At 44.2% G+C, this 72,089-nt stretch overlaps 1 protein-coding gene across 1 annotated transcript; it reads left to right on the top strand.

The window, feature by feature from the left end:
• Positions 1 to 15,213: 15,213 nt before the first annotated feature.
• Positions 15,214 to 67,591, top strand: ACVR1B (activin A receptor type 1B). Its single transcript, XM_073663825.1, has 9 exons — positions 15,214 to 15,432; positions 50,195 to 50,434; positions 52,286 to 52,528; positions 53,522 to 53,752; positions 53,857 to 54,024; positions 54,133 to 54,289; positions 55,669 to 55,793; positions 60,380 to 60,510; positions 61,637 to 67,591. Exons 1-9 carry the CDS (start codon positions 15,357 to 15,359, stop codon positions 61,760 to 61,762), a joined length of 1,497 nt encoding a protein of 498 aa, XP_073519926.1. The 5' UTR covers positions 15,214 to 15,356; the 3' UTR covers positions 61,763 to 67,591.
• Positions 67,592 to 72,089: the final 4,498 nt, after the last annotated feature.

The following is a 72,089-nucleotide window of genomic DNA, read 5'->3' as shown; positions in this document are numbered from 1 at the left end:
AGGGGACCATGCATACCAGGATAGGGATGAGGGGTACCATGCATACCAGGATTGGGGGGTGAGGGGACCATGCATACCAGGATTGGGGGGTGAGGGGGACCATGCATACCAGGATTGGGGGATGAGGGGACCATGCATACCAGGATTGGGGGGGAGAGGGGTGCCATGCATACCAGGATGCATGGTGGTACCATGCATACCAGGATTGGGGGGTGAGGGGTGCCATGTATACCAGGATTGGGGGGTGAGGGGTGCCATACATGCCAGGATTGGGGGGAGAGGGGTGCCATGCATAACAGGATTGGGGGGGTGAGGGGACCATGCATATCCCGGATTGGGGGTGAGGGGACCATGCATATCCCGGATTGGGGGGTGAGGGGTGCCATGCATACTAGGATTGGGGGGTGAGGGGTGCCATGCATACCAGGATGAGAGATGGGGGTACCATGCATACCAGAATTGGGGGGTGAGGGGACCATGCATACCAGGATTGGGGGGTGAGGGGTGCCATGCATACCAGAATAGGGGGATGAGCGGTGCCATGCATACCAGGATTGGGGGTGAGGGGCCCATGCATACCAGGATTGGGGGATGAGGGGACCATGCATACCAGGATTGGGGGGTGAGGGGGACCATGCATACCAGGATTGGGGGGTGAGGGGTGCCATGCATACCAGGATTGAGGGATGAGGGGTGCCATGCATACCAGGATTGGGAGATGAGGGGTGCCATGCATACCAGGATTGGGGGATGAGGGGTGCCATGCATACCAGGATTGGGGGAGAGAGGGGTGCCATGCATACCAGGATTGGGGGATGAGGGGTGCCATGTATACCAGGATTGGGGGGGAGAGGGGTGCCATGCATACCAGGATGCATGGTGGTACCATGCATACCAGGATTGGGGGGTGAGGGGTGCCATGTATACCAGGATTGGGGGGTGAGGGGTGCCATACATGCCAGGATTGGGGGGAGAGGGGTGCCATGCATACCAGGATTGGGGGGGTGAGGGGACCATGCATATCCCGGATTGGGGGTGAGGGGACCATGCATATCCCGGATTGGGGGGTGAGGGGTGCCATGCATACCAGGATTGGGGGGTGAGGGGTGCCATGCATACCAGGATGAGAGATGGGGGTACCATGCATACCAGAATTGGGGGGTGAGGGGACCATGCATACCAGGATTGGGGGGTGAGGGGTGCCATGCATACCAGAATAGGGGGATGAGCGGTGCCATGCATACCAGGATTGGGGGGTGAGGGGTGCAATCCATACCAGGATGAGGGATGGGGGTACCATGCATACCAGGATTGGGGGGTGAGGAGACCATGCATACCAGGATTGAGGGGTGAGGGGTGCCATGCATACCAGGATTGGGGGGTGAGGGGTGCCATGCATACCAGGATAGGAATGAGGGGGTACCATGCATACCTAGATTGGGGGGTGAGGGGACCATGCATACCAGGATAGGGATGAGGGGTACCATGCATACCAGGATTGGGGGGTGAGGGGACCATGCATACCAGGATTGGGGGGTGAGGGGGACCATGCATACCAGGATTGGGGGATGAGGGGACCATGCATACCAGGATTGGGGGGGAGAGGGGTGCCATGCATACCAGGATGCATGGTGGTACCATGCATACCAGGATTGGGGGGTGAGGGGTGCCATGTATACCAGGATTGGGGGGTGAGGGGTGCCATACATGCCAGGATTGGGGGGAGAGGGGTGCCATGCATACCAGGATTGGGGGGGTGAGGGGACCATGCATATCCCGGATTGGGGGTGAGGGGACCATGCATATCCCGGATTGGGGGGTGAGGGGTGCCATGCATACCAGGATTGGGGGGTGAGGGGTGCCATGCATACCAGGATGAGAGATGGGGGTACCATGCATACCAGAATTGGGGGGTGAGGGGACCATGCATACCAGGATTGGGGGGTGAGGGGTGCCATGCATACCAGAATAGGGGGATGAGCGGTGCCATGCATACCAGGATTGGGGGGTGAGGGGTGCAATCCATACCAGGATGAGGGATGGGGGTACCATGCATACCAGGATTGGGGGGTGAGGAGACCATGCATACCAGGATTGAGGGGTGAGGGGTGCCATGCATACCAGGATTGGGGGGTGAGGGGTGCCATGCATACCAGGATAGGAATGAGGGGGTACCATGCATACCTAGATTGGGGGGTGAGGGGACCATGTATACCAGGATAGGGATGAGGGGTACCATGCATACCAGGATTGGGGGGTGAGGGGACCATGCATACCAGGATTGGGGGGTGAGGGGGACCATGCATACCAGGATTGGGGGATGAGGGGACCATGCATACCAGGATTGGGGGGTGAGGGGGACCATGCATATCAGGATTGGGGGGTGAGGGGTGCCATGCATACCAGGATTGAGGGATGAGGGGTGCCATGCATACCAGGATTGGGGGATGAGGGGTGCCATGTATACCAGGATTGGGGGATGAGGGGTGCCATGCATACCAGGATTGGGGGATGAGGGGTGCCATGCATACCAGGATTGGGGGATGAGGGGTGCCATGCATACCAGGATTGGGGGATGAGGGGTGCCATGTATACCAGGATTGGGGGGTGAGGAGTGCCATGCATACCAGGATTGGGGTGAGAGGGGTTCCATGCATACCAGGATGCATGGGGGTACCATGCATACCAGGATTGAGGGGTGAGGGGTGCCAAGCATACCAGGATTGGGGGGTGAGGGGTGCCATACATACCAGGATAGGAATGAGGGGGTACCATGCATACCTAGATTGGGGGGTGAGGGGACCATGCATACCAGGATAGGGATGAGGGGTACCATGCATACCAGGAATGGTGGGTGAGGGGACCATGCATACCAGGATTGGGGGGTGAGGGGGACCATGCATATCAGGATTGGGGGATGAGGGGACCATGCATACCTAGACTGGGGGGTGAGGGGACCATGCATACCAGGATAGGGATGAGGGGTACCATGCATACCAGGATTGGTGGGTGAGGGGACCATGCATACCAGGATTGGGGGGTGAGGGGGACCATGCATATCAGGATTGGGGGATGAGGGGACCATGCATACCAGGATTGGGGGGTGAGGGGGACCATGCATACCAGGATTGGGGGGTGAGGGGTGCCATGCCTGCCAGGATTGAGGGATGAGGGGACCATGCATACCAGGATTGGGGGGAGAGGGGTGCCATGCATACCAGGATTGGGGGATGAGGGGTGCCATGCATACCAGGATTGGGGGATGAGGGTGCCATGTATACCAGGATTGGGGGGTGAGGAGTGCCATGCATACCAGGATTGGGGGGGAGAGGGGTGCCATGCATACCAGGATGCATGGGGGTACCATGCATACCAGGATTGGGGGGTGAGGGGTGCCATGTATACCAGCATTGGGGGGTGAGGTGTGCCATACATACCAGGATTGGGGGGTGAGGGGTGCCATGTATACCAGGATTGGGGGGTGAGGGGTGCCATGCATACCAGAATTGGGGGGTGAGGGGACCATGCATACCAGGATTGGGGGGTGAGGGGTGCCATGCATACCAGGATTGGGGGGTGAGGGGTGCCATGCATACCAGGATGAGAGATGGGGGTACCATGCATACCAGAATTGGGGGGTGAGGGGACCATGCATACCAGGATTGGGGGCTGAGGGGACCATGCATACCAGGATTGGTGGGTGAGGGGTGCCATGCATACCAGGATTGGGGGATGAGCAGTGCCATGCATACCAGGATTGGGGGATGAGCAGTGCCATCCATTCCAGGATGAGGGATGGGGGTACCATGCATACCAGGATTGGGGGGTGAGGAGACCATGCATACCAGGATTGGGGGGTGAGGGGTGCCATACATACCAGGATAGGAATGAGGGGGTACCATGCATACCTAGATTGGGGGGTGAGGGGACCATGCATACCAGGATAGGGATGAGGGGTACCATGCATACCAGGATTGGGGGGTGATGGGACCATGCATACCAGGATTGGGGAGTGAGGGGGACCATGCATACAAGGATTGGGGGTGAGGGGTGCCATACATACCAGGATTGGGGGGTGAGGGGACCATGCATACCAGGATTGGGGGCTGAGGGGACCATGTGTACCAGAATTGGGGTGTGAGGGGGACCATGCATACCAGGATTGGGGGGTGAGGGGTGCCATACATACCACGGTTGGGGGGTGAGGGGCCCATGCATACCAGGATTGGGGGGTGAAGGGACTATGCATACTGGGATTGGGGGGTGAGGGGTGCCATGCATACCAGCATTGGGGATGAGGGGTACCATACATACCAGGATTGGGGGATGAGGGTTGATATGCATACCAGGATTGGAGGACGAGGGGGTACCATACATACCAGGATTGGGAGGTGAGGGGGTACCATAGATACCCGGATAGGGATGAGGGGGTACCATGCATACCAGGATTGGGGGGTGAGGGGACCATGCATACCAGGATAGGCGAAGGGAGATGAGCAGCTTCAGCTGCTTCACTGGGACTTGCGTTGCAGCGGTTCAGGCAATGAAAGCCGTGTGCGCACGTCCCTCCATACACGGTCCCTGCATGCACTGTGCCTGCACAGGGGGCGACAGTGACGCGCTGCTACTCTGCCATCCATAGGGTAAAATAGGTCTCCGGGAAGATGGCGGGCGGGTCAGTCCGGCTCTGCTTACAGTCTCTTGTGGAGCACAGGGACATCGCCGGCAGTGCGCCTGCGCAGAAGATCACGGAATACGCTAGTCTGTGATTTTCTGTGCAGATGCTGGTGAGTCACGGAGACATGAGAGAGGATCGTGGAGAGAGTTCAAAGCGCAAGCGCAAGATTATAGCGCGCAGTTGCACATCACAGGACACTGTGACTTGCAGGGGAGGGCGGTACCATGATAATAAAGAGAGGAGGCAAGGATTCCTTATCGGCCCGGGGCAATCATTACCATAAAGGTATAATATAAGATTTCAAAACATCAAAACCATTCATATGAAGCATATAGGTATGAATAGATTTACATTTCTATTACCTCTATGCCCATATTAATAGGTTATATATGTCCCAGGGGGTGACAGATTCCCTTTAAGGCATCCTCCCCTATAGGAGGTGTCTGAGCTGTTATGATCTGCTACAAGCACTAAGGAGAGACAGGAGATCTGTCCCTACAATAGAACTAAGCTAGATCACTACGATGTAACGGGGCACCTGATCCTGCGATCAGACCCGCTAAAGTCCTCAGCTAGTCTGAACGAAGACCTATAGATGTGAGGGAGGGATCCCTACAAGAACTAGGGACTGGGAGAAAGATGGACACCTCCTAGCAGAAATTGTAGCAGTAAAAAGACAAACAAACAACATAGAACATAGAGGTCAAAAGACGTAACTAAACTGACTGAGAAAGGTAACAAAGCACATGGCTAGCTTAAGAGTAGAAATTACAATGAAGTCCAGCAAGGCCAGAAGGGCGGAGCAGGATTAAATAGGCAAAAACGGTCATGTGGCCAGCATAATAGAAAAAACCTAACAGGAGAGTTCTAACAGTACCCCCTCTTCTATGAGGATCCTCCGGATCCCCTAGGCCCAGGCTTATCAGGAAACCTCTTGTGAAACGCTCTGACAAGTCTGGAAGCAGAAACATCATCTGCCCTCACCCATGAGTTATCCTCGGGACCGAAACCCTTCCAAGCGATGAGATACTGCAAACTCCCTCTATACCATCTAGAATTAAGGATGCGGGAAATTTCATATTCCCCGTCCTCCACCACCAGAGGAACAGTGGCAGTGGCGTCTCTATCTGATACATAAGCTTTTTTCAATAGAGAAACATGAAACACCGGATTAATCTTCCAGGAGGAACCTAAGAGCAGATTGGTTAACTACCTGAAGCACCTTAAAGGGCCCTACAAACTTGGGACCCAATTTTTTAGAAGGAATCCTCAACCGCAGATTCTTAGAGGACAACCAAACCATGTCACCAACCGTAAACAAAACCTCTTGACGTTTCCTGTCAAAGTACCTCTTAGATTTTTTGTTAGCCTCCTGAAGATTACCACGCACATCCGTCCAAACTCTTTCCAAATCACCGGAAAAACTCTCCTCCTCAGGCACAGCCGATACCAATTTGGAGAATGACCCAAAAGACGGATGTCTCCCAGAACAACAAAAAAAAGGCGAACACCCAGCAGAAGAGGATGTATGGTTGTTAAGAGCAAATTCAGCAAGGGGCAGAAACTCAGACCACCCCTCTTGATTGTCTGCCACAAAACAACGCAAGAACTGCTCAACATCCTGGTTCTTCCTTTCTGTCTGGCCATTAGACTCAGGATGATATCCAGATGAAAATGACAAACGAACTCCCAACCTGTCACAAAAGGCATGCCAAAAACGAGCCACGAACTGAGGTCCCCTATCAGAAACAATGTCAGTAGGAACACCATGGAGTTTGACAATCTCCTTGACAAAGGCCTTAGCGAGTGTCTTAGCGCAGGGCAGTTTGATGAAGGGAACCAAGTGACACATCTTGCTAAAACGGACCACGACCACCCAGATGACCGTGAAACCCTCAGAGGGGGGAAGGTCAGTAATAAAGTCCATAGCCAGATGTGTCCAAGGTGCACTAGGAACCTCCAGAGAGCAAAGCAACCCCACAGCAGGAGCATGTGAAGACTTAGATCTAGCACACACAGTACATTGACGCACCCACTTAATGACCTCCTTCTGCCATCCAGGCCACCAAAAACTGCGACCCACAAGTCTCTTGGTCTCAGAAATTCCAGGATGACCTGCCAACCGAGACTCATGACACTCAACAAACAAATCTCTCCTAAAGGTCCTAGGCACAAACAACCTCCCATGGGGAGTGTTAGATGGGGCATTCTCCTGTGCTTTAAGAATCTCATCTTCCAAAACGGAGTCCAATGCAGCATTCACAACACCTTCTTGTAAAATGCTCTCCTCCTCCTCAGCACCGAACATGGGAGAAAAGCTGCGAGACAAAGCATCAGCTTTAACATTCTTGGTACCCGGGATGTAAGTAACGGAAAAATTAAACCGCAAAAAAAAAAGTGCCCACCTAGCCTGATGGGCATTCAAGCGCTTGGCAGCATCAAGATAGATCAGATTTTTATGATCAGTGAAAACCTGAATGGGAAAATCAGCACCTTCCAAGAGATGACGCCAGTGTTCAAATGCGAGTTTAATAGCCAGCAATTCCCGATTACCAATATCGTAATTAAGTTCAGTCTCATAAAATTTTTTTGAAAAAAAGGCACAGGGATGTACTCCATCCATGTTTTCCTGAGACAACACCGCACCGACTCCCACAGAAGAAGCATCAACCTCAACCAAAAACGGCTTAGTCACATCCGGCTGTATAAGGATGGGGGCAGAGCTGAACCTCTCCTTTAGAAACACAAAAGCTTCAATGGCCTCAGTAGTCCACTGAACCGTATTAGAACCTTTCCTGGTGAGATCGGTCAGTGGTTTAACAATAATAGAAACATTTTTAATGAATTTTCTGTAATAATTGGCGAAACCCAAAAACCTCTGTATCGATTTCAAACCAATAGGCCTAGGCCATTCCTGCACAGCTTGAACTTTCATCGGGTCCATCTCAAAGCCCTTGCTGGAGATAATGTAGCCCAAAAAACTAATTCTCTGTACAGCGAACTCACATTTCTCCAGCTTAGCAAAAAGCTAATTGTCAATCAATAACTGCAATACCTCACGTACGCTCCGCCAATGAGACTCCAGGTCAGGCGAATAAAACAAAATGTCATCAAAATACACAACCACATTTTTGCCGATCAAAGGTCTAAGGATGTCATTAATAAGATTCTGAAAAAATGCTGGTGCATTGGTAAGACCAAAAGGCATAACCAAATTCTCAAAATAACCCACAGGAGCGTTAAAAGCAGTCTTCCATTCATCACCCTCCTTCATGCGCAACAAATTGTATGCCCCCCGGAGATCAATTTTAGAGAACCACTTGGCCCCCACTAACTGGTTAAACAAATCAGGAATCAATGGCAGTGGGTAAGGATTGCGTACAGTAATTTTATTAATCTTGCGAAAGTCCAAACAAGGACGTAAACAACCGTCCTTTTTTTTAACAAAAAAAAATCCAACAGCCACAGGTGACTTAGAGGGTCTGATATGACCGGCGGCCAAGCTCGTCTGTATGTATTCCTCCAAAGCCTTTCTCTCAGGAATAGTCAGATTAAATAAACGACTTTTAGGAAGAGTCGCTCCAGGGACAAATTCAATGGTACAATCGTAGTCTCTATGGGGAGGCAAAATTTGCGACTCCGCCTCAGAAAAAACTTTCCAAAAATCCTGAATAGGTACAGGTAATTCCCCTTTATCCACAGCAGCAATGCGCCCGTTACAACACTTGTCATAACACTTAGGGCTCCAGGACTTAATTTCATTGGTAGACCAATCCAGTACAGGATTGTGCAATTTTAACCAGGGCAACCCCAAAACTACTGGAGAAAGCAAATTATTTAATACCACCAAATCCAAATTTTCTTGGTGAATACCATTAATAGTGAGGGGAAATTCATAAACCTTGTGAGTAACACATTTCAAGGGAGAGCCATCGACAGAAACCACGGCAATAGGGGATGACAAAGGTTTGGGTTTTAAATTAAGTTTTTCCAAGAATCCCCCATCAATCACATTCAGAGTTGAACCACAATCCACAAATACCCGAAATTCAATTAATTCTTCCTGAGCTGCGGTAGTAGCAGAAAGAAATACACCCTTAGTGTTTAAACAGGCTATACGGGCGTAACTGACCTTTTTTTTTCTTTGTTCATACGAAGCACACAGTTCTTAATGAAATGGTCAGATTTGCCGCAATAAAAGCACAAACCTTCAGAAAACCTGCGGTCTTTTTCCTGAGAATGGGGTGACATCGCCCCAATCTCCATCGGCTCTCCAGTGTCAGTACAGACCCTCTCAAGACTCGGAGCTGACATGGCAGAGGATTTACTCTCATTAACCCTTGCACGCAGTCTCCTGTCCACCCGTATAGCTAATTGCATTGCCTCCTGCAAGTTTCCAGGTGTAGGATAAGCAATCAGCAGATCCTTAACCCTTTCACCTAGCCCAGCAAGAAACAAACTTTTCAGAGCTGAATCGTTCCACCCCACCTGAGCAGACCACCGACGGAAGTGAGTACAATAATTTTCCACATTACCTGATCCCTGCCTCAAATGTCTCAATTCCGTCTCAGCTGATGAGACACGATCAGGATCATCATACAACAACCCCAAAGCAGAAAAAAAACTATCCACTGATCTAAAGCACGGATCACTAGGTTGGAGAGAAAAGGCCCATCCCTGAGGTTCTTTGCGCAAAAGTGACATTATGAACCCTATGCGCTGTGATTCATCACCAGAGGATCTGGGTCTCAAACGAAAATACAATAAACAAGCATTTTTAAAGGAAAAAAAATCTTGTTGTTCACCAAAAAATAAATCAGGCAATCGTACCTTTGGCTCCACAAAACGCGCTCCAGAACAGCTACTCATGTGTTGTTGGAGCTCGGCCACCTCCAGAGAGAGTCCCTGCAGGCGTTGAGCCAAATCCTGAACCGACACCATGATGGAAACTGGAGGTCTTTCCTTAGAGAAATTTTTTGGGCTGGACTTACTGTTATGATCTGCTACAAGCACTAAGGAAAGACAGGAGATCTGTCCCTACAATAGAACTAAGCTAGATCCCTACGATGTAACGGGGAACCTGATCTAGCGATCAGACCCGCTAAAGTCCTCAGCTAGTCTGAACGAAGACCTATAGATGTGAGGGAGGGATCCCTACAAGAACTAGGGACTGGGAGAAAGATGGACACCTCCTAGCAGAAATTGTAGCAGTAAAAAGACAAACAAACAACATAGAACATAGAGGTCAAAAGACGTAACTAAACTGACTGAGAAAGGTAACAAAGCACCTGGCTAGCTTAAGAGTAGAAATTACAATGAAGTCCAGCAAGGCCAGAAGGGCGGAGCAGGATTAAATAGGCAAAAACGGTCATGTGGCCAGCATAATAGAAAAAACCTAACAGGAGAGTTCTAACATGAGCAACATTAGTGATCAGTGTGTACACTCGCTACTTCGTTATAAGGTCCCTGTATATGGGCTCCCTGAACCTGATCCTGTTGAACCTGTTCTGCCTATATCTAGTCCTGATCTGCCTAGTCCGCACCTGTACCGCTACCCTCATCTGTCTAGTCTGAACCTGCCCCTGTGATCCTGCACCCGAGTTCGCCCTGTGTTCCGGAACCTATCCCGTCCGTGCCTGATCCAGTATTCATTCTACCAGCTGTGCTGTCCTATTCAGAATATGCTCTGCTAAACAGTCGTACAGCATCCATTCCTCCTGTTAACCAGTTCCTGGCCGGTCCGACTTTCCAAGACCATCCTCGCTTCCCTGCCCCCTTGGGGGTCAGCTTCTGCAGCTCCGGGGTCTGTCCTGGAGTGGTACCTGGCGTTCACCTGTGGCAAGTCTAACAACACCATCAGGGACTCTAATGAAGAACCAGGTGGTCGCTTAGTTACGCCCCTCCAGGCTCTAACTGGTCCGTGGCGCAGTGGTTCCACAACCACCAGCGTGACAAAAAGTAGTTATGGTGCTGTTTGGTATCATGGTGTGCACCACACTGAACATGGACCAAAGAAAGTTAGGGTGAAATTAGAAAGAAAATTATAGACAAACATGTATAAGATAAAGGCTAAAAGACGATTTCCAAACAGCTTGATGTTCCGGTTACTACAGTTGCATATATTATTCAGAATATTAAGGTCTATGGGACTGTAGCCAACCTCCCTGGCCGCAGGAGGAAAATTGATGACAAATTGAGAAGACGGATAATACTAACAGTAACCGAAGAGCCCAGAACAACTTCTAAAGAGATTAGAGATGAACTCCAAGGTCAAGGTACATCAGTCTCAGATCACATGATCAGTCGCTGTCTCTGCCAAACTGGACTTCATGGAAGACTACCGCAGGAGGAAACCACTTTTGAAAGCAAATCATAAAAAAGCGAGACTGGAATTTGCCAAAATGCATATTGACTAGCCACAAAGCTTCTGAGAGAAGGTCCTTTGGACAGAGGAGCCAAAATTGGAGTTTTTTGGCAAGTCACATCAGCTATATGTTCACAGACGCAAAAATGAAGCACAAAAAAGAAAAGAACATTGTACCTACTGTGAAACTTTGAGGAGGTTCGGTTATGTTTTGGGGCTGTCTGCTGAATCTGGCACAGGGTGCCTTGAATCTGTGCAGGGTACAATGACATCTCGAGACTATCAAGTCATTCTGGAGCACTATGTGCTGCCCAATGTCAGAAAGCTTGTTCTGAATCGCAGGTCATACATCCTCCAACAGGATAATGAAGCTAAAAACATCTAATAGTGAGTAAAAGCAAAGCATTGGACTATTCTGAAGTGGATTTTATGAACCCTGATCTAAATCGTATTGAACATCGGTGGAAGGAGTTGGAACCTGCATTGTGGAGAAGGAGCCTTCACACCCGAGACAGTTGGAGCAGTTTGCTCACGAGGATTGGGACAAAACACCTGTGCAGAAGTCTCATTGAGTGTTATAGAAATCATTAGTTTGCAGTGATGGCCTCAAATGGTTGTGCAACAAAATATTAAGTTTAAAAGTACCATCATCTTTATCCAGGCCATTTTCATTACTTTGGTAAGTTGATATTCAGTAAATTTAAATTACTACATTATTACATATGTCTGATCCTAGCCTAAAGCAGAATAGGACCTCCAGAGCAAGATCACTTATCTGTGTAATTGCTCACTATTCTAATATGAGAATAGTAAATAGCGGACCCCAGTCTCAGATTTCTGCAGTGGGAGGTATTGGAATGGGTTTTCTAAACTTTTCAAACTTTTGCGCTGCTCATTTTTGCCACACGCCCAAAGTAACGGAGCTGAAGTTGGTTTTCTTTTTTTACAAGTTTAATAATGGCCTCAAATTATCAGAATAAAACAATACAATGCAGTGTGATGTCCTGAGGTGAATACACATGAAAGCAGCTACAAGGAATATACAAGTGGCACAAAAATGGGCATCAAAGTGGGCACTGAAGTGTGTTATCAAAAGGGTTTCAATGACTTGTGCCACAGATCTCACACCATCGATAATGAGTCCCCAGCATCAAACTCAAGTCACTCCAGGATGGTACAAATGCATTAAGAGCTGGCATCAAATTAGGCAGGCAGCCAATGTTCACAGATTTAAATAAGTAACTTGTGTTATTAAAGGGTTAAAAGACTTTGGGCCACTGATCTCACACCACCAACATATAGACGTGGATGCCGCACAGCTAAATCAGTTCAATCTGCGTTGGCCCAAACTGGTTTTGGACATAAAAGCTGGCATCAAAGTGGGCAAACAACCAATACTTACTGATCTGAAAAGTAACCGGTGTTTTTAAAAGTTAAACCCATTGGTCTCACACTGCAGACACCTAGAAAGTGCCCAGTAGCAAAGTCAACTCAGTCCAAGCTGGCCCAAACACGTGCTGGGCATATGAGTTGCCATCAAAGTGGGCAAATGGCCACTCTTTACTGATTTGAACACATAACTGGTGTTTTTAAAGTTAAACAACTTTGAGCCAGTTCTAAAAGAAAAAGAAAAAAATTTGAAACCAACTTTAGGATGATGGTCCCAAAGCAGCAAAACTGGCAACGCACAGAGGAAGGGTCAGCGACAACGCACAGGGACTGCAGCAGCACAGAGGAGGGGTCAGCGGCAGCACAGAGGCGGGGTCAGCGGCAGCACAGAGGCGGGGTCAGCGGCAGCACAGAGGCGGGGTCAGCGGCAGCACAGAGGAGGGGTCAGCGGCAGCACAGAGGAGGGGTCAGCGGCAGCACAGAGGAGGGGTCAGCGGCAAAACAGAAGGGTCAGCGGCAGCACAGAGGAGGGGGTCAGCGGCAGCACAGAGGAGGGGTCAGCGGCAGCAAAGAGGAGGGGTCAGCGGCAGCAAAGAGGAGGGGTCAGCGGCACCACAGAGGAGGGGTCAGAGGCACCACAGAGGAGGGGTCAGCGGCAAAACAAAAGGGTCAGCAGCAGCACAGGGGGGGTCAGCTGCAGCACAGAGGAGGGGTCAGCAGCAGCACAGAGGAGGGGTCAGCAGCAGCACAGAGGGGGGTGTCAGCGGCAGCACAGAGGAGGGGGTCAGCGGCATCACAGAGGAGGGGGGCAGCGGCAGCACAGAGGAGGGGGGCAGCGGCAGCACAGAGGAGGGGGGCAGCGGCAGCACAGAGGTGGGGGGCAGCGGCAGCACAGAGGTGGGGGGCAGCGGCAGCACAGAGGAGGGGGGGCAGCGGCAGCACAGAGGAGGGGGTCAGCGGCAGCACAGAGGAGGGGGTCAGCGGCAGCACAGAGAAGGGGGTCAGCGGCAGCACAGAGGAGGGGGTCAGCGGCATCACAGAGGAGGGGGGGCAGCGGCAGCACAGAGGAGGGGGTCAGCGGCAGCACAGAGGAGGGGGTCAGCGGCAGCACAGAGGTGGGGGTCAGCGGCAGCACAGAGGTGGGGGTCAGCGGCAGCACAGAGGTGGGGGTCAGCGGCAGCACAGAGGAGGGGGTCAGGGGCAGCACAGAGGAGAGGTCAGCGGCAGCACAGAGGAGGGGGGCAGCGGCAGCACAGAGGAGGGGGGCAGCGGCAGCACAGAGGAGGGGGGCAGCGGCAGCACAGAGGTGGGGGGCAGCGGCAGCACAGAGGTGGGGGGCAGCGGCAGCACAGAGGAGGGGGGGCAGCGGCAGCACAGAGGAGGGGGTCAGCGGCAGCACAGAGGAGGGGGTCAGCGGCAGCACAGAGGAGGGGGTCAGCAGCATCACAGAGGAGGGGGGGCAGCGGCAGCACAGAGGAGGGGGGCAGCGGCAGCACAGAGGAGGGGGGCAGCGGCAGCACAGAGGTGGGGGTCAGCGGCAGCACAGAGGTGGGGGTCAGCGGCAGCACAGAGGTGGGGGTCAGCGGCAGCACAGAGGTGGGGGTCAGCGGCAGCACAGAGGTGGGGGTCAGCGGCAGCACAGAGGAGGGGGTCAGGGGCAGCACAGAGGAGAGGTCAGCGGCAGCACAGAGGAGGGGGGCAGCGGCAGCACAGAGGAGGGGGGGCAGCGGCAGCACAGAGGAGGGGGTCAGCGGCAGCACAGAGGAGGGGGGGCAGCGGCAGCACAGAGGAGGGGGTCAGCAGCATCACAGAGGAGGGGGGGCAGCGGCAGCACAGAGGAGGGGGGCAGCGGCAGCACAGAGGAGGGGGGCAGCGGCAGCACAGAGGAGGGGGGCAGCGGCAGCACAGAGGTGGGGGTCAGCGGCAGCACAGAGGTGGGGGTCAGCGGCAGCACAGAGGAGGGGGTCAGGGGCAGCACAGAGGAGAGGTCAGCGGCAGCACAGAGGAGGGGGGCAGCGGCAGCACAGAGGAGGGGGGGCAGCGGCAGCACAGAGGAGGGGGTCAGCGGCAGCACAGAGGTGGGGGGCAGCGGCAGCACAGAGGAGGGGGGGCAGCGGCAGCACAGAGGAGGGGGGCAGCGGCAGCACAGAGGAGGGGGGCAGCAGCAGCAAAGAGGAGGGGGGCAGCGGCAGCACAGAGGAGGGGGGCAGCAGCAGCACAGAGGAGGGGGGCAGCAGCACTAGCTCAGTAGCTGTGGTCACATGTGATTAGAAGTCAGGACAAGTTCCCGTTTCCTCCTGGTTGTCCTGTTCTCAGTAATGGCACCTATGGAGGGAGGAGGCCAGTCCTCGCCTCACAGCAGCGCTACCTGTTCACCATCAGGCTGCACAGAACCAACATGGATGATCGGAATTACTAGGAAGGGGCAAGGGCACAGCTACCCGCCCATGGAGCAGAGCTTTCCCTGCAGCAGAGGGGGTCGCTCCTCCGGCGGGTGGCCTCATGCGCCCCTGTGCAGGAGGCTCGGGCATGTATCTATTTGCAGGCAGGGCCCAGACAGACAGGCGCTTTATTAAATGCCGGCAGACAGCCAACGCTAGGTAGTACTGCCCCTTTAAGGCGCGTACCACACACGACCCGAATACGCGCAACCCACAGAATCTAGAAACAAAAGATTCTTCAACTGACGTAATCGCGTCTCCTCCCACTTAGTGACGAAAATGGGCGGGTTACAGTGTATGACCAATAGATGCACTTTGTTTCCCGCTACTGCTGTGGGCGAAACTCCCTGATACTGAGGCTTGGAACACAGACTTTGCGTTCCACGGATAGAAGGAGGCCGTGCTGTGCGGCGCGCTCCCGCAGTGCTGCTCTGTCTGGATCGCTTGTGGTCGCGCAGTTAGTGGTCGCTGTGCGCTTGTTACTATGGCGGAGCTGCCGGCCTTCTTTATCGTTACCATCAACGTCCTTCTACTCGGTGGCGGCCCGAGTCTGATTAATGGTAGGTGAAGGAGCTTTGTGTGTGTGTGTCCGGGCGTGCTGAGGCTAGGAGTCCGCGAAGAACGGGAGGAGGAGAGTGCACACAATGAGGAAGGGGAGGAGGTTACCTGTACAGGCTCAGGGCAGACATGATTCCGGGCTGGAGTATAGTCTGTAGTGATGGCCGCTGTACAGAGGAGAAGCTGGACACTACTGGTGTTTGTATAAGGAGGGAGAGATGGCGTGGTGTATGAGAGCAGGCAGTGAGGATGGCAAGGGAGAGAGGGCATCCCAGAGAGGGGCAGCGTGCAATGTGGGGGGCATGGCAGAGAGGGGCAGCGTGCAATGTGGGGGGCATGGCAGAGAGGGGCAGCGTGCAATGTGGGGGGCATGGCAGAGAGGGGCAGCGTGCAATGTGGGGGCATGGCAGAGAGGGGCTGCGTGCAATGTGGGGGGCATGGCAGAGAGGGGCTGCGTGCAATGTGGGGGGCATGGCAGAGAGGGGCTGCGTGCAATGTGGGGGGCATGGCAGAGAGGGGCTGCGTGCAATGTGGGGGGCATGGCAGAGAGGGGCTGCGTGCAATGTGGGGGGCATGGCAGAGAGGGGCTGCGTGCAATGTGGGGGGCATGGCAGAGAGGGGCTGCGGGGTGGAAAGCAGTGTAGATGGCTTGGGGGGTGCGGATGGCAGTGTGGATGTCTTGGGGGAGGGGGGGGGGCTGCGGCTGATGGCTAGTGTGGATGTGATATGGTACAGGGTTGTGAGAAATGGTTGGTGGCATTGGTGCTGATCACTGGTACCTGCTAGTATAGCAGCTGTAACATTGTGAGCTGATGGTTTCAGAAATGATGAACTGTTAATCAAAGTAAATGAAAACTAAAGTCATGAAGACTGATCAAGTCGGGCGCTGATGTTCGCACAGGCTGCATAAGTGAAGAATTGTTTTGAGCAGGTCTGCATATAGTGGTGACCCCTGTACACAGGTGTTTGTATCACTGTAGTATCCTGTGGAGTGGTACCTGCATGTTACACTTCTGTAAATTAGAAATCTTTCTGACCCGTGCTATTTTGAATTTTTAGATTTATTTAAAAATACCAGTCCTGAACTGTGGTTTTGTGCTGTGGTTTGCAGTACAGCGCATACATTGAGTTGTGTGCAATCTTTTAAACTGCAGATGTCATTCAATAGTTAAAATCAATCAGTAGAGAGCTACAAGCGTCTGCGGATGGAGCCCGGGCCTTCAGGTTCTTGTCATTTATCAAATGAAACATCTGGTTTACAACAAAGAAATGGATCCAGCCATTAAACGTACCCCAATGTTACATATCGGGCTGTCGTCCCATTTCTATGAAGGATCAAAATTGAATCCATATTGAGTATCTTATTTTGAAATCTGAATTGTTTCTAAAAAGATTGTCATTTATTTTCCATAGTGGCCTGAAGTAACAACTATAACTTGTGCAATAAAACCTGGCTTTTCCTCATGGTAGCGTCCATGGATTAAGCCTCATTATTCAGTAAGATGAGATTTTAGATTTTAGGTCGCCATAACTATATATAATGTAACAGAAAAGAGAAGTTCCTGAGAGATTACTTGGGCTTTGTGCACACATTGAGTATTTGGAGCACATTTTTCTGCATCAAAAAAGTGTTGGCAGGAAAAAACACGTTTTTGCCCGAGTTTTTTTTTTTTTCCCTCATTCATTTGAATGGGTAAAAAATGCTGAAAGAATTGACATACTACATCTGTGAAAAACACTTTGATAGTTCAGATCTGTAAGATAAAAATAAGCAGCATGTGCATGATTTCAGAAATCTCATTCGTTTTGCTGGTACTGTAAAGCACTGAGGTTTTTTTCTTGCAAAAATGAAGTGTGAGCAAGCCCTTGATGTTCAATCTAAAAAAGTTGCTGAAATATATACAGTTATGGCCTAAAACATGGGCAAGATTCCCTGCTGTCCTGTTTGTACACTCTTTTGCTTCCTCCCCTGACCAGGAGTTGTGGTATGTGTCCACTATGAGCTGGAGCATCTCTGCAGGTCAGACACAGCCATTACATAGTACACAGCTGGGACACATTTATAAGATTAATGGAGCACAGGAACATTTTATTTAAACGCATCCAATTGTAATTTTTATTCTAAGATCTACCAAATACTCAATGTGTGCACGTGGCCTTAGGGTATAGTCAGTCTTTTTGCAGAGTTTTTTTTCAGCAGAGTTTGTGCTCCAAAAACTCAGCAGAGAATCTGTGCACAGAACCTTATCAAACTGTTGCAGTGTTACAGGTGCATCTCACTAAATTAGAATATCATCAAAAAGTTAATTTATCCCAGTTCTTCAATACAAAAAGTAAAACCCATATACACTGCTCAAAAAAATAAAGGGAACACTTAAACAACAGAATATAACTCCAAGTAAATCAAACTTCTGTGAAATCAAACTGTCCACTTAGGAAGCAACACTGATTGTCAATCAATTTCCCATGCTGTTGTGCAAATGGAATAGACAATAGATGGAAATTATTGGCAATTATCAAGACACACACAATAAAGGAGTGGTTCTGCAGGTGGGGACCACAGACCACCTCTCAGTACCAATGCTTTCTGGCTGATGTTTTGGTCACTTTTGAATGTTGGTTGTGCTTTCACACTCGTGGTAGCATGAGATGGACTCTACAACTCACAGACGTTGCTCAGGTAGTGCAGCTCATCCAGGATGGCACATCAATGCGAGCTGTGGCAAGAAGGTTTGCTGTGTCTGTCACCATAGTGTTCAGAGGCTGGAGGCGCTACCAGGAGACAGGCCAGTACACCAGGAGACATGGAGGGGGCCATAGGAGGGCAACAACCCAGCAGCAGGACCGCTACCTCCGCCTTTATGCAAGGAGGAACAGGAGGAGCACTGCCAGAGCCCTGCAAAATGACCTCCAGCAGGCCACAAATGTGCATGTGTCTGCACAAACGATTAGAAACCGACTCCATGAGGGTGGTATGAGGGCCCGACGTCCACAGATGGGGGTTGTTCTCACAGCCCAACACCGTGCAGGACGCTTGGCATTTGCCACAGAACACCAGGATTGGCAAAGTCGCCACTGGCGCCTTGTGCTCTTCACAGATGAAAGCAGGTTCACACTGAGCACATATGACAGAGTCTGGAGACGCCGTGGAGAGCGTTCTGCCGCCTGCAACATCCTTCAGCATGACCGGTTTGGCAGTGGATCAGTAATGGTGTGGGGTGGCATTTCTTTGGAGGGCCGCACAGCCCTCCATGTGCTCGCCAGAGGTAGCCTGACTGCCATTAGGTACCGAGATGAGATCCTCAGACCCCTTGAGACCATATGCTGGTACTGTTGGCCCTGGGTTCCTCCTAATGCAGGGCAATGCCAGTCCTCATGTGGCTGGAGTGTGTCAGCAGTTCTTGCAAGATGAAGGCATTGAAGCTATGGACTGACCCGCCCATTCCCCAGACCTGAATCCAATTGAGCTCATCTGGTACATCATGTCTCGCTCCATCCACCAACGTGACGTTGCACCACAGACTGTCCAGGAGTTGGCGGATGCTTTAGTCCAGGTCTGGGAGGAGATCCCACAGGAGACCATCTGCAACCTCATCAGGAGCATGCCCAGGCATTGTAAGGAGGTCATACAGGCATGTGGAGGCCACGCACAATATTGAGCCTCATTTTGACTTGTTTTAAGGACATTACATCAAAGTTGGATCAGCCTGTAGTGTGTTTTTCCACTTTAATTTTGGGGGTGACTCCAAATCCAGGCCTCCATTGGTTAATAAATTTGATTTCCATTGATGATTTTTGTGTGATTTTGTTGTCAGCACATTCAATTTTGTAGAGAACAAGGTATTCAATGAGAATATTTCATTCATTCAGATCTAGGATTTGTTATTTGAGTGTTCCCTTTATTTTTTTGAGCAGAGTATTATATAGTCATTACAAACAGAGGGATCTATTTCAAGTGTTTATTTCTGTTAATGTTGATGATAATGGCTTACAGCCAATGAAAACACAAGTCATTATCTCAGTAAATTAGAATAATTAATAAAAAACACCTGCAAAGGGTTCCTAATCGTTTAAAAAGGCCCCTTAGTCTGTTTCCCACAATCATGGGGAAGACTGCTGACTTGACAGATGTCCAAAGGCAGTCATTGACACACTCCACAAGGTCCCAGAGTTCCAATTTTCATTTGGAAATCAAGGTCCCAGAGTCTGGAGGAAGAGTGGAGAGGCCACAATCCAAGCTGCTTGAGGTCTAGTGTGAAGTTTCCACAATCGGTGATGGTTTGGGGAGCCATGTCATCTGCTGGTGTAGGTCCACTGTGTTTTATCAAGACCAAAGTCAGCGCAGCCATCTACCAGGAAATTTTAGAGCCCTTCATGTTTCCCTCTGCCGACAAGCTTTTTGGAGATGGACATTTCATTCTCCAGCAGGACTTGGCACCTGTCCACACTGCCAAAAGTACCCATACCTGGTTTATAAACAACAGTATCACTGTGCTTGATTGGCCAGCCAACTCACACCACCTTAACCCAATAGAGAATCTATGGGGGTATTGTCAAGAGGAAGATGAGACACCAGACCCAACAATGCAGACGAGCTGAAGGCTGCTATCAAAGCAACCTGGGCTTCCATAACACCTCAGCAGTGCCACAGGCTGATTGCCTCCATGCCACGCCGCATTGATGCAGTAATTGATGCAAAAGGAGCCCCCAACAAGTATTCAGTGTTGTTATAAAGTATTCAACATTAACAGAAATAAACACTTGAAATAGATCACTCTGTTTGTAATGACTCTATATGAGTTTCACTTTTTGTATTGAAGAACTGAAATAAATTAACTTTTTTGATCTACCGTATATTCCGGCGTATAAGACGACTTTTGAAGACTGAAAAATCTTCTGTCTAGTCTGGGGTCGTCTTATACGCCGGTAATGCTTTTGAACTTTCAGAAATTGACATGCGGGGATACTCTGGGGGTGTTAATAAGCTGCCGTGGCCGTATCCCTGCCATGTCGGAGTTAATATAAGGTGGAGGGAGTTAAAATACGGCGGCGGTAGGTCCAGACAGTCAGCGCTTCTGTGCTGAAACTGACACATCGCTGCGTATTCCCAGCTCCGGACACAGCGCAGGGCTTCTGTGCCGACAGCTTTCACTTGTCACAGAAGCGCTGCGCTGTGTCCGGAGCAGGGAAGTTCGCATCGCTTCTGTGACAATATATGAAAAGCCGGCAATTCAGCAGCGGCATAAGCCGGCACCCGACAATTTAGAATAGAAAGAATAGAGCTTCACACATAGATTAGATAGATAGAAACATGTCAGTCACATATATAATAAGTACAGTGACAGTGTTGCTTACTGTACTTGTCATTTAGTGTAAAGGATTTATTAAAACAAATAATAGTGTTTTCATGCACTGTCTCTTTAAAAAAGCCGGCCGACAATTTATAACAGAAAGATAGAGCATCACACATAGATTAGATAGAAACATGTCAGTCACATATATATGAAGTACAGTGACAGTGCTGGTTACTGTACTTGTCATCTAGTGTTAAAATAACGGATTTATTTAAAAAAAAATTGGCGTGGGGTTCCCCTTAATTTTAGTCTCTAGCGGAGGTTAAGCAGACAGCTGGGGCAGATGTTTGAAGCCTGGGAAGGGGGTAATACCCACGGAGCTTCCCAGGCTACTAATATCAGCCCCCAGCTGAATACATAGCCTTTACTAGCTATTAAAATGGGGGACCCCCCAAAAAAAATGACGTGGGGTCCCCCCCCTAATTTAATAGCTAGCAAAGGCTAGGCAGACAGCTGGGGGCTGATATTAATAGCCCAGGAAGGGAGCCATGAATATTGGCCCCCTCCCAGGCTAGAAACACCAGCCGTCAGCCGCCCCAGAAATGGCGCATTCATAGGATGCGCCAATTCTGGCACTTAGCCTCGCTCTTCCACGCTGCCCTGGTGCGGTGGCAGGGGGTAATAGGGCTGGGGTTGATGTCAGCTTATAATGCCAGCTGACATCAAGCCCAGGTTAGTAATGGAGAGGCGCCTATAAGACACCCCCATTACTAACCCCATAGTAAAAGTTAAAAAAAACACACACCCAGAATAAAGTCCTTTAATTGAAATAAACACACAATTCTTTATTGTTCTAAATTAAACCATACTTACCGTCACGCCCATTCCAGCTGAAGCCAACGATCTCCTACAATAAAAGAAAAATAATAAAGCAACCTCATCCTTACCTTTCCATGGTTCCCAGGACAGCTCCAGCTCTGCTACATCGAGATGACAGGCTGGACCGCAGCAGAACGCTGGCATCCAGCCTGTCATCCCGCAGACACTGAGAAGCGCAGGCATGCTTGCGCTCCTCAGTGTCTGGCTGTGACGGCATCCAGATGAGCCGACAATGAACTCAGCTCACCTCCTGGACGTCCGTCACTGACAGCGTGGGAAACTTCTACTGCGCATGCGGGGAGCAGGAGAATTTTCCCACGCTGTCAGTGACGTGCATGAGGTGAGCCGAGTTCATTGGACATGATCTCGGCTCATCTGGATGCCGTCAGTCAGACACTGAGGAGCACAAGCATGCCTGCGCTTCTCAGTGTCTGCCGCATGGCAAGCTGAACGGCAGCGTTCTGCTGCGGTGCAGCCTGTCATGTGAATGTAGCAGAGCTGGACCGGTCCTGGGAACCATGGAGAGGTAAGGATGAGGTTGCTTTATTATTTTACTTTTATTGCAGGAGATCGTTGGCTTCAGCTGGAATGGGCGTGATGGTAAGTATGGTTTAATTTAGAACAATAAAGGATTGTGTCTTTATTTCAATTAAAGGACTTTATTCTGGGTGTTTGTGTTTTTTTTAATTACTTTACTAGAAATTCATGGCGGTCATGTCTAATATTGGCGTGACCCCATGAATTTCGGGCTTAGGGCCAGCTGATAATGCCAAGCTGGCCTTAACCCCTTTATTACCCAGTGAGCCACCGCACCAGGGCCCTGGATGAGTTGGGTACAGCGCCAGAAGATGGCGCTTCTATGAACGCGCCATTTTCCGGGGTGGCTGCGGACTGCAATTTGCAGCGGGGGGGGCCCAGAAAGCTTGGGCCTCCCTGCGCTGTGGATTCCAGCCCCCAGCTGCCTAGTTGTACCTGGCTGGACACAAAAATAGGGCGAAGCCCCACGTCTTTTTTTTTTTTAAATTATTTCATGAAATAATTTAAAAAAAAAAAAGGGCTTCCCTATATTGTTGTGTCCGCCAGGTACAAATAGGCAGCTGGTGGTTGGGGGCAGCCCGTTCCTGCCTGCTGTACCTGGCTGGACACAAAAATATGGCGAAGCCCACGTCAACATTTTTGGGAAAAATTAATTACAAAATAAATAATAATTTAGGGACTGCATCTTTATTAACCCCTCAATTGTCATTTAGTGTTAAAATAAAGGATTTTTTAAAAAGAAAAATGACGTGGGGTCCCCCCTATTTTAATATGTTTATGAGTGACAGTTTTCCTGCTATATACCTGCATGTCATAAGAATTTAAATTAAAAAAGGACCATGTTAAATTCAAATCTGTTTTTTTTTAATTTTTACCGGTGTTTGGTATGCGTTGGAAAAGGGGTAGTCTAAGGCGGTGTTCACACGATGCGTATTTCATGCGTTTCCGCGGCGTTTTTGCAGTTGCGTAAACGCCGCGGAAACGCATGAAAAACGCATGGTAGAAGGGAAGCAATGTTCCCCAATGGAAATCCGCATGTGCTGTGCCCATGATGCGGATTTTTCCGCAGCGTTAACGCTGCGGTCAAAAATCCGCAGCATGTCAATTAATTTTGCGGAAACGCGGCGATTTCGCCGCCATTGACTTGCATTAGAACGCGCCAATTCCGCAAGACTGCATTTGTACTTGCGTAATTGGTGCGTTCTAATGTGCGGATGGTACCCGGGTGTGGAGGAGAGGAGAGTCTCATCCACACCCAGGTACCATTAAAAAAGCTGTAAAAGAAGAATAAAATAAAAAATAAATGTATTCTTACCATCTGTCGGCCCGCACAGCGCTCCCGCTTGGTTCCCGGCACTTGCAGTGAGTTGTAGGACCTGCGGTGACGTCAGAGTCATGTGACGGGTCACGTGACGCTGACGTCGGCAGGTCTTTCAATTCAAAGTTGCCGGCGAGGGAGAACAGATTGAGCAGGACAGCGCGGGCCATCGGAGGTAAGTATATACACTCTCGGTTCACACTGTATAAATCCATGCTGTTTGCATGGATTTATATAGTGTGACCTAGTTATCAAGCACTTTCCAGGTGATGCTAACATCGCCTGGAAAGCGCTTGTCAACCTGCATGCGGAAACGCATGTGAATCTGCATGTGGATCCGCATGTATTCTGCAGGAAAAACGCATGCACAATCTGCATGCGTTTTTTCTGCCAGGGAGATGCAGAAATGATGCAGAAATTTTCTGCTTCATTTCTGCATCGTGTGCACATACCCTTATACGGTGAATATATCCTAAACTCTATATTTTAACAGGAAAGTAGGGGGGTCGTCTTATACGCCGGAATATACGGTAATTTACTGAGATGCACCTGTGAAAATACATGGATGGATAAAATATTATACACTGTAGCGTCATAGTTTACTGTGGGCGAAGGATATTGTGTGTTTTTCTTCCTTTTGTGCTGGTTTGTGTGTGTACTAAAATGCATACATTACATTTGGGGTTTGGCCTGTAATGTATTATCCCTTGCTAGGATTTTATATCAATATGATTGTAGATGTGACTTATCCTTAGTCGGATATTCTGTCGTCTGCCTTCTCTATAAACCGCACTTATTGCTCTAGTGGATGATACTTGACAGCATTACATGGGTCGGCCATGAGATCAGGCTGCCTTCAGCAATTTGAGACTTAATTTTGATGATGGATCCCAGGTAAAGGCCAGACCAGACAGACACATTTTCATAGCTGTCATGAGAGGCTTTTAAGATATCACAGTTACACTTTTTTATTTGCCTTTTAAATCTACCGAAATGTAAAGTCTTTCTTTTTCCCTTCTCTGTGGGATTCTTGTTTCTGTGGCTGAATACAACTATAATATATATATATACTGGTTGTTGTCACCCTTTCTGTTCTCTTCAAACCAAAACTAAAAAAAAGTGATATGTGACCAACGTCTAGTTCTTTTAAAGTATATAAAAAGTACCTGTAAAAAAAAATGCACCTTTTTAATAGACCTTCTGAGACCCATATGTCAGTAACATATAGAAACATGCATAAATAAATCTTTAACATTTAAAAACGGCAAACATGCATGGAAATGCCTGGCAGAGACTGCCCCCCCCCAGGACAGTGGTTTTAGCTTTTTTTTTACTGTTTATATTGCTGATTGTTGATTTAAAGAGGTTCTCCACTACTTTTCCATTGATAGTCTATCCTTAGCATAGGTCATCAATGTCTGATTGCGGGGGTGCCAAATGTAGGACCCTGGTGAATCAGCTGTCGCCGGCGTACTCGCTTGCCGAGCTGCTCCGTCTACTTGTAGTGGCCGCTGCAGGGTTCTGTATATCTGCCTCCTATTGATTTGAATAGGAGGTGGATGTGCAATAACAAGCCCTGGCCACTACAAGTAGACGGAGCAGCTCCGCCACTGAGTGCTGCCGGAATACCGATGACAGCTGATCGGCCAGGATCAGACACCCAGCACCCCCACCAATCAGACATTGATAACTTGTCCTAAGGATATGTCATTAATGGAAAAGTAGTGGACGACCTCTTTAGGTATCAGTTTCTGTACTCTGATGTGCAGTCCCTCTTTACCTTAGGCTACGTTCACAAATCCATGTCTCTGCGCATCTATCGCTGGTATTCCTATAATACCTCTGCTGATACTAAAATAATGGCTGATTACAGGTAACAGTAGAATGCATTCCACTGCACAGATGAATGTTGTCCGAAGCTGCTGATTTTTAGGTACATGTCTGATGAGTATGGGCTAGTCCCAGTTCTTTCCTGCTTTGCATAGCTCTCAAGACAGACTCAATTTTAGCTGTCCGTATACTTAAGAGACCAGATGGCAGAGAAGGTTCTTGATTTTTGTCAGGGAATATAGACATCTCCTGGATGAGCGGTCAGCTGGTTTGTGTATGGCCGTCTTTAGTGCTCCCGTAAGGACATCTAGGCTGTACTTACTGCCGTCCACTGCAAAACAACTTTATCGTTTCCTGAAATCTGTAATTTGTAACTAATATACTTACAAGTAAAGCAAGACGCGCTAGTGGTTGGGCATTATAAAATGTCATTAAATAAACATTGTTAGATTTCTCTTAAATGTGTTCTGCCAAGATATGTAGGAGTATACCTTAGTGTTAACAGCCGCCTGTTATTCGTGGGGAGGTAGCGATTAGGAGCCAGGAAAATCACCAACGCGCTAAGAAGATTCAAGGCTCGATGATTTTCTAATTATTGGACATGTCAGGCATTGCTCTTTAGTTAAGAAAACATGATTTTTTTTTTACAGCATCTCCATAAATTCAATATTATTACATCAGGTTCCTCTAGGGTGTTATGGAAGTAATGGGTGACGTGAGTGGTCACAGGAGAAGAATAGAATTGTCCCGGCAACGTCCAATGTGATTCAGATCTCCCCTCCAACCCTGTGTCTGACCGCTCCTTATACATGTGTGTGTGTGTATAGATAGATAGATATAGTATAGTATAGAACCGGATTGTAGATGACACAGACTGGAAACATTTACAAAATCTGATGCAAAGTGTTAATCGAAAGCTTCATTTAGACTGTTGACAACTTTACTTTGGAGATACGGAAAATATGACTGTTCGTTTAGGCTGCGGAGCTAACACATACTGAGAATGTGAGGTCTTTGAGGTCTTGACTTGTGCTTTTGAAGGTATAAGACTGAATTCAGACGTTCTTGTATCACGGTCTGAGTACGGACCGTAGTGCACTGACTTGCTCCTGGTCTTCGGACCTGAACTTGACAGTATCTTGGGTATGTATGGCCTTCAGGGTCTCAATCTGGTCTAATTGAGAGCTTGGTTAGTGCACTCCAGATGTTTGCTGTAGTAAATAAGGGTAGGTTCACAAGTAGCGAATACGCTGTGGATTTTATTATGCAAGTGGAAAATATACAGCTTATTACAGTAGCAGCAAATTGGTCGACCTTAAATTTTGTTAGTCTCAAAATAAGTCAGCACCTATACAGAGGATAGCGGATGACTTGCTGATTGCTGGGGAGTGATCCTGAGAACTAGGCTACGAAACCCAGAAAGCGGACTCTGTAGAGCTCCATCCTGAAAGTAGGAGAAAAAGCTGGGTACAGCACTCTAGTTCCAGCAGTCCCATAGACCATTAATGGAGTGGATGTCCAGCATCCTTGCCTCCGCTCCATTCAGGATAGAACCCAACTCTCTAGATTCCAGAGCTCAATTCTCGGGATCACTGGAGGTCCCAGCGGCTGAACACCTAGAAATTGATGTTATCCCCTATCCTGTGTCAGGGGATTACTTTTTAACTTGTGAATAACCTTTTAAATGTACAGCATATCAGCTTTCTACAGATTCTTTCAATGGATTTTACCCCATCCAATGTATTTGTAATCCATGTGGCTTTTACCACATACCTGTACTGTACCTTGGTTGTATTCCTCATTATGTAAGTTATGAAACTTTTTTTTATATATTTATAACTTTGCAAGAGTAACTTAATGGGTCCAGGGCAGGAAAAACAAACCTATACTCGCCTACCGGACCAGCGCCACTCCTCCCCACTCAGTACTGTGTCTCCTGACAGTCTCTTTGCTTCAATATCCGATAGGTGGGGTACGATCACTGCCAACCTCACGATAGCCCAATTAAGATTATTCGCTGCCACCACCGATAAGTTTTAAAATATAATACAGGCCTGATCGGATGCCTGCTTTCTGGTAGCGTATAGCTTCGGGGAAGGAACAATTACAGAGCAAAAGAAACGGGACTATTAAATTTTATTTAATCCAAAAGGGAGGCAGTGTTTATGAAAACAACAATATACAAATATTTTACAAAGGGTGACAATATAGTACAGAATAGACAGTTTTACACAAAATAAAATGGGATTAAAGAAGAATTTACTATACAGATTGCAGAGAAGATTCAGTTAAGCTGGAGGGGAGAATATATATATATATATCTATATATCAGACACACATGCTCCCGGCATGTGTATGGACCCATCTTCAGCTGGATCTTTTATGCAGAAGGGGGGGACCTGACATCACGTGGGTTGGTCTCCGCCCTTCCTGTTTTTTTTTTTTTTTTTTAATCTCTAATTTCTGCGATAACTTCTCGCTGGTTGATCGCAGAAGTTTGCAAGTGACACCATATTTTTTATTACGAATTTACCTTTCTGTCAAGACCAGACATAACATGGCTGCTGTCCATTATTTTGGTACTTTTACGCCACAGCTCACCGGAAGAGCTCACAGATCTGGAAAAATATGTGTATTTTTCCTTAGCTGACCTGACCCTGCCGCTAAAAATGTGTCCCATTATTATCGGAAGTATAGAACTTCGATATTCCTTTTCGGTGCCGGCGAGACTGCGGATTGAATATATGTGCAAATGGGGGTGAGAGAGAATTCCTTTACCCAGGTGTCTATTTATCACTGCTACTAGGAACTACATTCGTATGTTAATTAGAATGTACAATTGAGTTTGCCACCTCACCTGTACACTGCTAATTTGCATAGAAGCAACTGGTTAAGGCCCCGTCACACTTAGCGACGCTGCAACGATCCCGACAACGATACGACCTGTCAGGGATCGTTGCTGCGTCGCTATGTGATCGCTGGTGAGCTGTCAAACAGGCAGGCTCACCAACGATCAGGGGAGCAGCGACATCGTGGAAAGAATCTTTCCACGATGTCCTGCTCCGGTTACCAGCCTGCTGAAGCAGGAGCAGGCTGGTAACCATGATAAACATCGGGTTACTAGGGGCACACGCGCACCTTGTAACCCATTGTTTGTCATGGTTACCACTCTGCAACGGTGAGCGGGAGGTTACCGCTCACTTTTGCAGGCTCGTAACCATGATAAACAACGGGTTACTAGGTGCGCGTGTGCCCCTAGTAACCCGCTGTTTACAATGTTGACCAGCCTGATCGCTGCTCCCGCTGGTCACACACAGCGATGTGTGCTGACCAGCGGGAGGGCAACGACCAAAAAATGGTCCAGGACACTTTGCAGCGATCAGCGACCTCACAGCAGGGGCCTGATCGTTGCAAAGTGTCACACATAGCGACATCGCTGGTGAGGTCGCTGTTGCGTCACCAAAACCGTGACACAGCAGCGATCTCGCTAGCGATCTCGCTATGTGAGACGGGGGCTTTAGCTCTTGCTCCTTTGACAAATAATATAGGGGAGGGGGGATGAGGGGCTTGGAGGAAGAGAGAGATTCTTATTATTTTCCATGACAATGATCCAGAATTGTTACTTCATGGGGAACACTGGTTACTAGAGCCTACAAGTCAGGAGAGGTGACAGAGATATTACTTATTTGTTCTGCTTTATTTGTGACACCTAATAAACATCACATCAGTGTAATTCTGATGTGTAATTCTGTAGAAATGATATAACTGACTGTGGTATATATGAATGTCATATTCGACACTAACTTTTCCTTTACTCCCTATATCCGATCACTTACTCGCTCTTGTCACCTGCATCTTAAAAACATCTCCAGAATCCGACCTTTTCTCACATTTGAAACTGCTATAACTGTCACTCTTAGGCTATGTTCACACATCATGGTTTTTGATGCATTTTTTTTTTATGCAAATTTTCAGCTGCTTTTTGCAGTACCAGCAAAGTCTGAGATTCCAGAAATCTCATGCACACATCATGGTTTTTTTTTTGTTGAGGATTTTGTATTTTGCATGTTTTTTTTGCAAAATAGAGCATGTCACTTCTTTCAGCGTTTTTTTACCCATTGGAAGTAATGGGTGGTAAAAAAAAATGCTGAAAAAACGCACCGAAAAGGCACGCGTCAGGTTTTTCAGCGTTTTTTGTGCCAATACCAGAATGAGATTTTTTTTTTTCCACTGAACTTTATGTACATGCATATAAGAGACAAAAGGACCGTGAAATAAACACCAAAAACAAGCAAAAAAAATCCTGAACAACCTCTTGGCAAGATATCAGGTTTTGCTGCAGAAAAAAAAAACGCTGAAAAAAAACATGATGTTAACTTGGCTTTATTCACTCTCGTTTGGACTACTGCAACTCCCTTCTGATCGGTCTTCCTCTTACCAAACTTTCTACTCTCCAGCCGGTCCTGAATGCGGCAGACAGGGTCGTATTTTTGTCCAGCTGCTAAACCGATGCCTCCATCTTGTGCCAGTCACTACACTGGTTACCCATTCGCTACAGTGTCCAATATAAACTCATCGCTCTCACCCACAAAGCTCTCCACAGTTCTTTACGTCCATATATCTCCTCTCTCATCTGTCTATCGCCCTACACGTGCCCTCCGTTCTACAAATGACCTAAGACTAACATCCCCCAAAATCCGAACCTTGCACCTCCGTCTCCAAGACTTCTCTCGTGCTGCGCCAGTTCTCTGGAATGCTCAACCCCAGACGATCCGACTGATGCCTAGCCCCCATGTCTTCAAACGCTCTTTAAAAACCCATCTCTTTAAACAAGCCTACCACCTTAACTACTCCGTAAACTAACTTTCCCCTGTTCCCTCCTTCTAAATATTATTCAGAATCTGCTCCCTACTCTTCATCTGTCTCCACACCCTCCATGCACAAGATAACTGCACTTGATTATTGCACTTAAACATACTGGCTGATAACCGGATCATGCAGCTTTATATGAAAATCCCTATTTATTATAATTGATAGACCTGAAATAACAAGCACTTTTCACCTTTTTTGTCCCCCCCCCCCCCCCATTTCCTTGTAGATTGTAAGCTTGCCAGCAGGGACCTCACTCCTAATGTAACTGTTTAAACTGTCTTACCTTGTAGTGAATTTGTCTGTACATGTCCCCGCTTAATTGTAAAGTGCTGCGGAATATTTTGGCGCTATATAAATAAAAATTATTATATTATATTCCTCCTCATCCCCCTAAACAATACAGATAACTGTTATCCTGTATCCTAGTATGTGACTTGTCTGGAAAGAGAAAAAAATAACCAACAATTTATAATGCTCCTTGATGAAGTTCTGGGTCTAGGTCACTGGACTTCTCTTCCTGGGACCTGAAGTACTGAACTCTACACTGTGTGCCGAATTATTAGGCAAATGAGTATTTTGATCACATGATACTTTTTATACATGTTGTCCTACTCCAAGCTGCATAGGCTTCAGAGCCAACTACCAATTTAAGTAAATCTGGTGATGTGCATCTCTGTAATGAGGAGGGGTGTTGACTAATGACATCAACACCCTATATAAGGTGTGCTTAATTATTAGGCAACTTCCTTTCCTTTGGCAAAATGGGTCAGAAGAGAGGTTTGACGGGCTCTGAAAAGTCCAAAATTGTGAGATGTCTTGCAGAGGGATGCAGCAGTCTTGAAATTTCCTAACTTTTGAAGCGTGATCACCAAACAATCAAGCGTTTCATGGCAAATAGCCAACAGGGTCGCAAGAAGTGTGTTGGCTAAAAAAGGCGCAAAATAACTGCCCATTAATTGAGGAAAATCAAGCGTGAAGCTGCCAAGATGCCATTCGCCACCAGTTTTGCCATATTTCAGAGCTGCAACGTTACTGGAGTATCAAAAAGCACAAGGTGTGCGATACTCAGGGACATGGCCAAGGTAAGGAAGGCTGAAAAACGACCACCTTTGAACAAGAAACATAAGATAAAACGTCAAGAATGGGCCAAGAAATATCTTAAGACTGATTTTTCAAAGGTTTTATGGACTGATGAAATGAGAGGGACTCTTGATGGGCCAGATGGATGGACCAGAGGCTGGATCAGTAAAGGGCAGAGCTCCACTCCGACTCAGATGCCAGCAAGGTGGAGGTGGGGTACTGGTATGGGCTGGTATCATCAAAGATGAACTTGTGGGACCTTTTCGGGTTGAGGATGGAGTGAAGCTGAACTCCCAGACCTACTGCCAGTTTCTGGAAGACAACTTCTTCAAGCAGTGGTACAGGAAGAAGTCGGTATCGTTCAAGAAAAACATGATTTTCATGCAGGACAATGCTCCATCACATGCATCCAACTACTTCACAGCGTGGCTGGCCAGTAAAGGTCTAAAAGAAGAAAAAATAATGGCATGGCCCCCTTGTTCACCTGATCTGAACCCCATAGAGAACCTGTGGTCCATCATAAAATGTGAGATCTACAGGGAGGGAAAACAGTACACCTCTCGGAACAGTGTCTGGGAGGCTGTGGTGGCTGCTGCACGCAATGTTGATCGAAAACCGATCAAGCAATTGACAGAATCTATGGATGGAAGGCTGTTGAGTGTCATCATAAAGAAAGGTGGCTATATTGATCACTAATTTTTTGGGGTTTTTTGTTTTTGCATGTCAGAAATGTTTATTTCTAAATTTTGTGCACTGATATTGGTTTACCTGGTGAAAATAAACAAGTGAGATGGGATTATATTTGGTTTTTATTAAGTTGCCTAATAATTCTGCACAGTAATAGTTACCTGCACAAACAGATATCCTCCTAAGATAGCCAAATCTAAAAAAACTCCCACTTCCAAAAATATTAAGCTTGGATATTTGAGTCTTTTGGGTTGATTGAGAACATAGTTGTTGATCAATAATAAAAATAATCCTCTAAAATACAACTTGCCTAATAATTCTGCACATAGTGTATGTATGAATATATAACTCCAGCCATCATCTCATTGTAGGTCACATTGTAACCCCATAAATCTGACAGCTGGAACATATTGTAGCTGCTGCTTAGTTTAACATGCAGACAAGACTACATAGGATTTATGTATTGTTTTCTCAAACTGCAGGTGCACTTTAAGGTCCATTTGTACATGCCAGTTTTCCATAAAAGATTAGACTTATGATTGCAATACCACGTTCAGCATATTGATACCAAAGGGCAATCACATGCCACAGTGTACATCCCTATGACATTGATTTCGTTTATAACGGATCAGTTTTACGAATGCTAGCAAAAAAAGGCATTTTAAATGGTTTTTATCTTGGACACTAGTTTTTTTTTTTAACAATAGTTTTTAAAAAATTTACACCATACCAAAAAGGGTTGCTGAACACTGAATTCAACTAATGTATTCCAAATACCATTTATTGAAATGAAAATTTCTGGGTTCAGATCCCACCAAGGACAACATCTGCAAGGAGTTTGTATGTTCTCCCCGTGTTTGTGTGGGTTTCCTCCGGGTTCTCCAGTTTCCTTCCACACTCCAAAAACATACTAATAGGGAATGTAGATTGTGAGCCCCAATGGGGATAGTGCCGATAATGTCTGTAAGTTGCTGTGGAATTAATGGTGCTGTATAAGTGAGTAACCTAAATGGGGAAGTGGGAAGCATTTTTTAAATAAGAATTTTAACTGTTCTTTACAATCCTGCTCATCGTTTTTGGCACCCATGAAGTTTAAGTATCTAATGTGGAATATCTTATGAAAAAAATGAAACAAGTTAAATAATTTTTATGTATAGAGCACTCGTGTTAAATACAAAAAAGCAAATGATAAACAATAATTTGTAACCAAAAACAATGGAAGAGAAAAATAGAAAAAAAAAAAAGCTTGCTGTGTCACTGGTATTGGCACCCTTTACAATAATTTAGTATGGAAACACATTTTGACTCGCCTGTGGTAAATCACAAAAGAGATTCTCCTGTGATTAATTGTCGGTGCCCATGTGACATGAATTAGCTAATGAATGATTACTTCAGTGTTTAAAAAGCCACATGGTAGGCCCTGTTCCTTTGTCACAATGGTGAAGACAAAGGAGCTGTCTGAGGATATCAGAACTGCTATTATTATCAAACACAAGACTTCCAAAGGGCCATCTCCAAAGACCTTGACATCCCAGTTTCAACAGTGTCCAATGTTAAGAAGTTTGACTAGCATGGAACCATCAAGAACCTCCCTGGACGTGGGGGAAAGAGGAAAATTGACAAGAGATGTCTTCAAAGGTTGGTGCGAATTGTAGAAAAAACACCACTGGAAACCTCCAAAGACCTGAAGGCCAGCCTGGAACAGTCTGGGGTCATGGTTTCAACAAGTACCATACGCCGCACACTAAACCAAGCAGAGCTTTATGGGCGAAGGCCAAGAGAGAAGCCATCGCTGAAGAAAAGACCTAAAAAGGAACGACTGATCTTTGCCAAAGAGTGCCTTGACAAACCACAATCCTTCTGGGAAAATGTTCTGTGGACAGGTGAAGCATAAAAGAAAACCTTATCAACAGTTAATCATGGTGGAGGATCCATAATGCTGTGGGGTTGCTTTGCTGCATCTGGTACTGGAGACCTTGACCTTATCACAGGAATCATGAAAACAGAGAATTATCAAGAGATTTTAGAGTGAAATGTTTTACCCAGTGTAAGAAAACTTGGTTTGAGTAGAAGATCATGGGTCCTCCATCAAGCCATTGACCCAAAGCATACATCCAAAAGTACACAGGAATGGTTGAAAAAGAGAAATTTTTTACTGTTTTTAAGATGGCCAGCAATGAGTCCTGACCTCAATCCCATTGGGAAAAATAACCCTGCAAACATTCAAGAACTTGAACAAACTGCAAAGCAAGAGTGGGAGAAAATTCCAGCTGAGAAGTGCAAGAAGCTTATTGATGGCTACAAGAAACATTTGGAGGCTGTCGGCAATACCAAAGGGTGAGCAACCAAGTATTAATTAGCGGTGCCTTTATTGCTGCACGTGCTGTTTATTCTGTTTTTTCTTTGTTTTTCAACTTCCATGTTGCAATATCAATGTTTTATTGTTGGATTACTTTGGACCACTAATTAAAAAATCCTGAGGATATAACTTTGGTACATTTCAATTTATTTCTGAAGATATTGTACAGTCTGTGAAAAAATGAAGGGGTGCCAATAATGGTGAGCAGCACTGTACATGTACGATTGCTATTTACTTGCTGTAGGGTGTATGCTAATTTTATTTTTTTATTTTTTTTTTTTGTCTGAAATGGCCAGTGTAAATGCTCTCTAAGGGTATGTGCACACAATGCAGAAATGAAGCAGAAAATTTCTGCATCATTTCTGCATCTCCCTGGCAGAAAAAACACATGCAGACTGTGCATGCGTTTTTCCTGCGGAATACATGCTTATTCACATGCTTTTCCGCATGTGGATTGACAAGCGCTTTCCAGGCGATTTTAGCATCACCTGGAAAGTGCTTGACGACTAGTTCACACTATATAAATCCATGCAACCGGCATGGATTTATATAGTGTGACCCGAGAGAATGGTAAAAATAAAAAATAAATGTATACTTACCCTCTGATGGCCCGCGCTGTCCTGCTTTACACTCCGTTCTCCCTCGCCGGCAACTTGGAATTGAAAGACCTGCCGACGTCAGCGTCACTTGACCCGTCACATGACTCTGACGTCAGCGCAGGTCCTTCAACTCACTGCTAAGTGCCGGGAACCAAGCAGGAGCGGTGCGCGGGCCGACAGAAGGTAAGTATACATTTATTTTTTATTTTATTCTTGTTTTACAGCTTTTTTTTTAATGGTACCTGGGTGTGGATGAGTCTCCTCTCCTCCACACTCGGGTACCATCCGCACATTAGAACGCGCCAATAGCGCAAGTACAAATGCAGTCTTGCGGAATTGGCGCATTCTAATGCAAGTCAATGGCGGCGAAAACGCCGCGTTTACGCAAAATTAATTGACATGGTGCGGATTTTTGAGCGCAGCGTTTACGCTGCGGAAAAATCCGCATCATGGGCACAGCACATACGGATTTCAATTGGGGAACATTGCTGCCCTTCTACCATGCGTTTTTAATGCGTTTCCGCGGCGTTTACGCTACTGCAAAAACGCCGCGGAAACGCATTAAAAACGCATCGTGTGAACTCAGCCTTACACTTACATTTTCAGTTTCACATATACTACCCACAGCTTGTAGTTTGTGTCTTAACTCTTACCAATGAGGTAAGGTATGAGGTTGATTCTTGTGCATTGCACCTCGGCAGAACAATAATGTTAATTCTTTCGATTTGCCAAGGTTTTTTCGGGTCATATGGGGTGCACCTGCAGCCGTCTGGTTTAACGAGGCCGCCGATCTGGTGGCGAGACTGGAGCAGCACCTGCGTGTCTTTCATGCTCAGTTGCTGAGGGCAATATTCCTCTTACCATAAATACCACTCTCCATAACTCTGCAGAACAAAGCTCCCATTCTTTGTCTGGAAATCTGACGTTCAAACATGTCAAAACCGGTCCCTGAAGGTTGGGTTTCATCCGCAGAGCAGACACGCAGCCATGATCTATTGACGAGAAGTTGGCTGGAGTCTGGAAGGCAGATGTTTACTTCTGTATTGTGACTTCTCGGAGTACAGTAACCGCGGCCTGCATGCAGCAGGAATTCAGCGTGGTTACTATTTAAGGCATGTGGTATGTTTTCTGAAAGCGACCCGATGTATCGGCTTATCTGCACATACCATCCTCATTCTCCTGTCTGCTAGGTCTTGTCCCACAGACATGTCTGGCTTCACCTCTCCCTGGTGCACAAGAACACACTCTGGCCTTGGTCTGTCCATACAGACATTGATCAGGGCTTGATGTATTGGCTCGGTTGATATGTGGATGGCTCATAAAAGGTGAACAGATGCAGCGAAATTTCCCATCTCAGAAAATCCAGACCCTTTACCATAGCCTGTGCCGCAATACTAATGATATTACCTGCAATGTAATTACAGTAAGCACCTATGGACCTTGCAGCAACGTGTAATTAATTTATTATTATGCTGACATTATTGAAAAATGGAGGCGATGCGTTTTAGGATGTAACCAGACTTTAGCAAGAGCTATTAATGATCCTCTGTGCTGGGTTACAGAATATAGATGATGTATCATAGCTGATCTGTACACTACTGGGTTTCATGCATTTATGAATTCATAGATCTATAATGTGAGCCGTCTGTTTATTCTGATTGTGCCGGTGCTGAGAGAGTGATGGGCATGCTAAGGTTCTGCTGAGAAATATTCCAGGCCGAGTCAGGCTGCGGGCAAAGCAATTAGTTTTGTCCAATGTTATGTTCATTATTCAGCATGGTTGTACTGTGTGTAACTGAATGAAGTTCATACTGTCAAAATGGAGTCATTGATTTTGTCCCTTTCACCTACATACCAAAATCTGGTTTGGAGAAGGCTTGCTGCAACAGAAACCCGATCAAACACTCCGGGACCTGCTCCCATGCCCCCAACCGCTGGTTGTGCCTGTAAGCTGTGGCCAGTCTGGCATTTGTAGGCAGTAGTAGTATTTGGTGATGAGCTCAAGTGCTCGTCACTCGAGTTTGCCGCGGGTGCTCGATTGACATGTTCCAGTCCTCACGGCTGCATGTTTTGCAGCTGTTAGACAGCCAAAAAAACATGCGGGATTGCCTGACAAACACTGGCAATTCCTTCATGTTTTGTGGTTGTGAAACTGGCACGAAACTTGCACCCGCAATACTCAGTGCATACCCAAGCACCCTAGGCAGACTCGAGTAATGAGCCCTTGCGCTCAGCACTAGGGCTATTATATGGCAGCGGATGAAATGAATGGCCTTCCTTCTAGCACAAGGCCGTGTTCTGCTTGTGTATGGCCCTCCTGGGATTTCTTCAGCCATGCTTATGTCTAATTATTTAGATCATTTCATTTTAGTGTTGCCAAAACTTAGAAGCTGGAAAATGTTAGAATGAACAAAATGCTTTTTGGATATCCATGGATCTTAAGGACGTAATTTCAGCTGAAATAGATTGCATCTGCTGGGAAATTAGTACAGATCATATCACTTTCAGCTCCATCACATACTTCTGGACCACCCCTTTAATACTTTAGTAACGTTTATTTTAATCCTAAATGTCTGTAAATTTAATCATATAATCTAATCTCTTTTCTAAGAGTGATTTTTTTAATTAAATAATATCGTTCTTTCACTATTCTTAACTGCTTTATTTATTTTTCTTCTGTTGGATGCTTTGTTTTGGAACCCCAGTGCATGCTGGGATACTAAAACCAGCAGTCATAAGAGTGCGCTGTCGGTGCACATTGAAAGCAGATCACGCGGGACAAGCAGAGACCAGCTCTGCTCCCACAAGTGACATCACTTACAGGTGTGGCACTGGTCTCTGCTCACCCGGTTTTCTCCTGACAGTGCGCTCTTGCTGGTTTGTCACTTCTCATCAGAGCCAGCGAGTGCACTGTTACTGTGTACTTAGAAGAATATTGCACAGTGATAAGATCCTACTGAACATATTTCGGAATTGAAGCCTAACCCTTGAAACGCATGTTACTGATGATGCTTTGTCTCAAGATAATGGAAGAGGCTGTGGCAGTGACCACCCCCTCTGCACCATGATTACGGCTCGTTTGTATCTTCCAGCATGCACTGGGGAGTCTCATACAAAGCATCAAACGGGAAGAAGGTAAAAAAAAAATCAAGAGGGGACGATAGGAAATTTTTAATTTAAAGTATAATAGAAAAGAGATAAGATGACATTAAAATCGACATTTAGGATTAAAATAAATGTTACTTTTCGACCACTCCTTCAATTTTTATTGCCACCCTTTTTAAAGGGGGTTGTCTGAATTAAAAAAAACAACAAAAAAAAACAAAAACAAACAAAAGGTACTAAAAATTAGTAAGGTATTTAACTTGCTAGCATACAGTTTATGTAATGGTTGAACTATAATAATGTCAACTGTGCATGTTTTTTTTTTTTTTTGGATGTAACTAGCCTTTGATAACTGGGAAAGGTCTGATACCTAACCACGTATGAATACACTGTAGACCTATATATGTACCCTCCTGTATTTCTGTAATCACAGGGGATCCCAACTTAATATACGTTCTAATTCTTGCTTGTTCTTGACACGAGAGCTTACAGTTTCAGCAAGATGTCTGTGTGAGAAGGGGGCTGGCCGACTGCTCGTTTCAGTAGCTAAGCCAGTCCCTTTCTCTGTCTATCCATCAGACTTGACACAAGAAGCTCTTGCTCATGCCCCCCCCCCCCACTTCTTTTTTTAAGTATTTTCCTGTGTGGCCTAATGTCTAGTTTAATGCAATATGAAGAGTACTGCACACAATGTGTCCTTGCCTTGTCGTGCCTTTAGTTGCAGTGTCTTCGTTTATTTTTAAAATGAAGCTTCTGGCTATGTGTTTTCTTTTTTTCTGTTTTTATATATGTATAATCTGTGTTCTTTGACCTATGATGATTTACTTTTCTGCATGCTTCTAGCTATAATGGTGGTTTTCTACGTTCCTATGGCTATATATATATATATATATATATATATATATATATATATATATATATATATATATATATATATATATATATATATATATATATATATATATATATATATATATATATATATATATATAATTATAGACCAAAAGTTTGGACACACCTTCTCATTTAAAGATTTTTCTGTATTTTCATGACTTTGACAATTGTACATTCACACTGAAGCCATCAAAACTATGAATTAACACATGTGGAATTATATACTTAACAAAAAAGTGTGAAACAACTGAAAATATGTCTTATATTCTAGGTTCTTCAAAGTAGCCACTTTTTGCTTTGAGGACTGCTTTGCACACTCTTGGCGTTCTCTTGATGAGCTTCAAGAGGTAGTCACCGGAAAATGGTTTTCACTTCACAGGTGTGCCCTGTCAGGTTTAATAAGTGGGATTTCTTGCCCTATAAATGGGGTTGGGACCATCAGTTGTGTTGTGCAGAAGTCAGGTGGATACACAGCTGATAGTCCTACTGAATAGACTGTTAGAATTTGTATTATGGCAAGAAAAAAGCAGCTAAGTAAAGAAAAACGAGTGTCCATCATTACTTTAAGAAATGAAGGTCAGTCAGTCCGAAAAATTGGGAAAACTTTGAAAGTGTCCCCAAATGCAGTTGCAAAAACCATCAAGCGCTACAAAGAAACTGGCTCACATGAGGACCGCCCCAGGAAAGGAAGACCAAGAGTCACCTCTGCTTCTGAGGATAAGTTTATCCGAGTCAACAGCCTCAGAAATCGCAGATTAACAGCAGCTCAGATTAGAGACCAGGTCAATGCCACACAGAGTTCTAGCAGCAGACACATCTCTTCAACAACTGTTAAGAGGAGACTTTGTGCAGCAGGCCTTCATGGTAAAATAGCTGCTAGGAAACCACTGCTAAGTACAGGCAACAAGCAGAAGAGACTTGTTTGGGCTAAAGAACACAAGGAATGGACATTAGACCAATGGAAATCTGTGCTTTGGTCTGATGAGTCAAAATTTGAGATCTTTGGTTCCAAGCACCGTGTCTTTGTGCGACGCAGAAAAGGTGAACGGATGGACTCTACATGCTTTGTTCCCACCGTGAAGCATGGAGGAGGAGGTGTGATGGTGTGGGGGTGCTTTGCTGGTGACACTGTTGGGGATTTATTCAAAATTGAAGGCATACTGAACCAGCATGGCTACCACAGCATCTTGCAGCGGCATGCTATTCCATCCGGTTTGTGTTTAGTTGGATCATCATTTATTTTTGCAACAGGACAATGACCCCAAACACCTCCAGGCTGTGTAAGGGCTATTTGACCAAGAAGGAGAGTGATGGGGTGCTACGCCAGATGACCTGGCCTCCACAGTCCCCAGACCTGAACCCATTCGAGATGGTTTGGGGTGAGCTGGACCGCAGAGTGAAGGCAAAAGGGCCAACAAGTGCTAAGCATCTCTGGGAACTCCTTCAAGATTGTTGGAAGACCATTTCCGGTGACTACCTCTTGAAGCTCATCAAGAGAATGCCAAGAGTGTGCAAAGCAGTCATCAAAGCAAAAGGTGGCTACTTTGAAGAACCTAGAATATAAGACATATTTTCATTTGTTTCACACTTTTTTGTTAAGTATATAATTCCACATGTGTTAATTCATAGTTTTGATGACTTCAGTGTGAATGTACAATTTTCATAGTCATGAAAATACAGAAAAATCTTTAAATGAGGTGTGTCCAAACTTTTGGTCTGTACTGTGTGTATATGTATATACATACATACATACATACATACATACATACATACATACATACATACATACATACATACATACATACATACTCTTTTTTTTTAAAGCATTTTACCTATAGATTTTTCTCTAGGGTACCAGAAAAAAAAAAAAAAAAAGAAGCTTGAAATGGCAATCAAGCAAACTAAATAAAAATGGCACCAAAACTATAACCACCTGAGACTTTATTTTACAAGTGTAAAATAAGTGTTTAAAAAGAGAAAAACAACAACGTTCATTTGTTAATTGTCAGCAATTTCATGAAACTTTGCAGAGCACATTTTCGTGGCTGTGTCAGCCATGGGTTAATGGTGTCATAATTACAAATGTTTTAACGTTTGTCTCACTATAGCCAAAAAGCCGTGTGCTGGAATCCCGGTAACATCAGACGCACCATGCACGACTCTATTGTTACAGCTCCGACCTCACCAGGGAAAGAATGCAGCTGCTTCCCCAGCAGGAATGTATTGTTCAACATCTGAGCTCAGTAATGGGGTGAGGTTGGTAAAATGAAGGCACGACAATATGTACAGAAAAAAACGCAAGAAAAGGCTTTTCAGTGAATGGAAACAAGCCGTGTCTATATATTGTGCGTTCTGCAGCTCTGCTCATCCATGCTGGCATCTGGGGAGGTCATCTCTGAAGCCTCCACCCCAAATTGATGTGCAGGGATCTGTCTCTCGCCCTTGGATGTTTATACAGCGTTCTGTGAGCCAAACACAGCGGCACAATTCTGTCTGTTCACATGGGGAAAAATGGAATTTACACCATTCATTAAAAAAACATTTTCTTCGTTTGAATACATCATTGGCATCCATGTGAAATAATATACAGTCATGACCAAAAGTTTTGAGAATAACACCAAAATTATATTTTCACATGATCTTCTGGCCTCTGGTTTTTATTAGTGTTTGTCTGATGTTTATATCACATACAGAAATATAATTGCAATCATATTATGAGTACCAATAGGTTATATTGACAGTTAGAATGAGTTAATGCAGCAAGTCAATATTTGCGGTGTAGCCCCTTCTTCTTCAAGACCTCTGTAATTCTCCCTGGCATGCTCTCAATCAACTTTTGGACCAAATCCTGGCTGATAGCAGTCCATTCTTGCATAATCAATGCTTGCATTTTGCCAGAATTTATTGGTTTTTGTTTGTCCACCCGTCTCTTGATGATTGACCACAAGTTCTCAATGGGATTAAGATCTGGGGAGTTTCCAGGCCATGGACCCAAAATCTCTGTTTTGTTCCATGAGCCATTTTGTTATCACCTTTGCTTTATGGCAAGGTGCTCCATCATGCTGGAAAAGGCATTTTTGGGCGCCAAACTGCTCTTAGACGGTTGGGAGAAGTTGCTCTTGGAGGACATTCTGGTACCATTCTTTATTCATGGCTGTGTTTTTAGGCAAGACTGTGAGTGAGCCGATTCCCTTGGCTGAGAAGCAACCCCACACATGAATGGTTTCAGTATGCTTTACAGTTGGCATGAGACAAGACTGGTGGTAGCGCTCACCTCTTCTTCTCCGAATAAGCTGTTTTCCACATGTCCCAAACAATCGAAAAGGGGATTCATCAGAGAAAATTACTTTGCCCCAGTCCTCAGCAGTCCACTCCCTGTACCTTTTGCAGAATATCAGTCGGTCCCTGATGTTTTTTCTGGAGAGAAGTGGCTTCTTTGCTGCCCTCCTTGAAACCAGCCCTTGCTCAAAGAGTCTCCGCCTCACAGTGCGTGCAGAAGCACTCACACCAGCCTGCTGCCATTCCTGAGCAAGCTCGGCACTGCTGGTAGTCCGATCCCGCAGCTGAAACAGTTTTAAGATACGGTCCTGGCGCTTGCTGGTCTTTCTTGGGCGCCCTGGAGCCTTTTTGACAACAATGGAAGCTCTCTCCTTGAAGTTCTTGATGATGCGATAGATTGTTGATTGAGGTGCAATCTTTGTAGCTGCGATACTCTTCCCTGTTAGGCCATTTTTGTGCAGTGCAATGATGGCTGCACGTGTTTCTTTAGAGATAACCATGGTTAACTGAAGAGAAACAATGATACCAAGAACCAGCCTCCTTTTAAAGTGTCCAGTGATGTCATTCTTACTTAATCATGACTGACTGATCGCCAGCCCTGTCCTCATCAACACCCACACCTGTGTTAATGGATCAATCACTAAAACGATGTTAGCTGCTCCTTTTAAGGCTGGACTACAATGATGTTGAAATGTGTTTTGGGGGTTAAAGTTCATTTCCTGGGCAAATATTGACTTTGCAAGTACAGTAATTGCTGTTAAGCTGATCACTCTTTGACATTCAGGAGTATATGCAAATTGCCATTACAAAAAATGAAGCAGTAAACTTTGGAAAAATTACTATTTGTCTCATTCTCAATACTTTTGGCCATGACTGTAGACACCTTCTGTGCCTTTTTGATGGTGTTCCGTTGTACCGTAGTCTGAGCTTTTTAATAGTATATATTTAGATATAAACCTGCTGGAACTGCTAAAAGTAAGAGATGTACGGTAAAGATCCAGTCACTGTTTTTTTTTCTTGAGCCTCATTACTTTCAGTCCAGGCTATATAGCCCAGAAGATAACTTGGACAGACTAAGTCTTGGCTTTCTGGTTTAAAAGTAAAGTTTCCATTCACTGATTAGTATCAGATCTTGAAAATGGTAAAGAATGACATAGTGTATATTTAGTCACGTGACTGAAACGCATAACTTTTACAATTGAATGGGGTTGTCTGTCGGACCTTACAATGGCGTCCGTGTTGATGCGTCTCACCGAGCAGTGATCAGCTGCTGGCATGGCATATCATTGCTGCAGCGACAAAAACAGCGATCCGTGCTGGAGCATTTTCAATTGAGGTGATCGGGATTTGGCGTCTTAAATCTCCGTGACCTTGCAGATCCCAGAAGCCAGTGCCGATAGAAAAGTTTCCAACAGCACTTTGCATGCTGCAGGTCGTTGGTGTAATTATCATTAATGTTCTGAATGATTTTATGATTGGTAACAATCATTTGTCTGTTCTATTAAAAAATAGCTTCCAAGCACTGGAAATCTGTTCAGTCTGAACAGTTTGTGCTTCTGTTCTTTTCTCTTTTGGGTTTGGAATAAACTCTGTAATTGTGGCATTGCCTCTAGTCTGAGAACCTTGAGGAAATATATGGCTTTGTTGCACCACATTCAATCTGAATGCTGCTCGCTGGAGAGATCCGCGGTGCTGCTGCTCGCTGGAGAGATCCGCGGTGCTGCTGCTCGCTGGAGAGATCCGCGGGGCTGCTGCTCGCTGGAGAGATCCGCGGGGCTGCTGCTCGCTGGAGAGATCCGCGGGGCTGCTGCTCGCTGGAGAGATCCGCGGGGCTGCTGCTCGCTGGAGAGATCCGCGGGGCTGCTGCTCGCTGGAGAGATCCGCGGGGCTGCTGCTCGCTGGAGAGATCCGCGGGGCTGCTGCTCGCTGGAGAGATCCGCGGGGCTGCTGCTCGCTGGAGAGATCCGCGGGGCTGCTGCTCGCTGGAGAGATCCGCGGGGCTGCTGCTCGCTGGAGAGATCCGCGGGGCTGCTGCTCGCTGGAGAGATCCGCGGGGCACACGGGTGCCATTGAAGGCGCCTGTATTGTCCTTGCAAAAAGGATATTGCGGCCAACACAACATTCTCTCCATAGAGTACAGGCACTGTAAGGCTATGTTCTCATGTCCAGTAATGATCCATTAGGAAAAAAAAGTTGTGCTGACACATCTATTTTTTTTTTTTTTTTAAACATTGGAGTTAATGGGCAACAGTTCCGTTAATGCTGCTTCTACAGGGTGGGCCATTTATATGGATACACATAAATTAAATGGGAATGGTTGGTCATATCAACTTCCTGTTTGTGGCACATTAGTATATGGGAGGAGGAAAACTTCCAGATGACTGGTGACCATGGCGGCCATTTTGAAGTTGGCCATTTTGGATCTAACTTTATTTTTTTCAATGGGAAGAGGGTCATGTGACATCAAACTTTATTGAGAATGTCATAAGAAAAACGTTGGTTTGCTTGGTTTTAACGTAACTTTATTCTTTCATGAGTTTTTTTACAAGTTTATGACCACTTATAAAATGTGTTCAAAGTGCTGCCATTGTGTTGGATTGTCAATGCAACCCTCTTCTCCCACTCTTGACACACTGATAGCAACACCGCAGAAGAAATGCCAGCACAGGCTTCCAGTATCCGTTGTTTCAGATGCTGCACATCTCGTATCTTCACAGCATAGACAATTGCCTACAGATGACCCCAAAGAAAAAAGTCTAAGGTGGCCATTCAACTGGCCCACGACGACGAATCCACTTTCCAGGAAACTGTTCATGTAGGAATGCTCGGACCTGACATCCATAATGTGGTAGTGCACCATCTTGTTGGAAAAACTCAGGGAACGTGCCATCTTCAGTGCATAAAGAGGGCAGCTCATCATCATGTAGCAATTTCAGATATCCAGTGGCATTGAGGTTTCCATTGATGAAGAATGGCCCCACTATCTTTGTACCCCATATACCACACCATACCATTTTACATACATACGCACGCACCCTTCTTCACATGTATTTTTTTTTTTTTTTTTTAATCTACTATACTTTTTCTAAAATAAAAATCAGAGATGGTGGCTAAAACCCACAGGCTGCTTTAGATCTTGTTCCCACATAGCGCAAATGCTGCATTTTTTTGTGTTTAACAGTTAATGTGGATGTGACTTTATGAAAACTCATTAAAAACAGTGAGATGCATAAAAATCACAGTAAAATTACAATAATCAGATTGTTGGTGCATAGGTTTGTGTGGATACCTGCAGAAAACGCAGCGTGTTACAATTGGGAACATAACATGAAGCCCCCTAGACACTTCAGACTAATGTATATGGGAGCCCCGGATAGTTTATTGATGGGGAAAATATCGACATGTCCGATTTCGGTCTATAGAGAAGTTCAGTTGTTTGAAGGGAAAACTTGCATCATTTATTATCAGGGGGGCATACCTCCAGAGCAGAGGGGCTCAGGCAATCAGTAAAGTGTTCCCAGATCAGTGGATCAGCACCAGGTGAAGGAGGTACTCCATTTTAATGTAAAGATCCAGAGTAGCGTCACCTTGAACATCTTTTATGCATTTGGTTGCTGCTGCATAATTGGCGTACCAGATATTGGCATTCACAAGCAGGTGCACCTAATAAAATGGCTGCTGGATGTATGTGATATATTGTTGTTTTTCTTGTTCTTTCCCATTGATTAAATGACTCTTTAGTCTGTAATGTTACGAGAGTACGGTATGAAGCATTAGTCATAGAGCTGCGAGCTTCATTACTGTTTGACACATCCGGCGAGAAACGAGAGGATAGTAATTAATGAATGTGATACAGGGTGTAGATTGATGCTTTATTTCACAGTTTTCTATCAAATTGACTTCATGTTCATTTATATTTCTTCCCACTCGCACACAAAATCTGCTCTCGTCTTCCCACGCCATTCTCCGTTTTGTTTGGGACGGCAGCAGACTCTGGGATCTGTCCCTTCTCTCCGTGTAGAAGAGACTGACACGTCATTCCCAGCCAAGTGTCTGAGCCGATCTGCTGGGAGATGTCCTGGAGGAGCCAGCGGCTCCATGCTTCACAATAAATATCAGACAGACGGGGAGAAGATGCATCCTGACAACCTCTGGGGCTTCTGTTATTTTCTTCTCATGCAGACTTCATACTTGTGAATCAGATGCCACTTTGGAGGAAGCCGCCACTGGTGTCTTAAAAATCAAGTTCATTATTTACCTGTTTGTTTTTTTGGCTGAAGGGCTTTGATCTGGCTCGCAAAAAAAAAATCTAGCATTTTGTATTTGGTCACTGTAGAAATCATCAAACCCATCATCACACGTTCAATAATAGGAATAATTACATAAGCAGGTAAATTACCAGGTGGACATAGTTCTGGTTTGGAGACTACTTACAATTTAATCAATCTGGTTACAACTTTATGTAATCGAGCATGTAATACAAGGATTTCTAATCATCTGAATTGCTAGAGTTCTGGAGACAGCAATATGAAAGGGGCAGCAATAAAAAATTGCTAAATGATATAAGGGCAGAGACTTCAATTCCAGTCATGTCACCAACTAGCTTGTTTGTTGCAGTTTTGATAAAAATCAGTTTTATCTTCTGCAGATCTACCAGTTCTCTGAATGTGGAGCTCTGTAAATCCCCGCCCACACCACTTAGTGGTTGCTGCCTGTGTACACTGTGCATAGGCAGAAAGCTGCCAATCAAGGGTTGGGTTATACAGAATTTATGGATATGGAGGACTACATGACAGACTAATAATAATATACTAATATAAAACAGTGAGTTTTATCAAATCTACAGCAAGCCACCTAGTAATTGATGCATCCCTGAAATCAGGGTCTCTGTCTCTTCATTATGCTGCTCTCAGATTGGGTTGCAAAAACCTGGTGACAGATTACCTTGAAACGAAATGACATACATATACATCAACTTTGTTATTTATTTTCTGTACACTGTAGATTAGGGGTGGGCAACTAATTTTCCCGAAGTGCCAAATGAGAGACACTGACTGTTGTGGAGGGCTGAACCAATAGGCTGAAATTAATTATGCTCAATTTTAATATTAACATATGAATTATAATTATTATTTTAGATTATCTCTTAATGTTGAGCAGAATTAAGTATGCTGACATCCCCCTATACACAGCATAAGCTCCCACACAGAATCTTTATATACAGCGTGAGCCCCCGCATGGCCTACAGTATGTAGCGTGAGCCCCCGCATGGCCTACAGTATGTAGCGTGAGCCCCCGCATGGCCTCCAGTATGCAGTGTGAGCCCCCGCATGGCCTCCAGTATGCAGCAGCATGTAAAAGTTTGGGCACCCCTGGTCAAAATTACTGTTATTGTGAACAGTTAAGCAAGTTGAAGATGAAAAGATCTGTAAAAGGCCTAAAGTTAAAGATGACACATTTCATTGGACGTATGTTTTGAGGTTTTTTTTCTCCTCTCCTTTGACAGAAACCAATGAATGATCTTCTGACACTATTCCTCCATATCTTTTGAAAATAACTTATCCATTTGTAATTAAAAAAAAAAATAAAAAATTGCAAACAAATGCAGCATATGTTAAAAAAAAAAAAAAAAAAAAAAAAGTGTGTGTTTTTAATACATCAGTTTGCATCTCTTTTAAAACGAATCAGGTTTTTTTTTATGTTTGCAATGTAAAACGTGAGGTTGTTTTTGTAATTTTTAACAAAGTGGTGTGAACCGGGCCTGATTTTGAGTGGAGGATAGCGGCTGGGTCTCTTTCCTTGTCGTCCGTCTGTCCGCATGCTCTGGGGATAGAAGACTTTGTTGGACTAGGAGTTCTCCTCGGTGTCGCATTACACATGATATAAATAAGTTCAGTCGTTGGCTTGTTGATCAGGATAACGCTGCTCACTGTTCAGACTTCTTCTCACTTTGCATTTTGATATCAGTTCTTATATTTGTCAGAACGATGAACGAATCCAAAAGTGACGTGACGTGGCCGTGCTTGCCTTACAGTAGCCGTGCTCCAGGCAGCCACACTGAGTTTTTTTTTTTTTTTTTTAATTTTTCTAGTATTGTTTTTGTAGAAATGATTTTGCAGACTGCTTGGGTATTACACTTTTGTATGCTGTGGTTTGTCTTTGAAGGCTGAATAAAGTACTAAAACGTGAGGGAATTGGGGTTTCTTCTGCGATCTGACTGAGGCTATAAGAAGTGACATTGTCGTTAGATTACGGTTTATGTAGTTTAGAAAGTGAACTACTAGGACTCTATGCTATGTATTATACTATGGAGTAATGTTGGCAGAGTAGGTCCATGCTTGGCAAGACCGCAATAACATATCAGGAAATTGCATAACCCTGTGTTTGCCTGCAGCGTTTCATCAATGTCAGGAGACCTTTAATATCGCTTTGAACTCATTGATGGGAAATCTGATATTGCAGATTTCCAGTAATCTGACTCACGGCTATGCAATCCTCTTTATAAGCATTCATGGATTAAGAGTTCTCACAATTTTCACTGTTCAGGATCGCGCTGTCCTGGTGCCAACCCCGTTATCACTGAAAGCAATTTAATACTAGGGCAATAATAACCGATATACACGATTGGCTTTCTACATCCTGAACCAGGGTTAGACTGGCCCACCAGAGAACCGGAGAATCCTCCGGTGGGCTTCTCCTTCAGGAGAGTTCATAGTGCAAACCTTGCAGCTGTTATGGGGCTCTAGATTGGGGGAGAAAGGTGGGCTCTCAGAATGAAATCCTCTGGTGGGCCCAGTGTTCTTCAGTCTGACACTGCCCTGACCCATGCCCTGGGCCAACAGCCTGTCGTCCTGACCTGCCCATACGCATTCCCAGGCTAATGTGTTTTCATTGCTGATATGGGGAGAGCTCCTCTGGCATTGGCTTCTCTCCTGTGGAACAAAGGATCCTTCCTTCTTGACACTTGTTGTCAGAGTAGAGAGAGGATTCCTCAGTTCACATTAGTCATCCAGTCCTTCCAAAATCAGGAGGTTTGACCAACTTGCATCTAATGAGTGTGGACCACCTTAAGACCCTCCAATGGAGCTGTGCATGCTGGCTTTTGTGGACAGAAAAAAATGACAGCTGCCAGTTGGACTGAACCTAAGGCTACATTCACAGGACCTTTTATTTTTGGTCCGGGTGCAGTCTGTAGTAAAAACTGGCTTTACTTAGACCGCACTCAGACCAAAGTTATTGAATTGGGCTGTTCAGATGTTTAACACAGATCAAATGTGAGCAAAAATTGCTGCATGCTCTAGTCCTCCCGTATTTTACATGAGACTCGACTATAAAGCTCTGTGTGCAGAAAAAATCTGATCCTATATTGATCAACCAAATATCATCCAACTTTATACGGCTACACTGCAATTCTTAACATAGGAAATTTGTATTTGATTTTTTTTTTTTTTTGTTAATGCTGATGTGTAGACATTTTTTTTTTCAGGATAAAAATTGACCATATAAAATCGTCCATGTGATCTTGGCATAAGGGCCCCTGCAGAAGCCTATCAAACTTGGTTCTAGTGTGGACCGTAATACAAACTGTCCGCAGGTCTCCCAACCTGAACTAGATAGCCCATATGTACCACTGAGGCTGTTGCATTCGGGTCGGTCCGAGCTCTGACCGGCCTGCAGGAGCCTGAAGGGGGAGGAATTTGCAAATTTGGCACATCCGCCATATAGTGGCACTGGATTCCTCTATGGCTGACGTTTCGGCCGTGATTTTGCAGTTTGAGCTTGGTTCATTGGCGTCTGTGCAGTCAGTGATTTGTAGGACCCAGACATAACCTTCACTGATCACGAACAAGAATTTCATTATTTGCATATCTATAAATATTTTTTTCACATAATTAAATTAATAAATTTGTTCAAAAACAAATAAAACTCTGGATAAAACTCTAAATGCCAGTCTGATGGGTGGGAAAGCTGAGCCAGGTGTAGTATTGCAGTTTTAATAGACTTTCTGTATTTTTTCCCCCATCTCTGTAGCCCTGACTTGTCTCTGCTCTAGCTGCATCAGAACCAATCATACATGTGAGACAGATGGGGCTTGCATGGTCTCAATCGCCAACATAGACAATGTCGAGCATCATATGCGAGCCTGCATTTCTGCAAGTGAACTCATCCCAGAAGGAAATCCATTTTATTGTCTTAGTTCAGAAGATATTCGCAACACTGAATGCTGCTACACAGACTACTGCAACAAAATCGACCTCCTGGTACCAAGTGGTGAGTATTAATCACCCGGCTGGTGTGGGTGCAGATTGATTGATTTATAGATGTTCTGCTGGAAGTTATGGGAACCCGCCACTTGGGTGGTTTTTATTCTTGAGAGTGTTAAGCAACCAATTTGACGTTGGCTGTCCCTGTTTGTTCATACAGTGCATTGTACAGGGCTGGGTGTATATGCCTGAATTGCAAAAAACGAAACCCAAACCTGCTTTTATACACATGATGCGTACATGCATGCATGTATGTATGCATGTATGTATGTATGTATAAAAAATGTTTTTCTTCCTCCTCCATTATTCATAGAGGGAGAGGTTTGGAATCATACAGCAGTGAGTTTTATTATGCCTAAAACAGAAGTTTTCCTCTCTGTACCATCAAAAGTTAGCTACATAGTTAAGTAGGTTGAATAAAGACCCCGGTCCGTCAAGTTAAACCTTCTTCCACCAATTGTACATTTTGTCACTAATATTTAACTATAACCCACAATGTTATGTATACTGAGGAAATCATCCAGCCCTTGTATAAAAGCTGTTATAGTGTCTGCCATCACTACCTCTTGTGGTCGGCATTCCACAGTCCGACTGTAAAGAACTCTTTCCTGTTTAGGTGCCGGAATCGCCTTTCTTCCACCCATTAATGAGTGGCCCCTGGTCCTTAGTATGGTCTTTGGAAGGAATAAGTCATGCCCCAGTCCTTTGTACTGACCACACATATATATTTATACATGTAAATGAGACCTCGATAAGGTGCGTTTTTTTCCTAAGCTACACAAACCCAACTTTTTCAACTCTCCTCATATGAGAGGCCTTCCATCCCTTGTAATAATCTAGTTGCCCGCCTTTGAACTGACTCTTACTTCTGAATATACTTTTTAAAATGTGGAGCCCAAAACTGGATCCCATATTCCAGATGTGGCCTCACCAGTGATTTATAAAGGGGTAGTAATACGTTGGGATCGCAGAATTTTCTCTTTTTATACATCCTAAAATCTAGTTTGCGTTTGCAGCTGCTGCTTGACATTGAGCACTGCTGCTCAGCTTACTCGTAACCAGAATACCCAAGTCCTTCTCCTGTTCTGTAGTCCTGAGTATACTCCCATTTAATGTATATAGGATTACTCCATAGGTGCATTACTCTACATTTATCTACATTAAACCTCATCTGCCAAGTGTTTGCCCATTCAGTCATCTTATTCAGTTGAGAAAACAATAAAAAAAATGTTTTAAAAAAACAACCTATATAGACGTCAAAAATGTAAATGGTGAAATTCAGACACTTAGTTGGAAATAGCTCATGCTTGCGTAAGTTTTCTGACACATACGTCTGCTATCACTCAAATGTGAACCTATCCTTAGGATCCACCATCCATAGTCATGTTCCTCTGACGTCTGTCGATATTATTTGCAGCACGTAGTTTAGTTGTTGCACTTGTACATTCATCCTTCAGCGCTCCATTTATTAGTTTGGGCTGCTGAACCCAAGAATCTTACCTGACTCGTTGGCTATGAAGTACCAGGATATTTCCTATACTAAATTTTGGGAGCCCTGGCTATTGTGGATTCTTTATACTTTCATAGGGGACCCACAACTATTATTTTCCAGCGTTTATAAAAACATCTGAAGTTTAATAATTGAATTTAACGTCAGGCCCGTTAGAATTAATGTTTGGGCTTTACATGGATATTCGGGTTTTATGGAAATCAAGATTTAAGGTGTTGGCTCATCGGTACATATCACATGGTCTCCTGTAGGAATTAACATTTCCATCCAGAATATCTTTCTTGGTTTCTGTAAATTTGGTAGTGATTGTGTGAAGTTTTTAGAGTTCTTTACTGCTTTCTGTTTTAGGTGTCACAAAGAAGAATCCGCCATCAGGCTGGGGCCCAGTAGAGCTTGTAGCGGTCATAGCTGGTCCTGTATTTCTCATTGGCGTCATCATTATTGTGGTGGTCCTTTTCCACTGCCACCAGCGCGTTTACCATAACCGGCAGCGACTTGACTTGGAGGATCCATCATGTGAAATGTATCTGGCAAAAGATAAAACTCTTCCAGACTTGATCTATGATCTGTCTACATCAGGATCTGGCTCAGGTACAGTTCCCGATAATACAGTATACTTTTGTATGTGGCATGTATGAATAAATGTATCTATCATGTTAAGGGTTTATGGATTGAACTACAAAAAGGACATTTTTAGGTGTAGAAATTAAGTAAAATCTTGCTTATCAGAAAAGATGTGGGATGGCATATGTCACCCATAGACTATAATGGCGTCCATTTAACGACTATGGCATGAAATGACTTTGTATATGTCGCATAGATCCCATATTGGGGTGTGGGTGATAGATGCCAATGTTGGTCATCTGCCAAAGCCTCTGTTTATTGTATGCATTGGGTTTTTTTCTTGTCCGGTATCTTAAACCGAGGCCAAAAGCGTAGTATGAGACCGGCCTTCAAGGGAATTTGTCATCGTGTTTTTGCCACCTAATTTTTCAGCATCATAATGTAGAAAAAGAAACCCTGATTCCAATGATGTTTCATTTACTGGGCTGCTTGCTGTAGGTTTGAGAAGAGTCATTTTTATCAGCAGGAAATTATCCATAGAGGACTAGTTACCCTTCTGCCAGGTAGTTCTAGATTTATAAGCTCTGTATAACCCTGCCCTCTCCACTGATTGGCATCTTTCTGTGTACGCTGTGCATGTGCAGAAAGCTGCCAATCAGTGGTGTGGGCAGGGTTATATAGAGCTACGCATTCAGAGTACTGATAAAATCAGTTTTATCTACTGCAGAGCTATCAAAACTGCAGCAAGCAGCCCCGTAAGTGACACCTCTCTGGAATCTGGGTCTCTGCCCCGAACACATGCTGCTGTCAAATTGGGTAACAAAAATCTTTTAAAGAAACCATTTTGGAAAATGGCATCACATGTAAAAATGTCCTGACGTACCATATTTCATGTTGCAGTTTTTAATATTTAGTCAGCAGAGGAAATCTATAGCAAATCTGTGCTAAAACCCTGATGGGTAGGGATCACTTCTCATATCATTGATCTTCTCCCCGTTAATAAGCATCTTGTATCCATAGGACTTCCACTTTTTGTGCAGCGCACTGTAGCAAGAACAATCGTCCTTCAAGAAATCATCGGGAAAGGGCGCTTTGGTGAAGTGTGGCGTGGGAAGTGGAGAGGAGGGGATGTGGCAGTCAAAATATTCTCATCTAGAGAAGAAAGGTCGTGGTTCAGGGAGGCCGAGATCTACCAGACGGTGATGCTGCGTCATGAGAATATTCTGGGATTTATTGCCGCAGACAACAAAGGTATTGTACATCAAACAACAATAATACTGCTGACGCTGATCATGCAACAATTTTTGTAAGTCTGTTCTTTTTCCAACCAAACTATGTTGATGATTGTTTTACAGACAATGGGACGTGGACGCAGCTGTGGCTTGTGTCTGATTACCATGAACATGGCTCCCTCTTTGACTATCTGAATAGGTATACAGTTACCATAGAAGGGATGATAAAGCTCTCCCTCTCAGCAGCCAGTGGCCTTGCCCATTTGCATATGGAAATAGTTGGAACTCAGGGTAGGTTGTTGTTTTTTTTTTGTTTTTTCTTTTTAATATCGCTCCAACTTTTCTACAAAGTAGCCCTAATTGACCATTGAAATTTGTCTTCTACTTTTTGTTTCATAGGAAAACCTGGAATTGCTCACAGGGACCTAAAGTCCAAAAATATCTTGGTAAAGAAAAATGGCGTTTGTGCCATTGCCGACTTGGGTCTTGCTGTGAGACATGACTCTCTTACAGACACAATAGATATTGCTCCAAATCAGAGAGTTGGGACCAAACGGTGAGTAACCTGTGTTCTGTTCCTCGCTGCTTATTTTTACCACCATTGTAGTGAACAGATTTTTCTTACTAGACTCAGTCAGACCATTGTGGAATATTAGCAGCGTAGTGGTAGGCAAGATGGAATCCATGCAGCCAGAGACAGTGACACAAGCTCGGCTCAATCGGGGCTTCTCCTGTTGATGTGCAAAATTATTATGAAGCCTTTACATCCCAGCAAAAAAAAACCTCAGCTGTCATAACCGTTGTCCACTTCCCTGACTAAACTTGTGGCCTGCTAACTGCCACCCGAAAAGGAAACAAGAGTTGTTGACTCACACCACTAGCACTAACTGGAGTCTAGCAGCGCACGATGAGACACTTCAACATAGACATCTTCAGACTGTTTTTCCCCAAACTACGGTGCGCACACTGACCACCTTTCTAAACCCAGTAATGAATGAGCCCAACACCTGGACTGACCGAGAGATAAAGAGAAAACCAGGCCCCAAAGAGCGGTATGAGCCCCACGATCATGACTGCCCATCATTCCATAAAAATCCAGGCCCACAAATTACCAAAACTCTTAGCTAAATATACTTTCGTAGAAAAATCCAGCTTTCCTAAATTCCTTATCCCTCACGCAGCTTTTACTGAATGAGATATACTTACTGTAGCCTGGTATCCTTGTGGCGTTGAAGAGCAGAGCATTATTTTCAATAGGATTTGATGGGAAACTGGGCCGATGCATCAAAGCTTTCACAACAGAATTCTGTCTTTAAAAGCTTTGAAAAGTCTCAAAATGTTGTCAACTCTTGAGTGGCTTCAAAATTGTGCCACTTTTGGTGTTCTCCTAGCTCTGCCAAAATGCATGGGGCGTGTAGACCGTCACTTGTCAAATTCATGACGCGCGTCGGTGTTTGCTACGCCACAGGTCTTACCCTTGCAGGGGCTAGAGAAGGATTTATGGCGAGACACACACAGAGGTGTGCACCACTCGTCTGATGCTCCTAATTCATGAAGAGGCTTATGCTTCTTCATGAATCAGGAGCATCCGACTCCAGCACTTCTCCTTATTAAGCCTTGATGCATCTGTTCTACAACTTGTGTCTTAGAAATAGGGAAGGACTGCTATGTTCTCTTTCCTTTGTGATGATAAAGAAATTAATATAACATTTTGCTTAAAGGATCAACTAAGAATTTAATATCTCTTAGTAAAATAGTAGAGCATGCATTATTTTCCGTATTGAAATGAATTTATTAAACAGTTAATACATTTTGTGTTACTATAGTTCTATCTTCATTTGTGATGATAGTTAAGAAAGGGGAAAGCAGACAATTACATGTCTTTGTGGTTGAGGACCATAAAACTTACTAGATTCCTTCCCTTTTATAATGTAGATATATGGCTCCAGAAGTCCTGGATGAAAGTATAAATATGAAGCACTTTGACTCCTTTAAGTGTGCAGACATTTATGCTCTTGGCTTGGTGTACTGGGAAATTGCTCGTAGATGCAGTGCTGGAGGTAAGAGATTATTCTCCCAAGATGTATCAATTGAGTAAGTGTGTGAAGCTGATAATCCTCATTGTATATAAAAATATTGAGTAAATATTAAAGGTAATCTGTCAGCAGGGTTTTGCTATTTAATCTGAGAGCAGTATAGTATAGGATACCAATGATGTGTTACTTATGGTCTGTGTTGTAGTTCCAATACAAACAGTGTTTTATGAGCAGGAGATTATCACTGCCTGACTAGATCTCAGGTGCACAGACAAATCCTTGTCCCACTGCAGACTGAGCTGAGGAACAGGCTTCAGCTGCAACCAGTAGTCTTACAGATGAAGGACATTGTTGACCTGGGAAACCAGGGCTGTGGAGTCTGTATAAAATGGACCGACTCCTAAAATATATAATAAATTGGGTACAGTAGTTCAATGCAGTTTGTGGGGAATATTTTTTTCATAAGAATTTGGGAAAGTTCTGAAATGTCCTATAAATGTCTGTCCTATTCCTGATCTAAGGGTCTAGACTTTTAGCTGAGATGAATCTGTGCTGCAGTAAGTTTATCACTTAACCGCTTCCCGACCGCCCACTGTAGATAAACGTCCGCGCTGCCTGGGCTCTGTGCAGCGCGGACGTTTAAAAACGGTGGGTGGTTCTGCAGCGCTCAGGACCCCCAGGGTCCTGCAAGCGCTGCAGGAGCGGTGCAGAGCGATAGCTCTGACAGGGAACAACATCGGGACCTGATTGGATCAGGTCCCAGTGATGTTAACCCTTTGCTGTCTTCTATATGCCACGATCTATAGTGATCGCGGCATATAGAAGACAGCAGGAGGAGAGGGGGTCGTCCACTTACCTCTCCGACGACCCCTGATACCTTCCAGGACCTTGGGTTGCTATGGCAGCTGGAGGTCACATGACCGCCTCCAGCTCTGCCATATATGGTGTCCTGCCTGGCTCAGCCTGCAGCTGAAGCCAAGCAGGAGACTCTGACTGTGAAACAGTCAGTGAAGATCTCATGTAATGTAATATATGTCTATTACATTACATGAGATCAGGGATCAGAAAAATAAAAATTAATGTCCCATACAGGGACTAAGTAAAAATGTAAAAAAAAAATGTTTTGAAACTGTTAAAAAAAACAAAATAAATTAAAATAAATAAATAAAATATTAAACCGATAAATCCGTATATTTATGCAAAAATAAAAAAAGTACACATACTTGGTATTTCCGCGCCCGAAACAACCCGAGCTATAAAACTGTCACACTAATTAACTCCTTCTGTGCACACCGTAATAAAAATAAATAAAAAACGGAGCAAAAAACTATGCTTTTTCCTCATATCGCCAAACAAAAAGTGGAAAAAAATGCGATCAAAAAGCAAGATGGAAATAAAAATGGTACCGCTGAAAACGTCCTCTTGTTCCGCAAAAAAAAGGCGCCATACAGCTCCATCAGCCGAAAAATAAAAAAGTTATAGCGCTCAGAATAAAGCAATGCAAAAAAAATATTTTTTCTATAAAATTGTTTTGTGCAAAAGCGCCAAAACATACTACACTTACTGTATTTTTTTGTATCGCTGTAAACGTACTGACCCGAAGAATAACGCTGCCTGATCACTTTTACCACACGCAGAACGGCATAAAAAAAAACCCTCAAAAAACAATTCCTGAATTGTTGGTTTTTGTTAATTTTACCTCCCAAAAAACGGAATAGAAAGCGATCAAAAAATGTCCCGTACCCAAAAATGGTACCAAGAAAAATGTCAACTCTTCTCGCAAAAAACAAGCCGTCACATGACTCTGTGGGCCGAAATATGGAAAAATTATAGCTCTCAAAATATGGCGATGCAAAAACTAGATTTTGCAAAAAAAAGCATCTTAGTGTGTGACAGCTGTCAGTCATAAAAACCCGATATAAATCTGGTATCTCTGTAATCGCACCGACCCGAAGAATAAAGTAATCTAATCAGTTATATCACACTAGGAACGACTTAAAAAAAATAAATAATACCAATTCTTCGCCTGCTACTGATTTGTTTATTATGTCTCACAAAGATCGCAGTAAGGCTCGGCACACATTTATCCTGCGCTAAGCACTTACGCCAGAGTTTCCGTGTAAATCTCTGAAATATGTGATTTCAGCCGGAACCCATGACGGAAGATTCCCTGTAATGAGGCAGATATAGGCCACTGTGGATGCCGTCTGGCCTGTGATCCCACGGTGTCATTTGTTTTAGGCGTGCATAAAAGTGCGGTTGGCCACAGTTTTGTGCACTTCTGAAAAAAAGGACACCACTAAACAGAGGCCAGATGGAGTCCAGAGTAACTCTGCTGCCTCATTACAGTGAATGGATCCCGCAGGGGTTTCATTTGAATTACATCACTTGGAAATTTAGATGGAAACCCCGGTGTAAGTGCTCAGCCTAGAGCGCCGGATAAATGTTACGTAAAATGTTCCCAATAAAAGCTTCAACTCCGTCCTCAAAAAAAAGCTAGTCCCCACTCAGGTCCGTCATCTGTTAAAAATATAAGGGACTTCCAAGTTACTGGTAGCAGAAAGGCTCTGGAAAAGCGAAATGTTCCTTGCCCCCCAAAAGAAATTCAGAAAATTTTGTGCTCCCAAATCCAAATGCCTATTCTACAATAATTTGTTCTCCAATTGTCAAACAGCGCTCCGTCCCCCCCCCAGATCTCGCCGTATGGCTGAGTGGTACGATACAGCCACATATGGGGTATTGCCACTTTTAGAAAAAATTGTGTGACACATTTCGGCACCATTTTTACCCATTGCCCTGTGTGAAAATGTAAAATCTGAGGGTAAAACATTTTTATGTGGTAAAAATATAATTATGCTTTTTTCACTGCCCAATGGTATAAATTAAAAAATACTCACTACTTCCCTAGATGAATTCCTTGAGAGGTGTAGTTTACAAAATGGGGTCACTTGTGGGGGTTTCTGCTGTTTCGGCATGTCAGCGACTCTTCAAATGTGACATGGTGTCTGCTGCCTATCCCAGCCAACATAGCGCTTCTTTCTCTTCCGAACCCTGCCGTACACCAAAGCAGTGGTTTTCCCCCACATATGGGGTATCGGCGTACTCAGGAGAAATTGTGCAACAAATTTCATGGTGCAATTTATCCTATTACCCTTATGATAATGCAAAATTAGGGAATGAAAAACATTTTTTGTGGGAAAAATGTGAAAATTTTATTTTTATGGCTCAATATTATAAACTTCTGTGAAGCAGCTGGGGGTGCAAGGTGATCACCACACATCTAGATAAGTTCCCCTAGGGGTCTAGTTTCCAAAATGGTGTCACTTGTGGGGGGTTTCCACTGTTTAGGCACATTAGGGACTCTCCAAACGCAACATGTCGTCTGCTAATTATTCAGACAAATTTTACATTCAAAAAGTCTAATGGCGCTCCTTCCCTTCCGAACCCTGCAGTGCGCCCAAACAGTGGTTTTCCCTCACATATGGGGTATCAGCGCGCTCAAGAGAAATTGCACAAAAAAATTTGGGGTCCATTTTTTCTGTTACCCCTGTGAAAATAAAAAAAATTGGGTCTAAAGTAACATTTTTGTGAAAAAAGTTAAATGTTAATTTTTTTCTTCCACATTCCAAAAATTCCTGTGAAGCACCTGAAGGGTTAATAAAGTTCTTGAATGTGGTTTTGAGCACCTTGAGGGGTGCAGTTTTTAGAATGGTGTCACTTTTGGGTATTTTCTGTCATAAAGACCCCTCAAAGTGACTTCAAATATGATGTGGTCCCTAAAAAAAAAAAATGTTTTTGTAAATTTTGTTGGAAAAATGAGAAATCGCTGGTCAACTTTTAACCCTTATAGCTTCCTAACAAAAAAAAATGTTGGTTCCAAAATTGTGCTGATGTAAAGTAGACATGTGGGAAATGTTATTTATTAACTATTTTGTGTGACATATCTCTCTGATTTAAGGGCATGAAAATTCAAAGTTTGAAAATTGCAAACTTTTCAAAATTTTCGCCAAATTTCCGTTTTTTTTCACAAATAAACGCAAGTGATATCGAAGAAATTTTACCACTATCATGAAGTACAATATGTCACGAAAAAACAATCTCAGAATCAGGGGAATACGTTGAAGCGTTCCAGAGTAATTACCTCATAAAGTGACAGTGGTCAGAATTGAAAAAATTGGCCCGCTCACGAAGGCAAAAACAGGCTCTGGTGCGAAGTGGTTAAACATGAGCCATGTATGGTGGAGTCGGTGTCCCTGTGGGAAACAGATTTATTTATAGAATTTGCAGTTTTAATTCTAATATGAAGGTTCATTATCCGTCTCAGTGCACAGGTCGACCAGTGTCTTGGGAGCATTCACTGATTAGATCCACCCAGTGGACTCCTAAGCCCCCTGCTCTATAACATGATGCATATAGGTTGGAAAGTGTATTCACCATTCTTTATTTGTGAGGATGGCATTTCTCCTCATTATAAATGAAACCTTTATAATAATGCTATACCATGGTGCACTGAGGAATCCTAATTTATACTCTCTACTCACCATGCTTCATTATCTTGTGCTTATTGCTGATTTTGTAACTGAAAAAAAACAACATAATTTTAATTTCAGGTTTCCATGAGGAATATCAGCTTCCATACTATGATCTAGTACCTTCAGATCCTTCGATTGAAGAAATGCGAAAAGTTGTATGTGAACAGAAATTACGGCCTAACATACCCAACTGGTGGCAGAGTTACGAGGTAATTGCCTGTAAATGTATAGTAGCTGATAAATGCTATAGCACAGGTCTCATTGTTTCTATGGCCGAATACCACTGCCACTGGCCTTGGTGCTGTGGAATCCAAAAATAGTTAATATTCTGCCATGAGAGCTACAAAATGGGCCAGGTGGAATACCATGTAGTCAAGCTAGTGATGTTTTTGGAGCACCATAGAAATTAATGAAATATGTGGACGTAAAACAAAAATAATTGTCAAGACTTAGTGAAAGTTAGGCATTGTGGCATGGGCAGGAAGCCCTCCAATAAACCCTTTTATTTTTTCCCCTCCTTTAAACCTGTGTATATATGAATGTAGTGTACTCTCAGGGTGTTAATAGACGCTCTGCCGTCTTCAGCAGTATTGAGCGTCATTCTCTCCTGAGTCAGTTGATGGCAATTCAGACTCTGACTCACTCTATGCTTTATTCATGAACCCGGAAGTCTCTTTTCCAATGCAAGAATATGGTGGGTCCTTCTGACATGCCATAGACTTACATTGTAAAAGCCACTTCAGGGGCGCGCAGAGCGCAGTGTGACCCGGAGACTCTGAAGAGCCGTGAGGTGTCTCAGAAGAGCGGTACGGCGCTAGATACCAGAGAAGTTGGCATGCCCATATACTCAGGTTTGGGGGAAATAAAGTTCATGGGAGCTCTTCTTTAAAAGGAGTACTGTACAATGTTTGTAGATTAAGTGCCGACACTTGTAATATAGCTGACAGCACAGTAGCCTCTGGAGTCAGTAGCTTGTAGAGCATATACAGTCTATTGATGTATAGCATAGTATGAGCACCAGGCATTATCTAGAAGCTGCCCTTATCTTCATGTCCCATAATTTTGTAATAGTTTATAGTAAATTAAAGCAAAAAAAAACACAAGAAGAATATTTTGAATTAAGGGTGCACTTTTTATCATGTAATCTAAAGGCTGTCCCAGTCAGTGGAGGTCCTTTTGTGTGAACCCACGATGTCCTATTGACTTGTGGCGAAACACTTCTGTAAAGTAACTGGCAAACTGAAAATCACCCAGAGGGTTTGAAGCCAGTATTCAATGTATAGACATTTCTGTAGGATAAATTTTAAGTCCTTTTTTTTCCCCCCTCCCAACCAGGCTCTTCGGGTGATGGGTAAAATGATGAGAGAGTGCTGGTACGCGAATGGAGCAGCGCGTTTGACAGCTCTGCGCATCAAGAAAACACTGTCCCAGCTCAGTATACAGGAGGATGTGAAAATCTGAAGCCTCTACCAGTGCTCCTGACAAAATGTGGAAAATTCATACAAGCTGCCATGATGTAGTACATAAGTATGAGGCCTACCTCAACGTTTCTTCCCAGACAACTGCCAGTTGAACAATGGGGCCTTTTGGCCAAAATGGAAGAGAACAGCACACTTAATTAAATGTTTGGGTCTGAAACAGAAACCTTTTTTTCTATTTCCTTTTTTCTTCTTTTTTCTTAGCATGACGATATGGAATCAAATTCAGGTGATTACCGCGTAGCCTGATTTTTTTTTTTTTTTTTTTTTTTTTTTAAATTTTATTTCTTTTCCACATGAAATTCCTATGGTGGCGCCCCCCTTTCCATCTGTGTAGGGTAAAATCCATTTCATGAAACTTGCTTAAAGTGGTTGAGGGTATCCTCCAGTACACTCGACCATGCTCATCTACTGGTTCAGGTCCTAGTGAGCAAGCCTAAGTTCCTCTTTGGATTTACCCTAAACATGAACAAGTAGACTCCCAACGAAAGGACTGTGTTCAGGCTTTTGTACAATGACAATGGAGCTTGAAAGCAAACACTATGCTGTCCACGTAGACCCGTGTCCATGCATGTGCAAGAGTGTGTGTAGCTAATTTTTGACCTGTGTTTTGTAGGTGCACACGTGTACATGTGAGCTTGTCTGCATGCGCCAATATAAAGGTCCACTTTTTTTGAGGTGTCGGTATGTAGATCACTTTGAGTGACACTTCATGTAAAGTTTGCATACAGGGCCACTTGTCACCTTAATTTTTGATTATTATTTTTTCTTTTTTTAATTTTTTTGAAAAAGCAAAACCCAAACTCTTAGCTTGTTTGAACATAACACGAACATCCGCTTTCCAGGAACAGGAGATTCATGCTGGTGAAAACTATTGGCAATAGTAATATTACAATAAAAGACCCTCAGCTTGTGCTCTCCGAGCGGATGTGAAGCGAGGAGGACAACCTGCAAAAATCCATCGTCATTTGTAAATGAATCTCAGGTGTCAAGCATTTGCCAACAGCAGGGATTTTAGATGTTTGTGCTCATTAAATTGACCGGCATGAGAAGATGTCGATCCTTTCCAGCCTGCCTTCTGGGGGAACGGACATGGGACAAGAGCTTGGTCTTTAGATGCTGATCAGCAACCCAAGAGAGACTGTTCTGGTCGCCTCGGCCAGGCTCCAGCAGCAGGTTGGAAGCGGGAGTCGAAAATCTGATTGACACATCACATTTTAATACAGGATCTTAGTTGAACGGGAGAATTTTTTTGGTTCAGCATCTACAGTACAATAACTCTGAAGCCATAACTTTTAACTGGAGTGTTTGTTTTTATTTTATTTCCTTTTTTTTTTTTAAATTATTGTTTTGGGATTTTTTTTTTTCCGGGAGGGGAGAGTTAGGGATTTTAACTTTTTTTATTAAGTATTTTAATTCTTTGTAAAAAAGAGAAACAAAAAAAACAAAACAGAAATATCTCTATATATAAATATATACACACATACATAAGTATAAATATTACCTCTCAGTCTATTGTTTGTATAGAGATCACAACAACAACAAAAAAAACCAAATGCGCCAAGCTATATTTACACTGGAACTATTTGTACTTGTACATGGAGTTTTCTTCTAGACGCTGGATTGGTCCTCATGGTTACATGTCACATTTTTATAATGCCATGTCGTCATTGTCTGTTTCTTCAGGTGTACACCATTTTCCTGTGTGTATCCTTCAGGGGTTTTAGTGACGTGTCCAAAGTTCTATAAATATATATATATATATTTTTCTGCTTTCTGTGCAGAACTGTTAATAAACTCCCAGTTTTTCTTGTCCGAGGTGCTTCTCAGTCTCATACCGCTCACTAACATACTAATGTGACGCTGGCTTGTGCATTAATGGGGTGTATGTAAACATTAGTGTTCTGGGGATGGGGTGTCGCTCTGTCACTTGGGCTGTAGTATTTGTATAAAGCATTAGTCATTCTGTGCAATCTCTCGGTAAAACATTTACACACATATGCAACATATCATCTTCCGAAGTCTAATTTTGGTAAAATACAAGGAAGGATAGGAACGGTGAATTACTAATTGAGCTGTGCTGGCGAAGCGATTGTGCTATCCAGTCCTAATTAGTTATGTAGCAGGGGAAAATTAGGCAATTTTGTTTTATATATTTTATTTTGGAACACGCCTAATTGTATAAATAGTAGAATTTGTATATTGAGAACCAAACTTGATCTTAACTACTGGTATGATAGCACGGTTTATAGACTTACAGCGAGTAACGGAGTAGTTCCTCTTACTTTTTATTGATTATGCCCTATTGATTTGCAATGGATATGATTTTTTTTTTTTTTTCTAGATAATCTGTAGAAGGCATAAGAAGGATAAGGAGTCTTGCTGCAAAACTATGCTGTATGTCACTGATGCAAAGTCAACTCTTGTAAACGCCAACCAAAGTAAATGCAGCAGTGATGCACCTGCAAACCGACAATGCATTAAGTGACAGGTGCCAGGTCATACAGTCCATGGCATCAGCTTGGCATCATGTCTATACGTATGTTATACAGCTTATCTGTACAAGCAGAAATGGATGATCGAATGTTCTCCATCATATAAATCCTTTATTTGAATCTTCCTGGAACGGAGGCCTTAGATGTACAACCAAGACTGCTTATGTTTTGCCTTATCTGGGCCAACTTTCTGTGCCAACCCTTCTTTCAGCCAGAGGTTTTAGCTACCCCGTTGCAAATAAACTATTTCTTGGGCCATAGGCAGATTTGCTTCTAAATATATTTATTTTTGTGTAAACTCAGTGGATTCTATATATTTTCAGGGCCATGTTGTCCATTGATAGGCCGCAAAGACGAAAATTTCTTCCATTGCTTGGTCACCTTCATTCAGTGCCTATAAAGGAAAGGAAATCATCCCATGCAGCATAATCATCTGTCCATGTTTGAGGATGTATGTTTTGACTTTTCTGGCACACTCCTCACTATGATAAGTAAAAAGGCACTTATATTCTTGGGCAATATTCCGGGTATTTAATCTTTCTATTATTTTTCATTTTTTGTTTGCCCCATGGATATGTGCCTTGTTCATGTGTTCTACATCATCTCATATGCATACGGGCTTTCATTTGGTCACAAATGCATTAACTTGTGTAACCACTACTTATTGGGAGGTAAATTTTTATTTTCCTTTTAAATATTACCTTGGAAAATATTCATCTCAGACTGCTGTGTGTTTGTATTTTTTTATGAAAGTTTTAATTTGCTAAACCATTATACAGTGGATTATTGGCCCTTATCTATTTTTATTATTTTTTATTGTGTATATATGGTGACTATTTTCCAGCTTCCGGCTGATTTGGTAGTTTTAGGCCATAAGCACATAATTTAGTGGTGGTAGAATTACACCTTTCTAAGTTGAATTGTAGCATGATTTCTAATCATTTCTCAGGATGTCCAAAATGTTTTACAGTAATCAGAAGATATAGGTACATGATCATCAGGGACAGCAAAACTTCCCATGATTTGCGTTGTCTGCATAGACTAACTACTACGAAAGGGGATGTCTTGCTTTCCTTTTTGCAGAAACAGTTGAGTCTTTACTGAATTTTATGTTTGATCCGCCGGTCCAGATGCAACAGGTGTGGAATCTTTTTCATCTTTCGATCTCCTTAGTATAAAGTATTTAAAAGTGATATATCTCAGCAGGTTATATAGGGGTTTCCCTCATAAAGAACATTTATAGCATATCCATTTTTGGAGAGTTGAACCAGCACTAGATTTATGGACAGTGATCAATTTTTGAAATACAGTCCATGATGAAAAGGGTGTAGTGAAACACGTTGGACTTTTTGTAATAAGTTTCAAGCTAATATTTTAACCTGCGTTCAAAGAAAAGAAAGTTTGTTGCCCATAAGTTGAGACCTGGAATTACTTCTCTGTTCTCTTGATTGCCATATTAAGCCATTGGGAAAATCGGACAGATGGACTTGAGGGCACAACACTAGTGAGCTGGCTGTTTGTGGTCTTCACATCTCCCATGTGTCGCCACTGCCAATGGAGCATTGGGTACCCTATTAGATTACTGGTTTCTTCAGCTAATTGAGTCCCAGATACATTGGGCATATTGGGGAAGTCAACAGAATTTCACCCCTCAAATTATTTTATGTGCATGTAGCTCTTTTAAAGACAAGTCCAGCAATACCTTTACATGGCCAGTCCGTGCCTCCGTTACTGAGAAATCAGCGTTTGAAGTGATATGCAAATGAGGCTCAAGAGCTATGGTAGATCTGAAGCCTCTGTCACTCCAGCTCCATTCCATGCCCAGCGTTTTCACCTTCTGCTTGACTGACAGTCTCTCTGCTGTGTGACTTCAGGCAAAGGAGCTGTCAGTCAAGCAGCAGGAGGAGGCGACACTGGGCAGGGAATAGAGCTGGCGTGACAGAGGCTTCAGATTTATGCAAACAAGAATGAAGTGCTATTTATATCAATTCAAAAGCTGATTTCTCAGTACCGAATGGGCTGGTTATGTAAGGGTAATGCTGGACTTGACTTTGAAAGAGCTATTTGCACGTATAAATAGTTTTGGGGTGTGAAATCCTGCTAACAAAAAATTCCCTTAAATGGACACATTATAAATAATTGCATTTTTAAAGAGGTTGCCAAGGATTTGTTTTCTTCTTTCCCCTAGAACCATGCCACGATTGTCCGTAGGCTGTGCCTGATACTCCAGCTTGGAGCCAATGATATGAATAGATCAAAGCTGCAAAAGTAGACAAATCCCATTGACAACAGTGGTGGTTTGGGGGAAAAAAACAAAACAAACCCCTTTGACTAGGTAGCCAAAATGTCTTCTACATTTGGTAAGTTACAATGTACACGATTTTTAATACATTTACAGCAGGTTGGTCTTCAAAGGGTAGAAAGAAACACCATGTATAGAAAACCAGTAAAAGATTCTACATGTGTTGTGAAAGGAGAACCTGTAGAGAGAATGGACCGGTTGCCTCTTGGAGATGTGAGGAACAACTTTGTGAGTTTAACCAATATTAATAAAAAAAATCATTTTCTGGTGACAAAGAAGTTGAGTAGTTTGTGAATTTGGCTTATGAACTAGATATATATATTTCTACAGATTTCACCTTCAAAACTTGCAATTTTACAGATATCTAATTTATTTTTTATCGTATTCTGGGACTTCACACGTCTTCCATATTTTTCTTATGGCTATAAATCTCAGTGGAGGAACAAAAGGGTGCACTTTCTTGATCTACAGCCTAAATTTAAGGCTGCTTACTTTGAATGTATATGCATCATATATAAAGCATCTATCCTAAACCCTGCGAACCTCTCATGACTTGGTTCAGGTAGCCATGCTTAAGCTTACTTTTGAACTGAAATGCAACCTGAAGGTTCTGCTATTTATATGGCCTTTTAGAATCTTTTTATGTTTTGAAGGTTTGAACCTGTTTCCTCACAAACGTGTTCCCTTCTGGTCTAGGTAGCCAACATCAATCATAAAATCCAGTGACCAGATACTGGTATTTAAAGCTATCCTTCCAGAGATCGGAGTGATCGCTCGTAGTCAGACGCAGAACGTTTCTGCTGCTCTGGCTCCTCACTTTTGGCTCTCGAAGAGATGAATTTGGTACTTGTCTTTTCATCCAGGTTTTCATTGTATTGGAAAGGACTGTAAAAGAACCACTTAGACACTTTACCTCCTCAGTATGCAAATGTAAATACATTGTATGATAGAAAATCTTTTGTTAATATAAAAAGCTGTCCAATTTCTGCTGTACATTAAAAATTTGTTTTATTCATGTTATTTGTGTGTTTTTTTAGATTCATTTTATGTATCTACAGATATAGGGTTATTTTGCTTTATCGGTCATTTCACTGAATATCCTCCGTAGCCAGATCCACAATCCAGGGCTGATAATCCCATAGAAGAACAGTTTATAGCCTTAGTGGAATCTTGGCTGATGAGAGTAATATTTGGCATTTGATTATAATAGTCCATGTACTTATTACTGAAATATTACATGTGCAGCAAACAAATCATCGTAGCTCGGAGGACAGCACTTGTTGCCTTGTAACTCCATTTTCCTTTTTCTAGTTTGGAAAGGTTTTCTCCAGATTTTTCATAATATACTGAAGAGATGTTATATTAAAAAAAAAACAAAAAAAAAACCACCCTACACAGGTACAGACACATCTTTCATAGCAAGTACATTTTGTTTCTTTTAATTTTAAAAACTCTTCTAAAACATCATATCCATGCAGTTTTTACTAACCAAGAAAGGAAAGCAACAAAATTGTAATGCATCATAACGCATGTCATCTTCAAATATAATGTAAGTAATGAGCGTGCGTGTATATGTGCACACGCCAAGTAAATATATTTCTAACGGTGCTATTGACATGAAATTCTCACCAGATGTCTGTAACAACCCATCCAATCCACACAGGCAAAGAAATCAAGCCATAGATGTCCATAAATTATGTGTAATTGTGAGAAATGACTCTTTCCATGTTATCACGCCCCTGTGGGTGTGATAACATAATTTGCACGAGCGGCCTCATCACCGCTCATTCCAGCAGCGTCACTGCATCTCTGAAGCCAGGTGTATGCTTCCCGGCTTCACCGGAGGCTAAGAAGATGGCTTCCGGTCATGCACCGTGCGCACCTCTGAAGCTGGGAAGCATACAACTGGCTTCAGAGACGCTGCCAAAATGAGCTCATGCAAATTGTCATCACGCCCACATGGGAAGAGGGCTGCCTAGTCTGGGACAAAGAACGCATAGCAAATGGGGACACTAAATGCTTTTTTTTTAAAAAAAAAAAAAAAAAAATTTATTTACCTTGTTTTCACTCAATAACAGGGCTGGTTAGGCAGGGAATTTACTCATACATAGGTGAATGCTGCTGGGTTGGAGGGCACGGGGGACCTGACAGGTTCCCTTTAATACTTCATACACAAGCCTTTGTTGGTGATCACAGCTTCAAGATGCCTCCTGTGTGGAGAAACTAATTGCATGCATTGCTCAGGTGTGATTTTGGCCCATTCTTCCACACAAACACTTTGCAAACCCTGAAGGTACTTGGGCTCCTCCTATGAATTCTGAGCTTTAGTTCCTTCCATAAATTTTCTATTGGATTCTGGTCAGGTCATTGGCTGGGCCATTCTAGCAGCTTTATTTTCTTCCTAGGCTGTGTTTGGGATCAATGTCTTGATGAAATGTTTCATCCTCAACCTGGTAGATGGCAGAAGATTTTTATCAAGAATGTCTATGTACATTTGTCCAGTCATCCTTCCTTCAATTATATGAAGTTTGCCAGTGCCATATGCTGAAAAACAGCCCCACACCATGATATTCCCACCTCCAAACTTTACTGTTGGTATGGTGTTTTTTAACATGGTGGGTATTACGGCATCTAAAGAGTTCAATTTTAGTCTCATCTGACCAGAGTATATTCTCCCAGTATTTCACAGGCTTGTCTAAATGTTAACAAAATTATAAAAGTGGTTGAACTTGCTTTTTGTTCAGCAGTGAAGTCTTGCATGGTGAGCATGAATACAGGCAATGGAAACAGTGCATTACTTAGTTTTCTTTGAAACAATTGTAATTGCTGATTCCAGGTTTTTCTGTAGCTTTCCACAGGTGGTCCTTGTCTCTTGGACAACTCTTTCTAATAATTCTTTTCACGCCTCTGTCTGAAATTTTGCTGGGAATTCCTGGTGTGGCTGGTTTATGGTGAAATTATGTTCTTTCCACTTTTGAATTATGGTCCCAACAGTACTCACTGGCACCTTCAGTAAAAATAAGGTTGCAATGGTCTTGAGACTGCTCACTGTGTTTACCCATCATGAGATGTTTCTTGTATGACACCTTGGTAATGAGACCACCTATAAAAAAGGGTATCAGTTGATAGAAAGCAATCCTGCCACTTAATATTGTTTACTAATTGCTGGTAGGTTTCAGCTAGTGTCATGACTTTCCATGGCTTTTTGCGCCTCTTTCTTCATATGTTCAATACTTTTTTCCTTGTGTCCTTTCTCATTATTACAGATGATAATTTATAGACATCTACGGTTTGATTTCTTTGCCCATGTGGATTCAATGGGTTATCGACATCTGGTGAGAATTTCATGTCAATAGCACCTTTAGAAATATATTTACTTTGAAAATTGTCAACATGTTCACCTTTGAAAGTGCATTGAGGTGAAGGGTGCATAGCTGGAAAAGGGAAAAAAAAAAAACTCTTTAAAAAATCTCTTAATTTGCGAGTGTGAACGAGCTGAGTGTGACCGGAGCGTAAGTGCGAACGAAAGTAAGTGTGTGACTTGTTTTTCAGTGAAGAGGTATTTGGGAATCCTGCAGAAAATACCTGTGTGAATTGTGGTGAGTGCTGCATTGTGACCTGCTGAGTGCTTTTCTACCTGTTTAGATTTATTGGGCTTTTTAAAACCTATTTTCTCACTACAGTTTTAGTTTCGTAGTTTACTACCTGCGTATTCAAGGGTTAACTACATTGCACTAAAATCCTGAGGTGTAGCTTTACTCACAAGGGGTTAATTAAGGGGAAGGGGTTATAATTAAGGGTTTATAAGGGGCAGCTGGTTGGGCATCCAGTCCTTTGGAAGTGCATTGAGGTGAAGGGTGCATTGCTGGAAAAGGGGGAAAAAAAAAAAACTCTTTAAATATCTTAATTTTCGAGTGTGAACGAGCTGAGTGTAACGAAAGTAAGTGTGTGACTTGTTTTTCAGTGACTTGGATTCAGGGAGTTTGGAAGGGAGGACTTTGGCCTGAATTGCTGTCTGTATTTCATTAATTCTTTACTTTTCTTTTTACTTAACATTCTGTCTATTGCAATCCCCATTAGGAAATGACTCCATTATTGACAATGCTATCCGGTGTACATCTTGCCACATGTATGCATTCCTTGAACAGCCGGTCGGGGTTTCTTACTGCTGCGCGAGATGTGTGCACGTTGTGCGTTTGGAAGCCCAGATACTGGATCTAAATGAGCAGCTGGCAACACTGAGATCCATTGACAACATGGAAAGGAGTCTGCTGCTCACTGAGCAGCAGCTCACTGGGGTAGATGTGGGGGAGGGTGGTAGTCTGGAGCTGCAGGACAGTGAGGTCGCTAGTTGGGTGACAGAAGGGGGGTAGAGGGAAGAGTGCCAGGGAGGCTAGTCCTGATCTGGCACACCCCAATAAGTTTGCAAAGTTGGCAGATGAGGAGGGTGACTGTACAGGGGTAGCATTGCTTCAGCAAGGCATGCCCTCTGAAAGCAGGAGGAGTGTCAGCTCCAGTAAGGAGGGAAATAGGAGAGTAGGGCAGGCCAGGCAGGTGCGGGTAGTGGGGGACTCAATTATTAGGGGAACAGATAGGGCTATCTGTCACAAAGACGGGGATCGTCGAACAGTGTGCTGCCTACCTGGCGCTCGAGTCCGGCACATCGCTGATCGGGTTGACAGATTACTGGGAGGGGCTGGTGAGGACCCAGCGGTCATGGTGCACATTGGCACAAATGACAAAGTTAAAGGTAGGTGGAAGGTCCTTAAAGATGATTTCAGGGAATTAGGCTGCAAGCTGAAAGCAAGGACCTCCAAGGTGGTATTCTCTGAAATACTACCGGTGCCACGCCAGAGAGGCAACGGGAGATTAGGGAGATAAATAAGTGGCTCAAGAACTGGTGTAGGAAGGAGGGATTTGGGTTCCTGGAGAACTGGGCCGACTTCTCAGTTGGCTACAGACTCTACGCTAGGGAGCGGCTGCACCTCAATGGGGAAGGTGCAGCTGTGCTGGGGGAGAAAATGGCTAGAAGGTTGGAGGAGTGTTTAAACTAGGGATTGGGGGGGGGTGGTATTAATTTTATAGGTGGGGATGATAGTGCAGATAGTGACCTGGGCACAAATAAAGAAATTGGGGGTGGGGTTAGAACAGTCAATAAAGTAAGAAGGAATAGAGGTACAGAGAGATACATAAAATGCATGTACACTAATGCCAGAAGCCTCACCAACAAAATGGAGGCATTAGAATTAATTTTGTTGGAAAATGATTATGATGTGGTAGGGATATCTGAGACGTGGCTGGACGAGAGCCATGACTGGGCAGTTAATTTACAGGGCTATAGTCTGTTCAGAAATGACCGTACAAACAAGCGAGGGGGGGGGGGGGGTGTTTATATGTAAAATCATCCTTAAAACCTGTCTTGCGGGAGGATATATGTGAAACTAATGAAAATGTAGAATCCCTGTGGGTGGAGATAAGGGGAAGGGGAAAAAATAATAAATTACTGATAGGGG

The sequence above is a fragment of the Phyllobates terribilis genome, unplaced genomic scaffold, assembly GCF_046119375.1.
Source record: "Phyllobates terribilis strain yellow unplaced genomic scaffold, ASM4611937v1 Scaffold_2__4_contigs__length_985480577, whole genome shotgun sequence".
NCBI lineage: Eukaryota > Metazoa > Chordata > Amphibia > Anura > Dendrobatidae > Phyllobates > Phyllobates terribilis.
Note: the sequence above shows the minus strand (reverse complement) of the source record. Positions and strands in the feature narration are given on the sequence as shown.

Excerpts from the sequence above, each read along its gene's own strand:
- ACVR1B (XM_073663825.1), top strand. The coding sequence starts at position 15,357 with ATGGCGGAGCTGCCGGCCTTCTTTATCGTTACCATCAACGTCCTTCTA. Across the intron at positions 52,529-53,521 it reads TACATCAGGATCTGGCTCAG|GACTTCCACTTTTTGTGCAG; the intron begins GTACAGTTCCCG and ends TTGTATCCATAG. Across the intron at positions 54,025-54,132 it reads GGAAATAGTTGGAACTCAGG|GAAAACCTGGAATTGCTCAC; the intron begins GTAGGTTGTTGT and ends TTTGTTTCATAG.